General features: G+C 58.4%; 2 protein-coding genes, 2 long non-coding RNA genes and 2 pseudogenes across 13 annotated transcripts in view; 3 read left to right on the forward strand and 3 right to left on the reverse strand.

Moving 5' to 3' along the window:
- Positions 1-4,696, reverse strand: part of pgghg (protein-glucosylgalactosylhydroxylysine glucosidase) — a 57,032-nt gene extending 52,336 nt beyond the window's left edge. The window contains exons 1-3 of the mRNA XM_052466802.1: positions 4,192-4,696; positions 3,909-3,977; positions 345-634 (exon numbers count right to left, since the gene is read on the reverse strand). Of these exons, the coding sequence (XP_052322762.1) occupies positions 345-634; positions 3,909-3,977; positions 4,192-4,232 (400 nt within the window). The 5' untranslated portion in view covers positions 4,233-4,696. The remainder of the gene's footprint in view (positions 1-344; positions 635-3,908; positions 3,978-4,191) is intronic.
- LOC127908512 (uncharacterized) lies at positions 502-3,898 on the forward strand. 2 transcript variants are annotated; one of them, XR_008067525.1, is made up of 3 exons: positions 502-1,045; positions 1,504-1,728; positions 2,915-3,002. It is a non-coding gene; the product is annotated as an uncharacterized LOC127908512 (long non-coding RNA). The 2 variants fall into 2 exon arrangements; XR_008067526.1 differs by lacking the exons at positions 1,504-1,728; positions 2,915-3,002 and adding exons at positions 3,234-3,369; positions 3,645-3,898 and having other exon boundaries at positions 504-1,045.
- A 13,842-nt stretch (positions 4,697-18,538) lies between the features above and the next one.
- On the reverse strand, positions 18,539-19,940 carry LOC127908489 (uncharacterized; annotated as a pseudogene).
- A 4,774-nt stretch (positions 19,941-24,714) lies between these two features.
- LOC127908504 (uncharacterized) lies at positions 24,715-40,321 on the reverse strand. 9 transcript variants are annotated; one of them, XR_008067500.1, is made up of 5 exons: positions 39,973-40,321; positions 35,564-35,666; positions 35,043-35,145; positions 31,229-31,294; positions 24,715-25,072 (listed from the first exon to the last, which is right to left on the reverse strand). It is a non-coding gene; the product is annotated as an uncharacterized LOC127908504 (long non-coding RNA). The 9 variants fall into 9 exon arrangements; XR_008067499.1 differs by having other exon boundaries at positions 35,564-35,610; positions 39,973-40,320; XR_008067505.1 differs by lacking the exon at positions 31,229-31,294 and adding an exon at positions 26,699-26,767 and having other exon boundaries at positions 24,715-25,042; positions 35,090-35,145; positions 35,611-35,666; positions 39,973-40,320.
- A 7,715-nt stretch (positions 40,322-48,036) lies between these two features.
- LOC127908490 (serine/arginine repetitive matrix protein 1-like) lies at positions 48,037-49,135 on the forward strand (the record flags this gene model as incomplete). Its single annotated transcript, XM_052467053.1, has 3 exons — positions 48,037-48,062; positions 48,577-48,700; positions 49,061-49,135. Coding segments are annotated over 3 exons (225 nt in total), but the record flags the coding sequence as incomplete, so codon positions are not given.
- Positions 49,136-49,782: 647 nt separating this feature from the next.
- Positions 49,783-61,334, forward strand: LOC127908491 (serine/arginine repetitive matrix protein 1-like; annotated as a pseudogene).
- Positions 61,335-64,375: the final 3,041 nt, after the last annotated feature.

A 64,375-nucleotide genomic window follows, 5' to 3' on the forward strand; every position in this document is an offset into this window, starting at 1 on the left:
CCTGTGTGTGTGTCTAGACTGTACCAACATACCTGTGTGTGTGTCTAGACTGTACCAACATACCTGTGTGTGTGTCTAGACTGTACCAACATACCTGTGTGTGTGTCTAGACTGTACCAACATACCTGTGTGTGTGTCTAGACTGTACCAACATACCTGTGTGTGTGTCTAGACTGTACCAACATACCTGTGTGTGTGTCTAGACTGTACCAACATACCTGTGTGTGTATCTAGACTGTACCAATGTACGTACCTGTGTGTGTGTCTAGACTGTACCAACATACCTGTGTGTGTGTCTAGACTGTACCAACATACCTGTGTGTGTCTAGACTGTACCAACATACCTGTGTGTGTGTCTAGACTGTAGGAGTGTTGCAGATGCCCTGCCTTTTCCACCTCATCTAGATCCATCCTCACAGCCAGAGGACAGGGGAGATTGGCACGGTGACAGTCCCCGCCCTCGCCGTTATAGACTCCGCCCATGTGCATGATGTCACCGTACACCCTCCAACCCAGCAGCCCATTGGCCAGCGGAGGAAGGAAGCGAGGGTCAAGGGGCAGGAGGTCAGTGGTGAAGATGTAGGGGTCAACTGGGGTCTCATTGGTCATCGTGGGGAGAGCGTGTCCTCTTCCACTTAGGATGATAAAAGGTTAAATCAATGGTACCTACAACAGAACAGTACAACACACACAGAATGCCTATGTCACACACAGAATGCCTATGTCACACACAGAATGCCTATGTCACACACAGAATGCCTATGTCACACACAGAATGCCTATGTCACACACAGAATGCCTATCACACACAGAATGCCTGTCACACACAGAATGCCTGTCACACACACACACACACCTATGTCACAGAATGCCTATGTCACACACACACAGAATGCCTATGTCACACACACACACACACACACACACACACACACACACTGCCTAGGTCAGTGGCAGATCCACAAGATCCAGCCACAAACGTCTACTTTAACCCCAGATCCTCCTACAACAGCCCAATGCTCTGCTGTCCTACCCAGACTGACAGGTAGTACAAACAGCCCAATGCTCTGCTGTCCTACCCAGACTGACAGGTAGTACAAACAGCCCAATGCTCTGCTGTCCTACCCAGACTGACAGGTAGTACAAACAGCCCAATGCTCTGCTGTCCTACCCAGACTGACAGGTAGTACAAACAGCCCAATGCTCTGCTGTCCTACCCAGACTGACAGGTAGTACAAACAGCCCAATGCTCTGCTGTCCTACCCAGACTGACAGGTAGTACAAACAGCCCAATGCTCTGCTGTCCTACCCAGACTGACAGGTAGTACAAACAGCCCAATGCTCTGCTGTCCTACCCAGACTGACAGGTAGTACAACAGCCCAATGCTCTGCTGTCCTACCCAGACTGACAGGGAGTACAACAGCCCAATGCTCTGCTGTCCTACCCAGACTGACAGGTAGTACAAACAGCCCAATGCTCTGCTGTCCTACCCAGACTGACAGGTAGTACAACAGCCCAATGCTCTGCTGTCCTACCCAGACTGACAGGTAGTACAACAGCCCAATGCTCTGCTGTCCTACCCAGACTGACAGGGAGTACAACAGCCCAATGCTCTGCTGTCCTACCCAGACTGACAGGTAGTACAACAGCCCAATGCTCTGCTGCCCTACCCAGACTGACAGGGAGTACAACAGCCCAATGCTCTGCTGTCCTACCCAGACTGACAGGTAGTACAAACGCCCAATGCTCTGCTGTCCTACCCAGACTGACAGGTAGTACAAACAGCCCAATGCTCTGCTGTCCTACCCAGACTGACAGGTAGTACAACAGCCCAATGCTCTGCTGTCCTACCCAGACTGACAGGTAGTACAAACAGCCCAATGCTCTGCTGTCCTACCCAGACTGACAGGTAGTACAAACAGCCCAATGCTCTGCTGTCCTACCGAGACTGACAGGTAGTACAAACAGCCCAATGCTCTGCTGTCCTACCCAGACTGACAGGTAGTACAACAGCCCAATGCTCTGCTGTCCTACCCAGACTGACAGGGAGTACAACAGCCCAATGCTCTGCTGTCCTACCCAGACTGACAGGTAGTACAAACAGCCCAATGCTCTGCTGTCCTACCCAGACTGACAGGTAGTACAAACAGCCCAATGCTCTGCTGTCCTACCCAGACTGACAGGTAGTACAAACAGCCCAATGCTCTGCTGTCCTACCCAGACTGACAGGTAGTACAACAGCCCAATGCTCTGCTGTCCTACCCAGACTGACAGGTAGTACAAACAGCCCAATGCTCTGCTGTCCTACCCAGACTGACAGGTAGTACAAACAGCCCAATGCTCTGCTGTCCTACCCAGACTGACAGGTAGTACAAACAGCCCAATGCTCTGCTGTCCTACCCAGACTGACAGGTAGTACAAACAGCCCAATGCTCTGCTGTCCTACCCAGACTGACAGGTAGTACAAACAGCCCAATGCTCTGCTGTCCTACCCAGACTGACAGGTAGTACAAACAGCCCAATGCTCTGCTGTCCTACCCAGACTGACAGGTAGTACAAACAGCCCAATGCTCTGCTGTCCTACCCAGACTGACAGGTAGTACAAACAGCCCAATGCTCTGCTGTCCTACCCAGACTGACAGGTAGTACAACAGCCCAATGCTCTGCTGTCCTACCCAGACTGACAGGGAGTACAACAGCCCAATGCTCTGCTGTCCTACCCAGACTGACAGGTAGTACAAACAGCCCAATGCTCTGCTGTCCTACCCAGACTGACAGGTAGTACAACAGCCCAATGCTCTGCTGTCCTACCCAGACTGACAGGTAGTACAACAGCCCAATGCTCTGCTGTCCTACCCAGACTGACAGGGAGTACAACAGCCCAATGCTCTGCTGTCCTACCCAGACTGACAGGTAGTACAACAGCCCAATGCTCTGCTGCCCTACCCAGACTGACAGGGAGTACAACAGCCCAATGCTCTGCTGTCCTACCCAGACTGACAGGTAGTACAAACAGCCCAATGCTCTGCTGTCCTACCCAGACTGACAGGTAGTACAACAGCCCAATGCTCTGCTGTCCTACCCAGACTGACAGGTAGTACAAACAGCCCAATGCTCTGCTGTCCTACCCAGACTGACAGGTAGTACAAACAGCCCAATGCTCTGCTGTCCTACCGAGACTGACAGGTAGTACAAACAGCCCAATGCTCTGCTGTCCTACCCAGACTGACAGGTAGTACAACAGCCCAATGCTCTGCTGTCCTACCCAGACTGACAGGGAGTACAACAGCCCAATGCTCTGCTGTCCTACCCAGACTGACAGGTAGTACAAACAGCCCAATGCTCTGCTGTCCTACCCAGACTGACAAGTAGTACAAACAGCCCAATGCTCTGCTGTCCTACCCAGACTGACAGGTAGTACAAACAGCCCAATGCTCTGCTGTCCTACCCAGACTGACAGGTAGTACAACAGCCCAATGCTCTGCTGTCCTACCCAGACTGACAGGTAGTACAAACAGCCCAATGCTCTGCTGTCCTACCCAGACTGACAGGTAGTACAAACAGCCCAATGCTCTGCTGTCCTACCCAGACTGACAGGTAGTACAAACAGCCCAATGCTCTGCTGTCCTACCCAGACTGACAGGTAGTACAAACAGCCCAATGCTCTGCTGTCCTACCCAGACTGACAGGTAGTACAAACAGCAGTAGGCCTACCTTCTATTTTGCATTTTAACCCGGTTGTTTAGTTTCTCATTTATTTGTATGTGAGCTTCTGTATGCTAGAATTCCACTTTCATCTGTAAAATGTGTTTCCTACTATTAAGATAAAGGTTAAAATATATATTTTATATATTTGTTTGATATATTTGATATATCATATATTAATTTATATTTCAGATATACTTACCACACAAGGGACAATTTGGGTATGAGTAAATGAGAATAGTAGAGCCTATAGTTTAACAAAGAGAAAAAACTACAGCAAGAAAACAAAGAGAAACATGCATTAGTCTCATACTGTAACTGTACAGTGTAATAGTATTGAACTGAAATGTCCTGAAAGCGCCGTACTGAAAACCACTGCAGTTCGCACGAGTGAAAACCAATGCGACATCTGTATTTTTTTGTCACAAGCTCTCCTCGTGACATGTGAGATAAAAACATTGACAGTAAAAAGTGGATCGCCTCACCAAAACACAAAGAGCAGCATGCCATATTGAATTAATCTCATGATCTCGAGAAAGTAAACCGCGATGAATGATGAGAAGATGATAACGGCAAAAAGTTCATGGCGACCCGTTAAATGCCGAAGAGCAACAAGTCTTAAAACGCAACTCTTGTCAGCCTTTTGTCATGTGAAAACTGTTGCTGTCTACAGACCGCAGTAATTCTCAACAACTCCTCGGTATTTCTGACCCGGGGAACCGTCGCACACTCACGTGAGAAGAAGGGGGGCATCCGCCGTTACCGGGGATGAAAGGAATGCAGAAAATAAATGAGGAATAGAAACAAATGTCAAATAAACAGGTAACGTGTCTCACATGAGTAGAACAAATATCTGGAACTAAACGAAGTGTTGATGTTCCCGAGCCCCAAACGTGTATTTAGTTGAACTGAAACTCCTAAAGGTACTGTCAGTTCTTCTTCCAGACTGTATAGAGGAAAACAAAATGTAGGTTTCTCTCCGGTATGGAACTATGAAGGGGAGGAGGCATAGCGAGGGGTTCCACTAGTTACCACAGACACAAAGTCAAAATGGCCAATATAGTACAAATTCATGAAAACGTTGTTTTTTGTTGTCTTAATTTAAAGTTAAAGTTAGGCATAAGGTTAGCAGTGTGTTTAAGGTTATGGTTAGGTTTTAAATCACATTTTGAAATTTAAGAAATGTGCGGGGCGTCTGACTTTGCGGCTGTGGTAACTAGTGAAGACCATATCAAGGCTGGTCAACGGACAAACCTGGACTGGATTCCTAGAATACGGATTGGATTTAGATTAGTTGTTGGGTTTCTAAGGGATTAAAATGGAACCATGATTGTTTGTGAAGATTTAGATGGTAAAACCACCTCTCAGCCGCACCGAGCCCTCGCAGCGAGTTTGGCCTAGTCTCGAACAACTTCATAAAGACATCATGCATGCTAGGTTTCTACAGGAAAAACTGCAATACATAGGTTATTGTACTGTGCGACATGCTAGGCATTGGTACATCGTTGTCAGATCGTCATTTAAATGCATTCCGATTGGATCCCAATACGCTAGTAGCCTAAAATCAATGTCCAACTGCTGACACAAACAAGCAAAGTCTGGTAAAAAAAAAAAAAAAAGATATGTGGATGATGGTTATGCTTGTAAAGGGAAACAAGTGGCTACCATTTACACTTTTTTTGTGTTATTTAATTAAATATTGTTTTTGGAAAAGGTGTATTTTCCCTCAATTACTGGGGTAACTGTCCCCCCCCCCTTCCCCCAGGCCCCCAAAATCTATTGTATCATTTTTATTTTGACATTTTTTGTTAAAAGCTAATGTCTAGGTATCTTATTTTGATCATTTTTTGTTATTAATTAACTCTTAAAAGCTAATGTCCAGGTATCTTATTTTGATCATTTTTTAGTTATTATTTTGATTCAATCAAATACTGAATCAAATGGCATTGCACAATTGCCATCACTATTAATATCCTCACGATGACGAGGTTTTGATGTAAGGTCCCTATTTACATTTCTTTGCGCCATATCATGTCCAAATCATCCTAAAGCGAAAAAAAAAAATGTACTGTGTAACTTAACAAAGTTACTTGTAGATCATTTGAACATGATTTGGAAAATGCTAATTTAGGTACCATTGACTTGCGTCCAACTCGGCAACGTCCTCAGACATCGAATTCTAGGCGAGATCAGGTCCGTCACCTGATCAAACCTAGAGAGGAACCAGGCTATGTGGGGTGGCCAGTCCTCTTCTGGCTGTGCCGGGTGGAGATTATAACAGAACATGGCCAAGATGTTCAAATGTTCATAAATGACCAGCATGGTCGAATAATAATAAGGCAGAACAGTTGAAACTGGAGCAGCAGCACAGTCAGGTGGACTGGGGACAGCAAGGAGCCATCATGTCAGGTAGTCCTGGGGCATGGTCCTAGGGCTCAGGTCCTCCGAGAGAGAGAAAGAAAGAAAGTTGTGTTGTAGGCGAGATCAGGTCCGTCAGTTGTGGCCGTATTTGTTTTGTTGTTGGTCCAAATGTAACCAAATTTAACCGAAGATCAGCCTTACCTCTAGCTTGTTGTACTCATTAAAAACATGAGATCCAGGAGCCTCCCGGGTGGCGCAGTGGTCTAAGGCATCGCAGTGTTAGCTGTGCCACCAGCGGGGCCGGGTGCAGTGCACGCTAACCAGGTCGCCAGGTGCATGGTGTTTCCTCCGACACATTGGTGCTGCTGGCTTCGAATGCGCGCTGTGTTAAGCGGCTCCTGAGAGCGCGTGGCTTTCGACCTTCGTCTCTCCCGAGCCGTACTGGAGTTGTAGCGATGAGACAAGACAGTAAATACTAACAATTGGATACTAGGAAAAAGGGGGGTAAAAAAGAAAAAAAACACATGAGGAACGACGCGTGCTGAAGCGTGTAAAAATCCTCGGTTGCAAATTCAATCAAATGTATTTATTAAGCCCTTTTTACATCAGCTGATGTCACAAAGTGCTGTACGAGCAATGCAGCTGAAAACTCACTACCGAGTTCCAAACTGCCTCTGGAAGCAACGTCGGCACAAGAACTGTTCGTCTGGAGCTTCATGAAACACACTGATCTTTTTTTGTTTTCCACGGCCGAGCAGCCGCACACAAGCCTAACATCACCATATGCAATGCCAAGCGTTGGCTGGAGTGGTGTAAAGCTCGCCGCCATTGGACTCTGGTGCCATTTCTCTGGAGTGATCAATCACGATTCACCATCTGGCAGTCTGACAGAAGAATCTGGATTTGGCGGATGCCAGGAGAACGCTACCTGTCCCAATGCATAGTCCCAACTGTAAAGTTTGGTGGAGGAGGAATAATGGTCTGGGGCTGTTTTTCATGTTTCAGGCTCCTTAGTTCCAGTGAAGGGATATTTTAACACTACAGAATACAATTACATTCTAGACGATTCTGTGCTTCCAACTTTGTGGCAACAGTTTCAAATCAAATTGTATTGGTCACATATTTAGCAAATGTTATTGCGGGTGTTGTGAAATGCTTGTGTTCCTAGCTCCAACAGTACAGTAATATCTAGCTAAATGCTTGTGTTCCTAGCTCCAACAGTGTAGTAATATCTAACTAAATGCTTGTGTTCCCAGCTCCAACAGTGCAGTAGTATCTAACTAAATGCTTGTGTTTCTAGCTCCAACAGTGCAGTAATATCTAACTAAATGCTTGTGTTCCCAGCTCCAACAGTGCTTGTGTTCCCAGTAATATCTAACTAAATGCTTGTGTTCCCAGCTCCAACAGTGCAGTAGTATCTAACTAAATGCTTGTGTTCCTAGCTCCAACAGTGCTGTAGTATCTAACTAAATGCTTGTGTTCCCAGCTCCAACAGTACAGTAATATCTAACTAAATGCTTGTGTTCCTGGCTCCAACAGTGTAGTAATATCTAACTAAATGCTGGTGTTTCTAGCTCCAACAGAGCAGTAATATCTAACTAAATGCTTGTGTTCCTAGCTCCAACAGAGCAGTAATATCTAACTAAATGCTTGTGTTCCGAGCTCCAACAGAGCAGTAATATCTAACTAAATGCTTGTGTTCCTAGCTCCAGCAGTAGTATCTAACTAAATGCTTGTGTTCCCAGCTCCAACAGAGCAGTAATATCAAACTAAATGCTTGTGTTCCCAGCTCCAACAGAGCAGTAATATCTAACTAAATGCTTGTGTTCCTAGCTCCAACAGTGCAGTAATATCTAACTAAATGCTTGTGTTCCTAGCTCCAACAGTGCAGTAATATCTAACTAAATGCTTGTGTTCCTAGCTCCAACAGTGCAGTAATATCTAACTAAATGCTTGTGTTCCTAGCTCCAACAGTGCAGTAGTATCTAACTAAATGCTTGTGTTTCTAGCTCCAACAGTGCAGTAATATCTAACTAAATGCTTGTGTTCCTAGCTCCAACAGTGCAGTAATATCTAACTAAATGCTTGTGTTCCTAGCTCCAACAGTGCAGTAATATCTAACTAAATGCTTGTGTTCCTAGCTCCAACAGTGCAGTAATATCTAACTAAATGCTTGTGTTCCTAGCTCCAACAGTGCAGTAATATCTAACTAAATGCTTGTGTTCCTGGCTCCAACAGTGCAGTAATATCTAACTAAATGCTTGTGTTTCTAGCTCCAACAGTGCAGTAATATCTAACTAAATGCTTGTGTTCCTAGCTCCAACAGTGCAGTAGTATCTAACTAAATGCTTGTGTTCCTAGCTCCAACAGTGCAGTAGTATCTAACTAAATGCTTGTGTTCACAACAATACACAAAAAACAGTCTAAAACAAAAGCTAATGGAATAAATAAATAGCTCCAACAAAATATCTAGGTGTTCCTAGCGAGACCTTGGGCAAGGTCCTTTGCTGTTTCAGCATGACAATGCGCCGTTCACAAAGTGAGGTCATTGTAGAGATCGGTGTGGAAGAACTTGACTGGCTTGCACAGAGCCCTGACCTCAACTCCATCGAACACCTTTGGGATTCATTGGAACACAGACTGTGAGCCGGGCCTAATTGCCCAATATTAGTGTCCGACCTCACTAATGTTCTTGTGGCTGAATGGAAGCAAGTCCCAGCAGCGATGTTCCAACATCTAGTGGAAAGCCTTCCCAGAAGAGTGGAGGCTGTTATAGCAGCAATGTTCCAACATCTAGTGGAAAGCCTTCCCAGAAGAGTGGAGGCTGTTATAGCAGCAATGTTCCAACATCTAGTGGAAAGCCTTCCCAGAAGAGTGGAGGCTGTTATAGCAGCAATGTTCCAACATCTAGTGGAAAGCCTTCCCAGAAGAGTGGAGGCTGTTATAGCAGCAATGTTCCAACATCTAGTGGAAAGCCTTCCCAGAAGAGTAGGCTGGCTGTTATAGCAGCAATGTTCCAACATCTAGTGGAAAGCCTTCCCAGAAGAGTAGAGGCTGTTATAGCAGCGAAGGGGGACCGACTCCATATTAATGCCCACGAGAACGAGATGTTTGACGAGCAGGTGTCCACATGCTTTATGTCTTTGTTGGTGTGTTTTAAAAACTACCAGATGGATGGCCATTCATAACATTCCATTGCGGCCTGACACTGTAGGTTACACCCAGTAAGCACAGAACGACGCTTCCTACTTTTGGACGTATTTATTTGGTTGTTTTTTTTTTGCCTCAGGCCTCAGAACGGCCAGGACTGGGCCTGACACTGCTGCTGTAAACCGTTCATCTGAGCTTCTAGAAAAACACTCTGCTTTTTTGAATGAATTGAATAAGGATTTTCAGACGCACAGACGTCATGTCCGGCAGAGTATATTTTTAGAACACTTTCCTCATGATGGCGACTATGAGGGCTGAGTGATGGCACGGAGAAACTTAATTTGATGGCACGGAGAAACTTAATTTGATGGCACGGAGAAACTTAATTTGATGGCACGGAGAAACTTAATTTGATGGCACGGAGAAACTTCATTTGATGGCACGGAGAAACTTCATTTGATGGCACTTCATTTGGAGAAACTTAATTTGATGGCACGGAGAAACTTCATTTGATGGCACGGAGAAACTTCATTTGATGGCACGGAGAAACTTAATTTGATGGCACGGAGAAACTTCATTTGATGGCACAGAGAAACTTCATTTGATGGCACGGAGAAACTAGCTAAGCGAGCTATCGTCTCCCTGTGCGTGTACTCTGCGTGTGGATAAACCTGTGTACTTTACATAAGGGTTGAATATTTTTCAACCCGAGAGAATAAATCACTTTTCTCCCAGGTAACCCGGTATTTCCTGCCAAAACAGGAAGGGTCATTCAAAATCATTATAAAGCATATTAATATGTCTGGATTTGATTACAGCTTTATCCAATACATACTGTATATAGTAGGCATACTGTATGTAGTAGGCTCTTTCTCTGTCTATTGTTGCTTCATTCCTTCTTCGCTTTCAACAGTTAAATTAAATCAGTCAGTCACTGTAAATCAGCATTCTAGACAGTCTGGAGATAGTCCGTTCCCACCACCTGGAAATTGTACAAATGAATGAACTAAGGAACAGACCTTCATTGTTACTAAACTCCTGACTACATTATATAACTAGGCTATGGGAGCAAGAGAGAAAATTCACATGTACAGTACATTATAGCATTTGGACTAGTCAGTTCTGATTGGGAATGTATACATAATTAGTCATTTCAACCATAATTTCCTCCAACAATATAGCTCTATCTCTGTCTATTGTTGCTTCATTCCTTCTTCGCTTTCAACAGTTAAATTAAATACGTTTCGTTGTCCTTCTCATTCTAATGACATCATATAAACCTTTCACTTGTCTTCGGGAAGACTGAATGGTTACGGGTCTGACGGGTCTTACGGGTCTGACGGGTCTTACGGGTCTTACGGGTCTTACGGGTCTGACGGGTCTGACGGGTCTTATGGGTCTGACTGGTCTGACTGGTCTTACTGGTCTGACTGGTCTTACTGGTCTGACTGGTCTTACGGGTCTGACTGGTCTGAATAAATAGCTGTTGTAGTCTACCGCCATCAGCGTTCATTCTTCTTTCAAACTACCCGGGAGTCCTATTGGCTGCTGTATTTAACATTCAGCCAACAACAGCTTCCGTACCTCTTTGAATAAATCAAAATCAAATCAAATTTATTTATATAGCCCTTCATACATCAGCTGATATCTCAAAGTGCTGTACAGAAACCCAGCCTAAAACCCCAAACAGCAAGCAATGCAGGTGTAGAAGCACGGTGGCTAGGAAAAACTCCCTAGAAAGGCCAAAACCTAGGAAGAAACCTAGAGAGGAACCAGGCTATGTGGGGTGGCCAGTCCTCTTCTGGCTGTGCCGGGTGGAGATTATAACAGAACATGGCCAAGATGTTCATGAATAGTCTATTCTATTGGTATAAGAAATGATACAACAACAAAAATACTGTCCAGCAATCTATTCTAGTCTAGCTTTTTCTGCACGGGACTTCCAAGAGCTCAGGAATCTGTTTCCATGTGTTTGGTATCATTCCATTCCAGTCTTTACAATGAGCCCATATGCTCCTACCTCTTCCCCCTCCACAGCACAGACATCCCACCACCCTCACAGGAAATGTCTCTCCCACTATCACAAGTTTCCACCATGAAGATAAAGACTATGGGTTTCTGTACAGCACACTTTGTGACATCGGCTGATGTAGAAAAGGCTTTATAAATACATTTGATTTGATGATCGACACATACTCATCATGGGGCGGCAGCGTAGCCTAGTGGTTAGAGCGTTGGACTAGTAACCGGAAGGTTGCGAGTTCAAACCCCGAGCTGACAAGGTACAAATCTGTCGTTCTGCCCCTGAACAGGCAGTTAACCCATTGTTCCCAGGCCGTCATTGAAAATAAGAATATGTTCTTAACTGACTTGCCGAGTTAAATAAAGGTAAAATAAAAAAATTAAATATGACCAATTCAGTTTCAGTTGATTTATTCTCAGATGAAACTGAAGAAATGCATAATTTACATTATTAATAATTGCAAAACATTCATTTAAAATCCATAAAATATAATAGTTGACATAAGTAGAATACTGAACACTTGGAACATTACAGGACATTTTTCATGATGGAAATGAAAATATTCAAATGTGATTAAAACCATTTTTTTTTTTTGGGGGACCATTTAACAGCCAGAGTTATCATACAGTTGATAGCAGGTAGAGTGGTGTTATACAGGACAGTTATACAGTCTGATAGCAGGTAGAGTGGTGTTATACAGGACAGTTATACAGTCTGATAGCAGGTAGAGTGGTGTTATACAGTCTGATAGCAGGTAGAGTGGTGTTATACAGGACAGTTATACAGTCTGATAGCAGGTAGAGTGGTGTTATACAGGTAGAGTTATACAGTCTGATAGCAGGTAGAGTGGTGTTATACAGTCTGATAGCAGGTAGAGTGGTGTTATACAGTCTGATAGCAGGTAGAGTGGTGTTATACAGTCTGATAGCAGGTAGAGTGGTGTTATACAGTCTGATAGCAGGTAGAGTGGTGTTATACAGTCTGATAGCAGGTAGAGTGGTGTTATACAGTCTGATAGCAGGTAGAGTGGTGTTATACAGTCTGTTATACAGTCTGATAGCAGGTAGAGTGGTGTTATACAGTCTGATACCAGGTAGAGTGGTGTTATACAGGACAGTTGTCGGAACCTGGTGGTGCAGTGACCTCTTTTTGGAGGGAGCCTGGTGGTGCAGTTACCTCTTTTTGGAGGGAGCCTGGTGGTGCAGTTACCTCTTTTTGGAGGGAGCCTGGTGGTGCAGTTACCTCTTTTTAGAGGGAGCCTGGTGGTGGAGGGAGCAGGTCATTCAGTGACTGGTCAAGAGTGTGCATGTCCTTCCACCAGGTGCACTGTGGCCTGCTGTCTCCTGCTCTACAGTGAGGGGAGCTGTGATTGGACTGCTCTACCTCCTCTACAGCCTGTCTAGTTGGGCCTGCTGCTTTTCCCTGCATCCAACTAACAGAACTCCACCGTATTCCAGACAAGGCCTGACCAGGGTAGTATAGACTGGGACCAGATCTTCAGTGGGTAGGACATTTCTGACAAGAACAGTCATAAAATGCAGGTGTTTTAAGGCCTTTCTAACTGACTGCTCCACATGCATGTCGCCACTGAGGTCAGAGAGTCTAGATGAAAACCAAGACACTTAGTTGCTGTTTCCACTGGTACTTCCTGTCCTCCTAGGATTAGTGGTGCAGGTTGTGGATGGTTTCTAGGGAAAACACATGCCAATTTCCACAGACTTTTTCCCATTCAGGAGCATGATGCTGGTTGTGGCCCACTCTTCCAGCTGCTTTGCCTCCAAGCCCATGGAAGTGTCCTCTTGGATGCTGGTTTTAACGGTACGGCTTGGGACAGCCCTACCTCGTCTGCATACCCAGTGTCCAGAGTGTCACTGAAGACGACTTTTCAGGTGGACATGTGAAGGAGAAACAGATATGACAAGACCACGTCCCCTTCTGGCACACCGGTGGTATATCTGTGGAGCCAGGCTGGTAACCATCACCCTCTGTCTTCTTCTGGTGGTATATCTGTGGAGCCAGGCTGGTAACCATCACCCTCTGTCTTCTTCTGGTGGTATATCTGTGGAGCCAGGCTGGTAACCATCACCCTCTGTCTTCTTCTGGTGGTATATCTGTGGAGACAGGCTGTTAACCATCACCCTCTGTCTTCTTCTGGTGGTATATCTGTGGAGCCAGGCTAGTAACCATCACCCTCTGTCTTCTTCTGGTGGTATATCTGTGGAGACAGGCTGGTAACCATCACCCTCTGTCTTCTTCTGGTGGTATATCTGTGGAGACAGGCTGGTAACCATCACCCTCTGTCTTCTTCTGGTGGTATATCTGTGTAGCTAGGTTAGTAACCATCACAATCTGTCTTCTTCTGGTGGTTTATCTGTGGAGACAGGCTGGTAACCGTCACAATCTATCTTCTTCTTCTGGTGGTATATCTAATAATAATATAATAATAATTATAATAATAATATATATATAATAATAATAATAATAATAATAATATATATCTGTGTAGCTAGGTTAGTAACCATCACAATCTGTCTTCTTCTGGTGGTATATCTGTGGAGCCAGGCTGGTAACCATCACCATCTGTCTTCTTCTGGTGGTATATCTGTGGAGCCAGGCTAGTAACCATCACAATCTCTCTTCTTCTGCTGGTATATCTGTGGAGACAGGCTGGTAACCACCACCCTCTGATAGCAGTTGCATTTTTTTGGGGGGGGGGTCAAATAAAAAATTATGAGGGCTAACAAATTTGACCAATCACTTCATTATTACTGCATAAAACGGACCATTGCAATTTTAACCAATCACCACACTACAAAAAGAGGGCTCACAATTTTAACCAATCACCACACTACAAAAAGAGGGCTCACAATTTTAACCAATCACCAAACACTTTTACCGCATAAAATGGTTCAGTCAAGCAAAACGTAAAACAAACTTTCTCCCCTCGTCAGTGCAATTTTATGATAAATTAGACAAAATCATTGCAGATTTTCCATCCAAAATGTCATTGTTACCACAGCAAAATCAAACAACTATCAGAAACAAACAAAAACATCTGGAGGCACTGCTTAATGCCGGTCAAAAAGCCTAAATAAACATGTCTTTTCCTTCAGAGTGGATATTGGCATCAAGCTCTTAGAGAACATGTGGAGAAAACACAAAAGGGACTGATATGAAAACCACAGTAGCAACATGAAAACAGATGTATGTTTACACATGTATTTAACCACATGGTTACTAACCAGACACTCTGACCACTACACTATCAGACACAGTTAACCTCAAAAAGGGCAAAGCTCGTCAAAGAAGACCGTAGAATGCAAAAAGCCCAATTAACATATCTAGAACTTTACTGTCTGGGGCGGCGGTGTAGCCTAGTGGTTAGAGCGGTGGACTAGTAACCGGAAGGTTGCGAGTTCAAACCCCCGAGCTGACAAGGTACAAATCTGTCGTTCTGCCCCTGAACAGGGGGCAGAGGCCTAGGCCGTCATTGAAAATAAGAATGTGTTCTTAACTGACTTGCCAAGTTAAATAAAGGTAAAATAAAGATGGTAGGAACGCAGAAGGATGATTTTAATAGCTTTTTTTTCTGCTTTGGAAGAAACTAGCCACTTTAACTGGACTAGAGATTTGTTTAGGAACACTGTAAAAATGTGAAATGTAAAAATGGCCCACACCATCACCACCTCACCATCACCACACCATCAAACCATCACCATCATCACACCATCACCACACAGTAACCTCACCATCACCACACCATCATCACACCATCACCACACAGTAACCTCACCATCACCATCACCACACCATCATCACACCATCACCACACAGTAACCTCACCATCACCAAACCATCACCACACAGTAACCTCACCATCACCATCACCCACACCATCACCACACCATCATCATACCATCACCATCACCACACCATCACCATCATCACCATCATCACACCATCACCACACCATCACCACACAGTAACCTCACCATCACCATCACCACACCATCATCACATCACCACACCATCACCATCATCACACCATCACCACACAGTAACCTCACCATCACCATCACCCACACCATCACCACACCATCATCATACCATCACCACACCATCATCATACCATCACCATCACCACACCATCACCACACCATCACCATCATCACCATCATCACCACACCATCACCACACAGTAACCTCACCATCACCACACCATCATCACATCACCACACCATCAAACCATCACCACACTATCATCACACCATCACCACACTATCATCACAACATCACCACACAGTAACCTCACCATCACCACACCATCATCACATCACCACACCATCACACCATCACCACACTATCATCACACCATCACCACACTATCATCACAACATCACCACACAGTAACCTCACCATCATCACACCATCACCTCATCACCACACCACCATCACACAGTAACCTCACCTCACCATCACCATCATCACACCATCATCACACCATCACCACACTATCATCACACCATTACCACACAGTAACCTCACCATCACCACACCAACACCTAAGCATCACCACACCATCATCATACCATCACCACCATCACACCAGCACCATCACGATCATCACACCATCACCACACCATCATCACACTATCATCACAACATCATCACACAGTAACCTCACCATCACCACACCATCAAACCATCACCACACTATAATCACACCATCACCACAACATCACCACACAGTAACCTCACCATCACCACACCATCATCACATCACCACCCCATCACCATACCATCATCACACCATTACCATACCATCACCACAACATCATCACACCATCACCACACCATCACCACACCATCACCTCATCACCACACCATCATCACACAGTAACCTCACCATCACCATCATCACACCATCACCCACACCATCACCACACCATCACCCACACCATCACCACACCATCACCACACAGAAACCTCACCATCACCACACAGTAACCTCACCATCACCACACCATCATCACACCATTAACACACAGTAACCTCACCATCACCACACCAACACCAACACCACATCATCATCACACCACCATCACCACACCATCATCACACCATCATCACCACACCATCATCACACCATCACCACACCATCACCTCACCATCATCACATCATCACCTCACCATCACCTCACCAACATCATCACACCATCACCACACCATCACCACACCATCACCACATCATCACCACACCATCACCACACCATCACCACACCATCATCACCACCATCACATCATCACCTCACCATCACATCATCACCACCAACCTCACCATTACCACACCATCACCATCACCATCATCACCACCACCACACCATCACCATCACCATCATCACCACCACCTCACCATCATCACATCATCACGTCACCATCATCACACCATCACCAACCATCATCACACCATCACCTCACCATCACCACACCATTACCACACCACCATCATATCATCACATCATCACATCACAATCACCACACCGTCACCACACCATCAAACCACCAACATCATCACCATCACCACACCATCAAACCATCACCATCACATCATCACACCATCGCCACACCATAGCCACACCATCACCACACCACACCATCAACCTCACCACACCATCACCACACCATCACCACATCATCACCTCACCATCATCACACCATCACCTCACCATCATCACATCATCACGTCACCATCACCTCACCAACATCATCACACCATCACCATCACCATCACACCACCACCCATCACCACCACCCATCACCACACCACCACACCTCCCATCACCACCATCACCATCACCTCACACATCACCACCACCTCACCATCACCACCATCACCACACCATCACCATCATCACATCATCACCACACCATCACCATCATCACATCATCACCTCACCATCATCACATCACAATCACCACACCGTCACCACCATCAAACCACCAACATCATCACACCATCACCACACCATCAAACCATCACCATCGCCACACCATCACATCATCACATCATCACACCATCGCCACACCATCACCACCAACCTCACCACACCATCACCACACCATCATCACACCATCACCACACCATCACCATCACCACACCATCATCACACCATCACCACCATCACATCATCACCTCACCATCACATCATCACATCACACCATCACCATACAATCACCACAACATCACCACACCATCACCACACCATCATCACACCATCACCACACCATCACCACACAGTAACCTCACCATCACCATCACCACACCATCATCATACCATCACCACACCATCACCACACCATCATCATACCATCACCATCACCACACCATCACCATCATCACACCACCATCACCACACCATCTGTAGTGGCTTCCTTTCGTCTTTACCATAGCCACTGCCCAAGCCTGAAGCGGGGTTGTTTGGTACGCATACAGTCCACACTCAAGGTTTCCAAACGGCCAAACATTCCATGACATCCAGGGATATGGTGCAACAAAAATGTTTATTCTTCTTATATCTAACAAATAAATGATTCTCCAATCAACTTAAAGCACAAAATACTTGATATGGAAAATACATATTATGACATGTCTGTATGTCAGTATGTCTGTATGTCTGTATGTCTGTATGGTCAAAAAACTATACCGCTCCCGCATCGAGCAAGGACTCCCTCTCCCGAAGGCCCAACTTCCTGCCTTTATCCTAACACACTTACCACAATACAATGAATAGGCAAGAGGGGGGGCCAAAAACTAAGTTACACTAACAACAAATGAATATATCTCAATCAGGTAAATATAAATCATAAAGGTACGTACCTAATATTTCATCATTTACATTAATATTTAATACATTTACACAAATATACATGGAGCTCCATATGTTCGGTCTTTTATACAAATATGTCCAAATCGGCTCTAACATACCGGCCCCTAATTGTTGACTGCACTGAATGCACAACAATTACTTTAAATTCAAACGTAGAGCCAATACACAAAACATTCTATACCAGAGCACTATTGCAGTTCATAGCTATATACAAATATACAAGGTACCATATAGGAAAATAGTCCATAGATCTCAGTCTGAGTTGAAGTGTAGAGGTGTTCAACTTCGAAAAATGTCAAGAGTTTGACGTCCAAAAATGTATGACATCAAAGAATGTAAGAGTACGACATCAACGAATCAGAGGTGCACGTGATTCTAAGATGGAGCACTGTGTGTGTGTGTGTGTGTGTGTCACTCCGTCGCCTCAAGGAGCAGACAGAGTTTATTGATAGGTCTCTGTAAGATATTGGTCTTAGTCTTAACCATGACGCTCCGGACAAGACCTTTGGCCCCTGGCAAAGCCTCCACCACACGCCCCATTAGCCAAGAGTTCCTTGGGGCGGTGTCATCGACGATGACCACGAGGTCACCAGGACTGAAGTTTCTCTTAGTTTTGTTCCACTTGTTCCGCTCCTGCATAAGTGGAAGATACTCCTGATTTCCTAGTATGAATGCAATGTGAACCTTTTCCATACCGTTTGTGAACCTAAGGTAACTTGCCGTGCCATAACCTTGTTCACTTGCATCACCCAAGTGATGCAGCTGTGCCGCCTTGACTTGACCAAAGTTCTCAGGCATCATACACCTGTCTATCTGGAATCTGGAGAGCTGGTCCAGCTCTGAGAGCCATCTCTGCCATGAAATAGAGTGTTCTTCAGGGATGACTTCGTCCCATCCACACTTTAGCTTGCAGAGCACTTGAAGGATTTGCTTTGCCTTTAATACAAATGGGGCGAGGAAACCTAATGGATCATAAATAGAGCTGACAGTTGAGAGAATACCTCTTCTTGTAAGGGGTCTGTTCTTGACAGTGACTCGGAAGGTAAATGCATCACTTTCAATGTTCCATCGGTTCCAAGTGCTCTTTCAACAGGCAGCTTTTCTCTGTCCAGGTCCAGTTCTTTTATCTGCTTGGCCTTGTGTTCATCAGGGATAGAAGCCAGCACAGTGCGGCTGTTGCTGACCCACTTGGTCAATTTGAACCCACCCTGAGAGCACACATCCCTGAGGTTTTCGTGAGAGCTATGGCTTGTTCTTCTGTGGCCACTGACTTGAGGCAGTCATCAACATAGAAGTTGGACTTGACTGTTTGAATTACCTCTTCATCGTACCTCTCACAGTTGTCTTCTGCAGTCTTTCGCAGTGCAAAGTTTGCACAACTTGGAGAGGATATAGCACCGAAAAGATGTACTGTCATTCTGTACTCCTCCAATCTTTTGTTAGTATCACCATCCGGCCACCATAGGAATCGCAGGAAGTCTAAGTAGTCTTCATGGACACGTACTTGATGGAACATTCCTTCGATGTCTGCCATCATGGCAATGTGCTCTTGCCTAAATCTTAGCAAGACTCCTATAAGCGTGTTTGCCAGGTCAGGGCCTTGAAGGAGTTCACTGTTAAGAGATGTACCTTTATAGGATGATGAACAGTCAAACACTACTCGTATCGTTCCTTTGCGCTTATGGTGAACGCCATGGTGTGGTATGTACCATACCTTGCCTTTCTCTCTGAGGAGCTGTTCTTGTGGTACCTTCTCGGCGTAACCTTTTGTTATCATCTCTTCCATGAAGCCTTTGTACTCTGCAGCGTAACCTTTGTCCTTCTTGAATTACCTGATAATATTTAGAGCCCGCTGCTTTGCCATGTCACGATTGTTTGGCAGGACAACATCCTTTTTGCGAAAGGGCAACGGTAAGTAGTAGTGATGGTCTTTGAGGGTTATGGAACTTGATACGATCTCCATAAACCTACGATCCTCAGCTGACATCTCACTTTTCTCTTCATACCCGCTCTCAGGGAAGTCATGGTTGTACTGATTTACAAGAAGAACCCCCAGGTCGGCAATTGAGATACGATTGGCCATCACCGTAGTGTGCCCAGATTCTTCTGCCATGGTACAATTGTTAAGAGGACCGTTCATCACCCATCCAAAGAGGGTTTTCACTGCATACGGTCCGTTGCCTTGGCTATTTATGATTTTCCAGGGTTCCATTGCCTTTGGAGCATTTACGCCAATCAGGAGTTCGATGTCGGCGTCAATTTCCTTCAACTGAACTTCTTTCAGGTATGGCCACCTTTTGAGATCTTTCTGAGTGGGAATGTTCTCTCTTGTCACTGGGATCTTATTTTGGGTGTAGACCTTTGGTAATGCAAGAAATGTGTCACCTTCCACATTGCCAATCTCTAATCCAGATATCTCAAAGCTCTTGGTAGGACTCTCCTGCCCCATTGTGCGTAGCAGAATTTCAGTCTCACTGCCTTTAGCTTTCAACTGCCTCATGAGTCTCTCCGTACAAAATGTTGCTGAGCTACCAGAATCGAGAAATGCATAGGTTAACGTAGACTTGCTTCCATTTGCCATCTTTACTTGAACTGGCACAATCGCAAGTGCACAATCTGTACCGGCCCCGGTATCTTCACCAGCTTCCAGTGAAACAAGAGCACTGCTGACAGTCTCCTCCCGCTTTACTGCTACACCCCTCGTATCTGCCTTCAGAGATCTAAATCTCTCTCTTCCTTCAATGTGCAGGATAGTGGGGTGCTTTCTTTGACATTTCTGACAGGTCATCCTTCTTTTACATTCTTTGCTTAAGTGTCCTCTCATCAAACATCCAAAACAAAGGCCTTTTGATCTCAGAAACTCAACCTTGGCTTCGTGTGGCTGTGCCTTCACCTGTTGGCAGTCGACCAGGAAATGCTCACCAGCGCAAAATACACATGAGATACTGGGTGCATCAGAAGGGTAGGCACCTGGTTTCTTGACTTTGAATGTTTGTTCTTTTAGATGTTTTTTCGAGTCACAATCTGCCAGTACATCTACTGCAGTGGCAAAGCTGCTTCCCCTACTCTTGGACTTGAACTGCTGTTTAAAGTCAGCTTCTGTTTTGGTTTTAAAAACCTTTTGTTGGTCAGGGGATCTTGGATATCTCCGTACAACGGATCCTGCAGTATTTTTGCCTGTTTTTCCATGAACGTCACAAGGTCACTGAACTGGGCCCTCAGGTGGCTTCTCTCTAAAATATCACATGCCGTAGACCTCCATTTTTCCCTTAGTTTGTAGGGAAGTTTTGACATGATCAACTTTATGTTGGAGGAAGATTAAGCTCTTCCATGTTCTGTAGGTCTTGCATAGCGTTACAGCATCCTCTAAGATAGAGTGCATAGCCACCCAGTCCCTTTCCATCATCCGGTTTGATGTTTATCCAGTTCCAAGCTTTTTCCATGTAAGCAGTGGTGACTTTGATTTCATTGCCAAAGTGTTCCTTTAACAACCTCTTAGCCTCTGCATAGCCTCTTCTGGCTTCCATATGCAGACAACTACAGACTAGATCCTTGGGCTGACCAGAGGTGTACTGTTCCAGGTAATAGAGCCTATCCTGGTGGCTGCTTGTCTTATCTTCTATTCCATGCTCAAATGCACGCATAAATGGCCTAAAGTTTAGAGGATCACCGTCAAACATAGGTATCTCCCGAACAGGGAGTGTGGCCTGTTTGTGCTGTAGTACAAGGAGGTCAGCAATTTCATTCTGCCTTTGCATGACAGTAGAGAGGTTATCATGGCTGGTATTATGGCTGATACCCGCAGTGTTGATTCTGTGTTGATTGCTAGACCTTGATGTTGGCTGCTGAAGGGTGTGGTTTATGACGGTTTTCTGAATAGGTTTTGATGGCTTTGTGGTCGGTTGTTGTAAAACTCTTTGTAGTGGGGTCTTTGGAACTGCACCTAATGCAGCAAATGCAACAGGTGATGGTTCAGGTTCCTTATAGACCTCGGGTTCCTGGTTCTCAAAATAAGAGTTCATTCCATCTTCTTGGCTTAGAAAATGGGCTGCCACAGAATGGGATTGAGAAGTTGACTCAACACTCTCCAGAACCTTCAGTTTGGCATTATATGCTGCTATGTCCGTTTCCAGTGCCATTTTTTCCATCCTAACATTCAGTTGAGCTTTCTGTTGTTCCAGTTGAGCTTTCTGTTGTTCCAGTTGAGCTTTCTGTTGTTCCAGTTGAGCTTTCTGTTGTTCCAGTTGAGCTTTCTGTTGTTCCAGTTGAGCTTTCTCCAGTTCCAATGCATGCTTGTCCTGTAATGATGCTTGGCGAGCTAGTAGAGCTGCTCGTTCTGCCTCAGCTTTTAGGCGTGCAGAGGACACTGAGGAAGCAGTTTTAGAAGACTTCGTTTTACTTGATGTTTTTGACACATTGGAAATGCTGTCGTGTGGTTCAATGAGCGTTTGTGGCTCGATTTCAGCTTTTTTCCATATTTCCACCTCTTTCAGGAAATGTTCATAAGTTCTCATTCTTGGTTGATAATAGTTAATGCTCTCCTGTTCGTGTTCCTCCTCTGTGACCAGCTCTAGCACAGAATTATGAGCATTCTTAAAGTCATTGAGAACAGCATGGAATGCTTCAAGACTCTCATCCACAGTTTCAATGTTTCCTCCATCAACAAGAAGGGCTTTTATTTCATTCATTTTGCGTGTACATACTCCAAGTTTGCCTCTCCGGGCTGCATAGAGTGAATTTAGATGCTCCTCTGCCCTCTCCAGTGGAGTCTTATTTGGGATTTCATCCTCCATCATTCACTTTTAGTTCACTCAATTTACAATGATACAGTTGTTGGTTTTTGATTGTTAAACGTAATGCCCCTTTAGACCTCCTTTAATGCTTTAAAACACAGTCCTCCATTTCAGCATATTGACCCATTTGAATTGAACATGTGCAAGTTCGGCATTTTAGATGCGTTTTAAACATTTCATCCCATTATAAGTTGTCCCTTTAATGAAGTTTAAACACGCAGTATCTTTAGATCGCATTCGTTGCGTTGATGCATTGCATTTCCACGTTAGGCCAAATATTAGACATACGATTAGGCTACATTGTGCGTAGGATCTCAGTGTTTCCCAAACTTAAACTTCTTAATTGTTTTCACAACGCTGTGTTTTGAATTCCATTCCCAAGTTTATCAAACATTCCAATTAAAAGCACATTTGCGCTTCCATAATATGCATGATCAAATGATCGCATTGAACAGGGCAGCTCATTCATTCGCAGTGGTTACTCACGGCTGGCGAATTCTAGGAGTTCAAATCCTTCCAAGCGAGCTGTCCTTACGATCCGAATGCAATTACACATAGAACAATATCCAGCGATTTCCTTCCGATAGTAATCCTTCACGGAGTTTTTTGACTTGAATGTAGTGGCTTCCTTTCGTCTTTACCATAGCCACTGCCCAAGCCTGAAGCGGGGTTGTTTGGTACGCATACAGTCCACACTCAAGGTTTCCAAACGGCCAAACATTCCATGACATCCAGGGATATGGTGCAACAAAAATGTTTATTCTTCTTATATCTAACAAATAAATGATTCTCCAATCAACTTAAAGCACAAAATACTTGATATGGAAAATACATATTATGACATGTCTGTATGTCTGTATGTCTGTATGTCTGTATGGTCAAAAAACTATACCGCTCCGCATCGAGCAAGGACTCCCTCTCCCGAAGGCCCAACTTCCTGCCTTTATCCTAACACACTTACCACAATACAATGAATAGGCAAGAGGGGGGCCAAAACTAAGTTACACTAACAACAAATGAATATATCTCAATCAGGTAAATATAAATCATAAAGGTACGTACCTAATATTTCATCATTTACATTAATATTTAATACATTTACACAAATATACATGGAGCTCCATATGTTCGGTCTTTTATACAAATATGTCCAAATCGGCTCTAACACCATCATCATACCATCACCATCACCACACCATCACCATCATCACACCACCATCACCACACCATCATCACACCATCACCATCATCACACCATCACCACACCATCACCACACCATCACCTCACCATCATCACATCATCACCTCACCAACATCATCACACCATCACCACAGCATCACCACACCATCACCACATCATCACACCATCACCACACCATCACCACACCATCATCACACCATCATCACCACCATCACATCATCACCTCACCATCACATCATCACCACCAACCTCACATCATCACCACACCATCACCATCACCACCACCACACCATCACCCTCACCACACCATCACCACCATCACCATCACACCATCACCTCACCTTCACCACACCATCATCACATCATCACATCACAATCACCACACCGTCACCACACCATCAAACCACCAACATCATCACACCATCACCTAAGCATCACCACACCATCATCACACCATCATCACACCATCACCACCATCACACCATCACCACACCATCACCATCACCACACCATCATCACAACATCACCATCATCACACAGTAACCTCACCATCACCACACCATCATCACACTATCATCACAACATCACCATCATCACACAGTAACCTCACCATCACACCATCACCACACCATCACCATCATCACACCATCACCACACAGTAACCTCACCATCACCACACCATCAAACCATCACCACACTATCATCACACCATCACCACACTATCATCACACCATCACCACACCATCACCACACTATCATCACAACATCACCACACAGTAACCTCACCATCACCACACCATCATCACATCACCACACCATCACCACACTATCATCACAACATCACCACACAGTAACCTCACGATCACCACACCATCACCACACCATCACCTCACCATCACCATACCATCATCACACCATCACCTCATCACCACACCATCATCACACAGTAACCTCACCATCACCACACCATCATCACACCATCACCACACCATCACCACACCATCACCTCACCATCATCACATCATCACCTCACCATCACCTCACCAACATCATCACACCATCACCACACCATCACCATCACCACATCATCACCACACCATCACCACACCATCATCACACCATCACCACACCATCACCATCACCACACCATCATCACACCATCACCACCATCACATCATCACCACACCATCACCACCAACCTCACCATCACCACACCATCACCCTCACCACACCATCACCACCATCACCATCACACCATCACCTCACCTTCACCACACCATCATCACATCATCACCTCACCATCATCACATCATCACATCACAATCACCACACCGTCACCACACCATCAAACCACCAACATCATCACACCATCACCACACCATCAAACCATCACCATCACCACACCATCACATCACCACATCATCACACCATCACCACACAGTAACCTCACCATCATCACCACACCATCACATCATCACACCATCGCCACACCATCACCACCATCACCACACCATCACCATCACCACACCATCACCTCACCATCATCACACCATCACCACACCATCACCACACCATCACCATAACCACACCATCATCACACCATCACCACCATCACATCATCACCTCACCATCACATCATCACATCACACCATCACCATACAATCACCACCATCACCACACCATCACCACACCATCATCACACCATCACCCACACCATCACCACACCATCACCACACAGAAACCTCACCATCACCACACCACACCACCATCATCACACCATCACCACACAGTAACCTCACCATCACCACACCATCACCTCACCATCACCACACCATCACCACACCATCACCACACCAGAACCCTCCATCACCACACCATCACCATCACTATCATCACACCATCATCACACCATCACCACACTATCATCACACCATTACCACACAGTAACCTCACCATCACCACACCAACACCACACCATCACCATCACCACACCATCACCTCATCATCACACCATCACCTAAGCATCACCACACCATCATCACACCATCATCACACCATCACCACCATCACACCATCACCACACCATCACCATCACCACACCATCATCACACTATCATCACAACATCACCATCATCACACAGTAACCTCACCATCACCACACCATCATCACACCATCATCATACCATCACCATCACACCATCACCACACCATCACCATCATCACACCATCACCACACAGTAACCTCACCATCACCACACCATCAAACCATCACCACACTATCATCACACCATCACCACACTATCATCACAACATCACCACACAGTAACCTCACCATCACCACACCATCACCACACTCATCATCACAACATCACCACACAGTAACCTCACGATCACCACACCATCACCACACCATCACCACACCATCACCTCACCATCACCATACCATCATCACACCATCACCATACCATCACCACAACATCATCACACCATCACCACACCATCATCACACAGTAACCTCACCATCACCATCATCACACCATCACCCACACCATCACCACACCATCACCACACCATCACCACACAGAAACCTCACCATCACCACACCATCACCACACCACCATCATCACACCATTACCACACAGTAACCTCACCATCACCACACCATCACCTCACCATCACCACACCATCATCACACCATCACCATCACCACACCATCATCACACCATCATCACACCATCACCACACCATCACCTCACCATCACCTCACCAACATCATCACACCATCACCTCACCATCACCACAACATCATCACACCATCACCATACCCTCACCACAACATCATCACACCATCACCACACCATCACCACACCATCATCACACCATCACCTCATCACCACACCATCATCACACAGTAACCTCACCTCACCATCACCATCATCACACCATCACCACACCATCATCACCACACAGTAACCTCACCATCACCACACCAACACCACACCATCACCTCACCATCACAACACCATCATCACACCATCACCTCATCATCACCACACCATCATCACACCATCACCACACCATCACCACACAGAAACATCACCATCACTATCATCACACCATCATCACACCATCATCACACCATTACCACACAGTAACCTCACCATCACCACACCAACACCACACAATCACCTCACCATCACCACACAATCATCACACCATCACCACACCATCACCTCATCACCACACCACCATCACACAGTAACCTCACCACACCATCACACCATCATCACACCATCACCACACCATCATCACACCATCATCACACCATCACCTAAGCATCACCACACCATCATCACAACATCACCATCATCACACAGTAACCTCACCATCACCACACCATCATCACACCATCATCATACCAACACACCATCACCATCACCATCACCACACCATCAAACCATCACCACACTATCATCACACCATCACCACACTATCATCACAACATCACCACACAGTAACCTCACCATCACCACACCATCACCACACTATCATCAAACATCACCACACAGTAACCTCACCATCACCACACCATCGCCACACCATCATCGCACCATCACCATACCATCACCACAACATCATCACCCATCACCACACCGTCACCACACACAGTAACCTCACCATCACCATCATCACACCATCACCCACACCATCACCACACCATCACCACACAGAAACCTCACCATCACCACACCATCACCACACCACCATCACCATCACACCATTACCACACCAACCACACCATCACCACACCATCACCACACCATCACCACACCATCACCACATCACAACACCTCACCATCACCACACCGTCATCACACCATCATCACACCATCACCACACCGTCACCTCACCATCACCATCACCATCATCATCACACCATCACCGTCACCATCACCACACCATCACCACCATCATCACACCATCACCATCGCCTCACCACAACATCATCACACCATCACCACACCATCACCACACCATCATCACACCATCACCTCGTCACCACACCATCATCACACAGTAACCTCACCTCACCATCACCATCATCACACCATCACCACACCATCATCACCACACAGTAACCGTCGTCACCATCACCACACCAACACCACACCATCACCATCACCATCACCGTCACCATCGTCACACCGTCACCGTCATCATCACCACCGTCGTCACACCATCACCACACCATCACCACACAGAAACATCACCATCACTACATCATCACACCATCGTCACACCGTCGTCACACCATTGCCGCACAGTAACCTCACCGTCACCGCACCATCACCACACAGTCACCTCACCGTCACCACACAATCATCGCACCATCACCACACCATCATCACACCATCACCTCATCACCACACCACCGTCACACAGTCGCCTCACCACACCATCACACCATCACCACACCATCACCACACCATCGTCACACCGTCATCACACCCGTCACCTAAGCCGCACCACACCATCGTCACCCATCGTCGCACCGTCACTACCGTCGCACCATCACCACAAAATCACCACCCATCATCACACTATCGTCACAACATCACCATCACACACAGTCACCTCACCGTCACCGCCCGTCATCGCACCGTCGTCGTCACCATCACCGTCGCACCATCATCACACCATCACCACCAGTCACCTCACCATCACCACACACCATCACCACACCATCACCACCACAGTCACCTCACCATCACCATCACCACACCATCAGACCATCACCACACTATCATCACACCATCGTCGCACCATCACCGCACAGTAACCTCACCATCACCACATCACCACACCATCACCACACTACACATCACCACACAGTAACCTCACGATCACCACCCATCACCACACCAATCACCTCACCATCACCATACCATCATCACACCATCACCATACCATCACCACAACATCATCCACCATCACCACACCATCACCACACCATCACCATCACCACACCATCATCACCAGTCACCTCACCATCACATCAACCACACCATCACCACACCATCACCACACAGAAACCTCACCATCACCACACCATCACCACACCGTCACCACACCATCAAACCACCAACATCATCACACCATCACCACACCATCAAACCATCACAATCGCCACACCATCACCATCACCACACCATCACCACCATCATCACACCATCACCATACCATCACCACAACATCATCACACCATCACCACACCATCACCACACCATCATCACACCATCACCACAGCATCACCACACAGAAACATCACCATCACTATCATCACACCATCATCACACCATCATCACACCATTACCACACAGTAACCTCACCATCACCACACCAACACCACACAATCACCTCACCATCACCACACAATCATCACACCATCACCACACCATCATCACACCATCACCTCATCACCACACCACCATCACACAGTAACCTCACCACACCATCACCATCACCACACCATCACCACACCATCACCACACAGTAACCTCACCATCACCATCACACCATCACCACACCATCACCACACAGTAACCTCACCATCACCATCACCACACCATCAAACCATCACCACACTATCATCACACCATCACCGCACCATCACCACACAGTAACCTCACCATCACCACATCACCACACCATCACCACACTATCATCACAACATCACCACACAGTAACCTCACGATCACCACACCATCACCACACCCTCACCACACCATCACCATACCATCATCACACCATCACCATACCATCACCACAACATCATCACACCATCACCACACCATCACCACACCATCATCACACCATCACCTCATCACCACACCATCATCACACAGTAACCTCACCATCACCATCAACCACACCATCACCACACCATCACCACACAGAAACCTCACCATCACCACACCATCACCACACCGTCACCACACCATCAAACCACCAACATCATCACACCATCACCACACCATCAAACCATCACAATCGCCACACCATCACCATCACCACACCATCACCACCATCACATCACACCATCACCATACCATCACCACAACATCATCACACCATCACCACACCATCACCACACCATCATCACACCATCACCACACCATCACCACACCATCATCACACCATCACCGCACCTTCACCATCACCACACCATCATCACACCATCACCACACCATCATCACACCATCACCACCATCACATCATCACCTCACCATCACATCATCACCACCAACCTCACCATCACCATCACCACACCACCATCATCACACCATCACCACACAGTAACCTCACCATCACCATCATTATCACCACATCATCACCTCACCATCATCACACCATCATCATCACACCATCACCACACCATCACCACACCATCATCACATCATCACCTCACCATCACATCATCACCACCAACCTCACCATCACCACACCATCACCATCACCACACCATCACCCTCACCACACCATCACCACCATCACCATCACACCATCACCTCACAGTAACCTCACCATCACCACCATCATCACCCATCATCACACCATCACCACACCATCACCACACAGTAACCTCACCATCACCATCACCCACACCATCACCACACCATCACCACACCATCATCATCACCATCACCATCACCATCATCACACCATCATCACACCATCACCACACAGTAACCTCACCATCACCACACCATCATCACATCACCACGCCATCAAACCATCACCACACCATCACCACACCATCACCACACTATCATCACAACATCACCACATCATCACCACACAGTAACCTCACCATCACCATCACCACACCATCGCCGTCACCGTCACCATCACCGTCGCCGTCACCACCGTCGTCACACCGTCACCACACCATCACCGTCACTATCACCATCACCATCACCACCATCACCACACCGTCGTCACATCACCACCGCCACCGTCACCACCCATCACCACCGCACCGTCATCACCGTCACCACACCATCATCACACCATCACCTCATCACCACACCACCATCACACAGTAACCTCACCTCACCATCACCATCATCACACCATCACCACACCATCACCACACCATCACCACACAGAAACCTCACCATCACCATCACTATCATCACACCATCATCACACCATCACCACACTATCATCACACCATTACCACACAGTAACCTCACCATCACCACACCAACACCACACCATCACACCATCACCACACCATCATCACACCATCATCACACCATCACCACCATCACACCATCACCACACCATCATCACACTATCATCACAACATCACCATCACCACACAGTAACCTCACCATCAAACCATCACCACACTATCATCACACCATCACCACACCATCACCACACTATCACCACACCATCACCACACAGTAACCTCACCATCACCACACCATCATCACATCACCACACCATCACCACACTATCATCACACCATCACCACACAGTAACCTCACGATCACCACACCAACACCACACCATCACCTCACCACACCATCATCACACCATCATCACACCATCACCATCACCACACCATCATCACACCATCACCACACCATCACCACACCATCACCTCATCATCATCTCACCATCACCTCACCAACATCATCACACCATCACCACACCATCACCACCCCATCACCACACCATCACCACATCATCAGCTCACCATCATCACACCATCACCACACCATCACCATCACCACACCGTCGTCACACCATCACCACCATCACATCATCACCTCACCATCACATCATCACCACCAACCTCACCACCACCACACCATCACACTCACCACACCATCACCACCATCACCATCACCACACCATCACCACACCATCACCACACCATCACCATCACCACACCATCACCATCACCACACCATCACCATCACCATCACACCATCACCACACCATCACCACACCATCACCACACCATCACCACACCATCACCACACCATCACCACACCATCACCACCATCACATCATCACCTCACCATCACCATCACCACACCATCACCACACCATCACCACACCATCACACCATCACCATCACCACCACACCATCACCACACCATCACCACATCATCACCACATCATCACCTCACCATCACATCATCACCACCAACCTCACCATCACCACACCATCACCACCACCACACCATCACCCTCACCACACCATCACCACATCACCATCACCCATCACCTCACCTTCACCACACCATCATCACATCATCACATCATCACATCACAATCACCACACCGTCACCACACCATCAAACCACCAACATCATCACACCATCAAACCATCACCATCGCCACACCATCACCACCAACCTCACCACACCATCACCACACCATCACCTCACCATCACCACACCATCATCACACCATCACCACACCATCACCACACCATCATCACACCATCACCTCACCATCATCACATCATCACCTCACCATCACCTCACCAACATCATCACACCATCACCTCACCATCACCATCACCATCACCACACCATCACCACACCATCACCACACCATCACACCATCACCACCATCACATCATCACCTCACCATCACATCATCACCACCAACCTCACCATCACCACACCATCACCATCACCACCACCACACCATCACCCTCACCACACCATCACCACCATCACCATCACACCATCACCTCACCACACCATCATCACATCATCACCTCACCATCATCACATCACAATCACCACACCATCACCACACCATCATCACACCATCACCTCACCATCACACATCATCATCACCATCACCTCACCAACATCATCACACCATCACCTCACCATCACCACACCATCACCACACCATCACCACACCATCACCACACCATCATCACACCATCACCACCATCACATCATCACCTCACCATCACATCATCACCACCAACCTCACCATCACCACACCATCACCATCACCACCACCACACCATCACCCTCACCACACCATCACCACCATCACCATCACACCATCACCTCACCTTCACCACACCATCATCATCATCACCTCACCATCATCACATCACAATCACCACACCGTCACCACACCATCAAACCACCAACATCATCACACCATCACCACACCATCAAACCATCACCATCGCCACACCATCACATCATCACACCATCGCCACACCATCACACATCACCACCACCATCACCATCATCCAACCTCACCACACCATCACCATCACCACACCATCACCTCACCATCATCACACCATCACCACACCATCACCACACCATCATCACACCATCACCTCACCATCATCATACCATCATCACACCATCACCATCACCACAACATCATCACACCATCACCACACCATCACCACACCATCACCACACCATCACCACACCATCACCACACAGAAACCTCACCATCACCACACCACACCACCATCATCACACCATCACCACACAGTAACCTCACCATCACCACACCATCACCATCACCATCATCACACCATTACCACACAGTAACCTCACCATCACCACACCAACACCACACATCACCTCACCATCACCACACCATCACCACACCATCATCACACCATCACCACACCATCATCACACCATCACCACACCATCAGCACACCATCACCACACCATCACCACACAGAAACCTCACCATCACAACACCATCACCATCACCATCATCACCATCACCACACCATCATCACACCATTACCACACAGTAACCTCACCATCACCACACCATCACCACACCATCACCTCACCATCACCACACCATCATCACACCATCACCTCATCATCACACCATCACCTAAGCATCACCACACCATCATCACACCATCATCACACCATCAACACCATCACACCATCACCACACCATCACCATCACCACACATTCATCACACTATCATCACAACATCACCATCATCACACAGTAACCTCACCATCACCACACCATCATCACACCATCATCATACCATCACCATCACCACACAGTAACCTCACCATCACCATCAAACCATCACCACACTATCATCACACCATCACCACACCATCACCACACTATCATCACAACATCACCACACAGTAACCTCACCATCACCACACCATCACCACACCATCACCTCACCATCACCATACCATCATCACACCATCACCATACCATCACCACAACATCATCACACCATCACCACACCATCACCACACCATCATCACACCATCACCTCATCACCACACCATCACCACACAGAAACCTCACCATCACCATCACTCATCACACCATCATCACACCATCACCACACCATCATCACACCATTACCACACAGTAACCTCACCATCACCACACCAACACCACACCATCACCTAAGCATCACCACACCATCATCACACCATCATCACACCATCACCACCATCACACCATCACCACACCATCACCACACCATCATCACATCATCACCATCACCACCAACCTCACCATCACCACACCATCACCATCACCACGCCGTCATCACCATCACCACACTATCACCACACCATCACCACACAGTCGCCTCACCATCACCACACCATCATCACATCACCACACCATCACCACACTATCATCACACCATCACCACACAGTAACCTCACGATCACCACACCATCACCACACCATCACCTCACCATCACCATACCATTATCACACCATCACCATACCATCACCACAACATCATCACACCATCACCACACCATAACCACACCATCATCACACCATCACCTCATCACCACACCATCATCACACCATGACCACACCATCACCACACAGAAACCTCACCATCACCACACCACCATCATCACACCATCACCACACAGTAACCTCACCATCACCACACCATCACCATCACTATCATCACACCATTACCACACAGTAACCTCACCATCACCACACCAACACCAACACCACACCATCACCTCACCACACCATCATCACACCATCATCACACCATCACCATCACCACACCATCATCACACCATCACCACACCATCACCACACCATCATCATCATCACATCATCACCTCACCATCACCTCACCAACATCATCACACCATCACCACACCATCACCACCCCATCACCACACCATCACCACATCATCACCTCACCATCATCACACCATCACCACACCATCACCATCACCACACCGTCGTCACACCATCACCACCATCACATCATCACCTCACCATCACATCATCACCACCACCTCATCACCACACCATCATCACACAGTAACCTCACCATCACCATCATCACACCATGACCACACCATCACCACACCATCACCACACAGAAACCTCACCATCACCACACCACCATCATCACACCATCACCACACAGTAACCTCACCATCACCACACCATCACCATCACTATCATCACACCATTACCACACAGTAACCTCACCATCACCACACCAACACCAACACCACACCATCACCTCACCACACCATCATCACACCATCATCACACCATCACCATCACCACACCATCATCACACCATCACCACACCATCACCACACCATCACCTCATCATCATCACATCATCACCTCACCATCACCTCACCAACATCATCACACCATCACCACACCATCACCACCCCATCACCACACCATCACCACATCATCACCTCACCATCATCACACCATCACCACACCATCACCATCACCACACCGTCGTCACACCATCACCACCATCACATCATCACCTCACCATCACATCATCACCACCAACCTCACCACCACCACACCATCACACTCACCACACCATCACCACCATCACCATCACACCATCACCTCACCTTCACCACACCATCATCACATCATCACCTCACCATCTTCACATCATCACATCACAATCACCACACCGTCACCACACCATCAAACCACCAACATCATCACACCATCACCACACCATCAAACCATCACCATAGCCACACCATCACCACCAACCTCACCACACAATCACCACACCATCATCACACCATCACCACACCATCACCATCACCACACCATCATCACACCATCACCACACCATCATCACACAATCACCACACCATCACCTCACCATCATCACATCATCACCTCACCATCACCTCACCAACATCACCTCACCATCACCATCACCACACCATCACCACACCATCACCACACCATCACCATCACCACACCATCACCACACCATCACCATCATCACCACCCATCACCACACCATCACCACACCATCACCACACCATCATCACACCATCACCACCATCACATCATGACCTCACCATCACCTCACCAACATCACCTCACCATCACCATCACCACATCATCACCACATCATCACCTCACCATCACATCATCACCACCAACCTCACCATCACCACACCATCACCACCACCACACCATCACCCTCACCACACCATCACCACCATCACCATCACACCATCACCTCACCTTCACCACACCATCATCATCATCACATCATCACATCACAATCACCACACCATCACATCATCACATCATCGCCACACCATCGCCACACCATCACAACCAACCTCACCACACCATCACCATCACCACACCATCACCTCACCATCATCATACCATCACCACACCATCACCATCACCACACCATCATCACATCATCACCTCACCATCACATCATCACATCACACCATCACCATACAATCACCACAACATCATCACACCATCACCACACCATCACCACACCATCATCACACCATCACCCACACCATCACCACACCATCACCACACAGAAACCTCACCATCACCACACCACACCACCATCATCACACCATCACCACACAGTAACCTCACCATCACCACACCATCACCATCGCTGTCGTCGCACACCGTTTACCGCACGGTGAACCTCGCCGTCACCGCACCAACACCACACGTCGTCACCGTCGCCGTCACCATCGCCGCCGTCGTCACACCATCGCCGCACCATCATCACACCGTCACCACACCATCAGCACACCATCACCACACCGTCGCCGCACAGAAACCGTCGCCGTCACTGAGACACCGTCACCGCACCGTCGTCACACCATCACCGCACTATCATCACACCGTTACCGCACCGTAACCTCGCCATCACCGTCACCAACGCCACACCGTCGCCTCACCGTCACCGCCGTCGTCACACCGTCACATCGCGTCGCCTCGCCGTCACCGTCGTCGTCGCCGCACCGTCATCACCCATCACCATCACCATCACCGTCACCCATCGCACCATCACCACACCATCACCATCACCCGCGTTACGTCATCACACTATCATCACAACATCACCGTCACACACAGTAACCTCACCATCACCACACCATCATCACACCATCATCATCCATCACCATCACCACACGTAACCTCACCATCACCATCAAACCATCACCACACCGTCGTCACACCGTCACCACACCATCACCACACCATCACCATCACCACACAGTGAACCTCGCCGTCGCCACACCATCGTCGCACCATCACCACGCCATCACCGTCGCCATCACCGTCCGCCGTCACCGTGGTCACCATCGCCGTCACCGCAACATCATCACACCGTCACCGTCGCCGTCGTCACACCATCACCCATCACCGTCCGTCGCCACACAGTCACCTCCATCACCGTCGTCGCACCGTCACCGCCACCGTCGTCGCACCGTCGCCGCCGTCGTCCCGCCCGTACACCGTCGCCGCCCGTCGCCATGGTCACGTCACCGTCGCACCGTCGCCGCACCGTCGCCACACCGTCGCGCACCGTCACCGCACGCCGTCGTCGCACCGTCGCACCACACAGAAACCTCGCCATCGCCGCACCGTCACCGCACCGCCGTCCGCCCACAGTCGCCTCACCATCACCACACCAACACCGTCACCATCACCTCACCATCACCACACCGTCGTCACACCATCACCATCACCACACCGTCGCCGCACGTCGAAACACCGTCCTCACCATCGTCACCTCACCAACATCGTCGCACCATCACCTCACGTTGATCACCGTCACCGTCGTCATCACCATCGCATCGCCGTCACCATCACCACCGTCACCACCGTCGTCACGCCGTCACGCGTCGTCACCGTCACCGTCGTCGCACCGTCGTCACGCACCGTCGCCATCACCGTCACCACACCACACCATCGCCGCACCATCACCGCCCATCGTCACACCATCACTCATCGTCACCGCACCGTCGTCACCGTCACCACACCGTCACCGTCACCGTCACCACACACGCCGTCGCCATCACCGTCACCGCACACCATCACCGTCGCCACCATCACCACCGTCACCATCACCGTCGCCGCACCATCGCCGCACGTCGTCACACCATCACCGTACGTCGTCGCCCATCACCACGCAGAAACCGCACCGTCGTCGCACCGTCATCACCGTCACTGTCGTCCGCACCGTCGTCGCACCGTCGCCGCATCGCCGCACACGTCACCGTTGCCGCCAGTCGTCACCGTCACCATTGATCACCGTCGCATCACCGTCGTCGCACCGTCGTCACAGAACCTATCGCATCACCACACCATCGCCGCACCATCGTCATCGCCGTCGCCACGCCGTCACCGCACCGTCGCGTCGTCACCGCACCATCACCATCATCTCACCATCACCGCACCGTCATCACACCGTCACCATCACCATCGCCGCACAGTAACCTCACCATCACCACACCATCATCACACCATCATCATACCATCACCATCACACCATCACCACACCATCACCATCATCACACAGTAACCTCACCATCACCACACCATCAAACCATCACCACACTATCATCACACCATCACCACACCATTACCACACGATCACCAACATCATCACACCATCAAACCATCACCATCGCCACACCATCGCCACACCATAGCCACACCATCACCACCAACCTCACCACACCATCACCACACCATCACCACATCATCACCTTACCATCACCACACCATCATCACACCATCACCACACCATCACCACACCATCATCACACCATCACCTCACCATCATCACATCATCACCTCACCATCACCACCATCATCACACCATCACCTCACCATCACCATCACCACACCATCACCACACCATCACCACCATCACACCATCATCACCTCACCATCACATCATCACCACCAACCTCACCATCACCACACCATCACCATCACCACCATCACCCTCACCACACAATCACCACCATCACCATCACACCATCACCTCACCTTCACCACACCATCATCACATCATCACCTCACCATCATCACATCATCACATCACAATCACCACACCGTCACCACACCATCAAACCACCAACATCATCACACCATCACCACACCATCAAACCATCACCATCGCCACACCATCACATCATCACATCATCGCCACCATCGCCGCACCGTCGCCAACCCACCACACCACCACCATCACCTCACCATCACCTCACCATCATCATCACACACCACACCATCACCACACCATCACCATCACCACATCATCACCTCACCATCACATCATCACATCACACCATCACCATACAATCACCACAACATCATCACACCATCACCACACCATCACCACACCATCACCACACCATCACCCACACCATCACCACACCAACACCACACAGAAACCTCACCATCACCACACCATCACCATCACATTGACCACACCATCACCACACAGTAACCTCACCATCACCACACCATCACCATCACTATCATCACACCATTACCACACAGTAACCTCACCATCACCACACCAACACCACACCATCACCTCACCATCACCACACCATCACCACACCATCATCACACCATCACCACACCATCATCACACCATCACCACACCATCATCACACCATCACCACACCATCACCACACAGAAACCTCACCATCACAACACCATCACCATCACTATCATCACACCATCACCACACTATCATCACACCATTACCACACAGTAACCTCACCATCACCACACCAACACCACACCATCACCTCACCATCACCACACCATCATCACACCATCACCTCATCATCACACCATCACCGCATCACCACACCATCATCACACCATCATCACACCATCAACACCATCACACCATCACCACACCATCACCATCACCACACATTCATCACACTATCATCACAACATCACCATCATCACACAGTAACCTCACCATCACCACACCATCATCACACCATCATCATACCATCACCATCACCACACAGTAACCTCACCATCACCATCAAACCATCACCACACTATCATCACACCATCACCACACCATCACCACACTATCATCACAACATCACCACACAGTAACCTCACCATCACCACACCATCACCACACCATCACCACACCATCACCATACCATCATCACACCATCACCATACCATCACCACAACATCATCACACCATCACCACACCATCACCACACCATCATCACACCATCACCTCATCACCACACCATCACCACACAGAAACCTCACCATCACCACACCATCACCACACCACCATTACCACACAGTAACCTCACCATCACCACACCAACACCACACCATCATCACACCATCACCATCACCACACCATCATCACACCATCACCACACCATCACCTCACCATCATCACCTCACCAACATCATCACACCATCACCTCACCATCACCATCACCACACCATCACCACAACATCATCACACCTCACCATCACCACACCATCACCACACCATCACCATCACTATCATCACACCATCATCACACAGTAACCTCACCATCACCACACCAACACCACACCATCACCTCACCATCACCACACCATCATCACACCATCACCTCATCATCACCACACCATCATCACACCATCACCACACCATCACCACCATCACACCATCACCTCATCACCACACCATCACCACACCACCATCACACAGTAACCTCACCATCACCATCATCACACCATCACCACACCATCATCACACCATCACCACACCATCACCACACCATCACCACACAGAAACATCACCATCACTATTATCACACCATCATCACACCATCACCACACTATCATCACACCATTACCACACAGTAACCTCACCAACACCACACCATCACCTCACCATCATCACACCATCATCACACCATCACCTAAGCATCACCACACCATCATCACACCATCATCACACCATCACTACCATCACACCATCACCACACCATCACCATCATCTCACCATCACCACACCATCATCACACTATCATCACAACATCACCATCATCACACAGTAACCTCACCATCACCACACCATCATCACACCATCATCATACCATCACCATCACACCATCACCACACCATCACCATCATCACACAGTAACCTCACCATCACCATCACCATCACCACACCATCAAACCATCACCACACTATCATCACACCATCACCACACCATTACCACACGATCACCAACATCATCACACCATCACCTCACCATCACCATACCATCATCACACCATCACCATACCATCACCACAACATCATCACACCATCACCACACCATCACCACACCATCATCTCACCATCACCACACCATCACCACACCATCACCACACAGAAACCTCACCATCACCACACCATCAAACCACCAACATCATCACACCATCACCACACCATCAAACCATCACCACACCATCACCATCACCACACCATCCATCATCACCACACCATCATCACACCATCACCACACCATCAAACCATCACAATCGCCACACCATCACATCATCACACCATCGCCACACCATCACCACCAACCTCACCACACCATCACCACACCATCACCTCACCATCATCACACCATCACCACACCATCACCACACCATCACCACCATCACATCATCACCTCACCATCACATCATCACATCACACCATCACCATACCATCACCACAACATCATCACACCATCACCACACCATCACCCACACCATCACCACACAATCACCACACAGAAACCTCACCATCACCACACCATCACCACACCACCATCACCACACCACCATCATCACACCATCACCACACAGTAACCTCACCATCACCACACCATCACCATCACTATCATCACACCATCACCACCATCATCACACCATCACCGCACCATCACCACACCATCATCACATCATCACCTCACCATCACATCATCACCACCAACCTCACCATCACCACACCATCATCACACCATCACCACACCACCATCATCACACCATCACCACACAGTAACCGCACCATCACCACACCATCACCACACCATCACCATCACCACACCATCATCACATCATCACCACACCATCACCATCACCACCACCACACCATCACCCTCACCACACCATCACCACCATCACCATCACACCATCACCTCACAGTAACCTCACCATCATCACACCATCACCACACCATCATCACACCATCACCTCATCACCACACCATCACCACACATAAACCTCACCATCACCACACCATCACCACACCACCATTACCACACAGTAACCTCACCATCACCACACCAACACCACACCATCACCTCACCATCACCACACCATCATCACACCATCACATCATCACCTCACCATCACCTCACCAACATCACCTCACCATCACCATCACCACACCATCACCACACCATCACCACACCATAGCCACACCATCACCACCACACCATCACCACACCATCACCACATCATCACCACATCATCACCTCACCATCACATCATCACCACCAACCTCACCATCACCACACCATCACCACCACCACACCATCACCCTCACCACACCATCACCACCACCACCGCATCACACCATCACCACCGTCACCGTCACCATCATCACATCATCACATCATCACGTCATCATTATCACCACACCGTCACATCATCACGTCATCACCACACCATCGCCGCCGCCATCACCCACCTCACCACACCATCACCATCACCATCACCATCACCGTCACCATCATCATACCATCACCGTCATCACCGTCACCGCACCATCATCGCACCGTCACCTCACCATCGCCGCACGTCGTCGCCGCCATCACCATACAATCACCGTCACCGTCATCATCACCGTCGCCACCGTCACCACACCATCATCGCACCATCACCCACCGTCGCCCATCACCACACCGTCACCACACAGAAACCTCACCATCACCACCGTCACCACCATCGTCACACCCGTCACCGCACCGTCGCCTCACGCACCACACCGTCACCATCACCATCATCGCCCGTCGCCCACACCGTCGCCGCACCATCGCCGCCGTCACAATCACGCCCGTCACCCGCCGTCACCACGTCGTCATCACACCGTCGCCGCACCATCATCGTCCATCACCACGCCATCACGCACCATCGCACCGTCGCCATCACCACCGTCGAAACCTCGCCGCATCCGTCGTCGCCATCACCATCCGTCGTCACCCATCACGCGCACCATCGCCGTCACCCATCACCGTCGCGCACAGCCGTCGCCGCACCATCACCACACCGTCAACACGCACACCATCACGCACGTCACCACACGTCATCACACCATCACCGTCACATCATCACCGTCGCACATCACCGTCGCACCATCACCACCATCATCGCCGTCGCCGCACCATCGCACGTCCCGTCACCATCGTCACCGTCACCACCTCACCATCACCGTCGCCGCATCGTCACACGCCGTCGCCATCCGTCACCATCGCCGCACAGTAACGTCGCCGTCACCGTCACCGTCACCACACCGTCATCGCACCATCGCCGCGCCGTCACCCCACCATCACCGCACCATCGTCCGTCGTCGTCGCCATCGCCGTCGCCACACCGTCACACCGTCGCCCACCGTCACCGTCGTCCGCCGCCGTCGCCCGTCCATCGCCGTCGCCGCACCGTCACCGTCGCACCCGTCGCCACACCGTCGTCGCCGTCGCCGCGTCCCGTCGTCACCGTCACCGTCCGTCACCGTCGCCACCGTCGCGCCGTCGCCGCACCGTCGCCGTCCGTCGCCGCACCGTCACCATCGCCATCGTCGTCGCCATCACCATCGTCGCCAACATCGCCGCCGTCGCCGCACCCGTCGCCGCACCGTCGCACGTCGTCCACCGTCACCGTCCGCCGTCGCACCGTCCGTCCGCGCCGTCGCCGCCGTCGCCGTCGCACCGTCGTCACCGTCGCCGCACCGTCGCACACCATCGCGCCGTCCCGTCGCCGCCCGTCGCACACCGTCGCCGTCATCGTCCGTCCGTCCATCATCGCACACCGTCGCCGCACCATCGCCGTCCCGTCGCCGTCGCCCAACATCATCCGCCATCACCGTCGCCCGTCGCCACACCGTCGTCCGCAACCATCGCCGTCACCATCACCACGTCGCCGTCACCGCCGCACCGTCCATCACCGTCACGCATCACACAGTCGTCGCCCGTCACCATCACCGCCGCACCAACACCGCACCGTCACCGCACCATCACCATCACCATCGCCACACCATCACCTCGCCGTCGTCGCCACACCGTCGTCGCACCGTCACCGCACCATCACCGCACCGCCGTCACCGTCACCACGCCGTCATCGCCGCAGTAACCGTCGCCGTCACCATCGTCGCACCATCGCCGCCGTCGTCCATCGCCGCAGTCGTCGCCGCGCCGTCACCGTCGCGCACCGTCGCCGCACCGTCGTCACACCGTCGCCGCACCATCACCGTCGCCGCACCGTCGCCGTCACCATCACCGTCGCCGTCGCCGCGCGCCGTCGCCGCCGTCGTCCGCACCGTCGCCGCGCCGTCGCCGCACCGTCCGCCGCGCCGCCGTCGTCGCACCGTCGCCGCACCGTCGTCGCACGTCGCCGCACCCGTCGCCGTCGCCGTCGCCGTCGCCGCACCGTCGCCCGTCGTCACGCCGTCGCCGCGCCGTCGCCGTCCGTCGCGCCGTCGCCGCACCATCCGCCGCGCCGTCGCCCGTCGCCGTCGTCACGCCGTCGCGCCGTCGTCGCCGCGCCGTCGCATGCGCCGTCGCCGCGCCGTCGTCCGCGCCGTCGCACGCCGTCGTCGCCCGTCGTCGTCGTCGCGCCGTCGCCGCGCCGTCGCCGTCGCCGCGCCGTCGTCGCCCGTCGCCGCATCCGTCGTCGCCCGTCGCCGCACCGTCGCCGTCGCCGTCGCCGTCGCCGCGCCGTCGCCGTCCGTCGTCGCATCGCCGTCCGTCACCGCGCCGTCGCCGTCGCCGTCGCCGCACCGTCGCCGCACCGTCGCCGCGCCGTCACCGTCGTCCGCACCGTCGTCGCCGTCACCGTCGCCGTCGCACACCGTCGCCGTCGCCGTCCGCCGCCGCCGCACCGTCGCCGTCGCCATCGTCCGCGCCGTCGCCGCCGTCGCCGCGCCATCGTCGCCATCACCGTCGCACCGTCGCCGCACGTCGCCGCGTCCGTCGACCGTCGCCGTCGTCATCGCCGCACCGCACGTCATCACCGTCCGCACGTCGTCGCCGTCACCGTCGCCGTCGCCGTCGTCCGCACCGTCGCCATCGCCGTCACCACACCGTCGCCGCACCGTCGCCACGCCGTCGCCGCCGTCCGTCACCATCACCACACCATCACCATCCGTCGCCACCGTCGCCGTCGCCACACCGTCGCCGCCGTCGCCATCGCCGTCGCCGTCACCGTCGCCGCCCGTCGCACCCGTCCGTCCGTCGCCGCACCATCGTCACATCGTCACGCACGCCGTCGCCGCCCGTCGCCGTCCATCGCCGCCACGTCGTCGCGCCGTCGCCGTCACCGTCCGTCGCCGTCGCCCGTCGCCGTACCGTCGCCGTCGCCGCCGTCGTCGCCGCGCGTCGCCGTCGCCGCCCGTCGTCGCCGTCGCCGTCGCCCGTCGCCGTCGCCGTCGCGCCGCGTCGCCGTCGCCGTCGTCGCCGTCGCCGTCGTCGCCGCCGTCGCCGCACCGTCGCCGCGCCGTCGCCGTCGCCGTCGCCGCCGTCGCCGTCGCCGTCGTCGCCGCGCCGTCGCCGCGCCATCGTCACGTCCATCGCCGTCACCGTCCGCCCGTCGCCACGTCGCCCCGTCATCCGCACCATCACCCACCGTCGCCTCACCGTCACCACACCATCACCATCACGCATCCGTCGCCGCACCAACCTCACCGTCACCGTCACCATCACGCCGTCGCCGCCGTCACCATCCCACACCGCACCATCGCACCGTCGCCGCACCGTCGCCGCGCCGTCCCGTCGCCGTCGCCGCGCCGCGCGCGCCGTCCGTCGTCGTCGCGCCGTCCCACCGTCGCCGTCGCCGCGCCGTCGCGCGCCGCCGTCGTCGTCGCCGTCGCCGTCGCCGTCGCCGCCGTCGCCGCGCCGTCGCGCGCCGCCGTCGCGCGTCGTCGCCGCGCCGTCATCGCCATCGCCGTCGTCCGTCACCGTCGCCGTCGCCGTCCGCCGTCACCGTCGTCCGCCGTCGTCGCACCGTCGTCGCCGCCGTCGCGTCGTCCGCCGTCGCCGTCGTCGCCGTCGCCGCGCCGTCGCCGCCGTCGTCGCCGCGCCGTCGTCCGCCGTCGCCGCACGCCGTCGCCGCACCGTCGCCGTCGCCCGTCGCCGTCGCCGCCGTCACCGTCGCCGTCGCCGTCGCCGCGCCGTCGCCGTCGTCGTCGCGCCGTCGCCGTCGCCGTCGCCGCGCCGTCGCCGCGCCGTCGCCGCCCGTCGCCGCGCCGTCGCCGTCGCCGTCCGTCGCCGTCGCCGTCGTCGTCGCCGTCGTCGCCGTCGCCGTCGCGTCGCGTCGCGTCGTCGCCGCCGTCCGTCGCGCGCGTCCGCCGTCACCGTCGCGCGCCGTCGTCGCCGTCGCCGCCGTCGCCGTCGCCGTCGTCGCGCCGTCGCCGCCGCCGTCGTCCGTCGCCGCGCCGTCGCCGTCGCCGTCGTCGCGCCGTCGTCGCGCCGTCGCCGCGCCGTCGCCGTCGCGTCGCCCGTCGCCGTCGCCGTCGCGCGTCGCCGCGCCGTCGCCGCCGTCGTCGCGCGCCGTCGCCGTCGCGTCGCCGTCGCCGCGCCGTCGTCGCCGTCGCCGCCGTCGCGCGCCGTCCGTCGCCGTCGCCGCCGCCGCGTCGCACCGTCGCCGCGCCGTCGCCGCCGCGTCGCCGTCGCCGCGCCGTCGTCGCGCCGTCGCGCGTCGCCGCCGTCGTCGCCGTCGTCCGTCGTCGCCGCGTCCGTCGCCGCCGCCGTCGCCGCGCCGTCGCCGTCCGCGCCGCGCCGTCGCCGTCGCGTCGTCCGCACCGTCGCCGTCGCGCGCCGTCGCCGTCGCCGCCGTCGCGCCGCGCCGCACGCGTCGCCGTCGCGTCGCCGTCGTCGTCGCACCGTCGCCGCCGTCGTCGCCGTCGCCGTCGCCGCGCCGTCGCGCGCCGTCGCCGTCGCCGTCGCCGTCGTCGCGCGTCGTCGCGTCGTCGCCGTCGCCGTCGTCGCGTCGTCGCCGCGCGTCGCCGTCGCCGTCGCCGCCGTCCGTCGCCGTCGTCCGTCGCCGCGCCGCGCGCGTCGCCGCGCGTCGCCGCCGTCGCCGTCGCGCCGTCGTCGCGTCGCCGTCGTCGTCGCGTCGCCGCGCCGTCGCCCGTCGTCGCCGCCGTCGCGCCGCGCGTCGTCCGCCGTCGCCGCGCCGTCGTCGTCGCCGTCGCCGTCCGCGCCGCGTCGCGTCGTCGCCGCCGTCGTCGTCGTCGCCGTCGTCGCGCCGTCGTCGCGCCGTCGCCGCGTCGCCGTCGCCGTCGCCGCGCCGCCGTCGCCGCGTCGCCGTCGTCGCCGTCGCCGCGCCGTCGCCGCCCGTCGCGCGCCGTCGTCGCGCCGTCGTCGCGCCGTCGCCGCGTCGTCGTCCGCGCGCCGCGCCGTCGCCGTCGTCGCGCCGTCGCCGCGCCGTCGTCGTCGCCGTCGCCGCGCCGTCGCCGTCGTCGTCCGCCGTCCGCGTCGTCGTCGTCGCCGTCGTCGCCGTCGCGCCGTCGCCGCCGTCGCCGTCGCCGTCGCCGTCGTCGCCGTCGCCGCGCCGTCGCCGCCGTCGTCGCCGCGCCGTCGCCGCCGTCGTCGCCGCGCCGCCGCGTCCGTCGCCGCGTCGCGCCGTCGTCCGTCGTCGCGCCGTCGCGCGCCGTCGCCGCGCCGTCGCCGTCGCCGTCGTCCGCCGTCGCCGCCGCCCGTCGTCGCACCGTCGCCGCCGCCGTCGCGCCGCGTCGCGCGTCGCCGTCGCCGTCGTCGCGTCGTCGCCGCGCCGTCGCCGTCGCCGTCGCCGTCGTCCCGTCGCCGTCGCCGCCGTCGCCGTCGCCGTCGCCGCGCCGTCGCCGCCGTCGCCGTCCGTCGCCGTCGCCGTCGCGCGTCGCCGCGCCGTCGCCGTCGCGCCGTCGCCGTCCGCCGTCGCCGTCGCCGCCGCGTCCGTCGCCGCCGTCGTCGCGCCGTCGCCGCCGCGCGTCGCCGTCGCCGCCCGTCGCCGCGCGTCGCCGTCGCCGTCGTCCGCCCGTCGTCGCGCGTCGTCGTCGCCGTCGCCGCCGTCGCCGTCGCCGCGTCGCCGTCGCCGTCGCCGTCGCGCCGTCGCCGCCGTCGCCGTCGCCGTCGCGCCGTCGCCGTCCGTCGCCGCGCGTCGTCGCCGCGCCGTCGCCGCGCCGTCGCCGTCGCCGTCGCGTCGCGCCGTCGCCGTCGCGTCGCCGCGCCGTCGCCGTCGTCGCCGCGCCGCCGCGTCGTCGCCGTCGCCGTCGCGCCGTCGCCGCCGTCGTCGTCGCCGCCGTCGCCGCGCCGTCGCGCCGTCGCCGTCGCCGTCGTCCGCCGCCGTCCCGTCGCCGTCGTCGCGCGCCGCCGCCGCGCCGTCGCCGCGCGCCGTCGCCGTCGCCGTCGCCGCCGTCGTCGCCGTCGCCGTCGTCGTCGCCGTCGCCGTCGCCGTCGCGCCGTCGCCGCGTCGTCGCGTCGTCGCGCCGTCGTCGCCCGTCGCCGCGCGCCGTCCGTCCGCCGTCGTCGTCGCCGTCGCCGTCGCCGTCGCCGCACGCGTCGCCGCGTCGCGCACCGTCGCCGCCCGTCGCCGCGCCGTCGCCGCGCCGTCGTCCGCCGTCGTCGCCGTCGCGTCGTCGCCGTCGCCGTCGCCGCCGTCGCCGCCGTCGCCGTCGCCGTCGTCCGTCGTCGCGCGTCGTCGCCGCGCGTCGCCGCGCCGTCGCCGTCCGTCGTCGCCGTCGCGCGTCGCCGTCGTCGCGCCGTCGCCGTCGCCGTCGTCGCGCGCCGTCGCGCCGCCGTCGTCGTCGTCCGTCGCCGCCCGTCGCGTCGCGCCGTCGTCGCCGTCGCGTCGCCGCGCCGTCGTCCGCGCCGTCGCGTCGCCGTCGCCGCACCGTCGCCGTCGCCGCCCGTCGCCCGTCCGTCACCGCCGCGCCGTCGCCGCCGCGTCGCCGTCGCCGTCGCCGTCGCCGCGCCGTCGCCGTCGCCGTCGTCCGTCGTCGCCGCGCCGCCGTCGTCGCCGCGCCGTCGCGTCCGCCGTCGCCGCGCCGTCGTCGCGTCGCGCCGTCGCCCGTCGTCGCCGTCGCGCCGCCGTCCGCCGTCGTCGCCGTCGTCGTCGCCGTCGCCGCGCCGTCGCGTCGCGCCGTCGCGCCGCGCCGTCGTCCGTCGCCGTCGTCGTCGTCGCCGTCGCCGTCGTCGCCGCCGTCGCCGCCGTCGCCGCGCCGTCGCCCGTCGCCGCCGTCGTCGCCGTCGCCGTCGCGTCGCCGTCGCCGCCGCCCGTCGTCCGTCGCACGTCGCCGTCGCGCGCCCGCCCGTCGCCGCCCGTCGTCGCCGTCCGTCCGCGTCGTCGCCGTCGCCGTCGTCGCGCCGTCGCCGTCGCCGCCGTCGCCGTCGCCGTCGCCGCGCCGTCGCCGTCCGCGCCGCCCGTCGCCGCCGTCGCCGCGCCGTCGCCGCGCCGTCGCCGCGCCGTCGCCGTCGCCGTCGCGTCGCCGTCGCGTCGCGTCGTCGCCCGTCGCGCGCCGCCGCCGCCGTCGCCGCCGCCGTCGCCGCACCGTCGCCGCACCGTCGCCCGTCGTCCGTCGCGTCGCCGCCGTCGCCGTCGCCGTCGCCGTCGCGTCGTCGCGCCGCCGTCGCCGCCCGTCCGTCGCGCCGTCGTCGCCGTCGTCGCGCCGCCGTCGCCGCCGTCGCCGTCGCCGTCGCCGTCGCCGTCCGCCGTCGCCGTCGCCGCGCCGTCGCCGCGCGTCGTCGCGCCGTCGCGCCGTCGCCGTCGTCGCCGTCGCCGTCGCCGTCCGTCGCCGTCGCCGTCGCCGCCGTCGCCGTCGTCGCCGTCGTCCGCGCCGTCGCGCGTCGCCGCGTCGTCGTCGTCCGTCGCCGCGCCGTCGCCGTCGCCGTCGCGTCGCCGTCGTCGCCGTCGCCGCCGTCGCCGCGCCGTCGTCGCCGCCCCGTCGCGTCCGTCGCCGCCGTCGCCGTCGCCGCCGCCGTCGCGTCGCGCCGTCGCCGTCGCCGTCGCCGTCGCGCCGTCGCCGCCGTCGCCGTCGCCGTCGCCGCCGCCGTCGCCGTCGCGCCGTCGCCGTCCGCCGCCGTCGCCGTCGTCGCGTCGCGCGCCGTCGCCGCGCCGTCACCGTCGCCGTCCGCCGCCCGTCGCCGTCGCCGCGTCGCGTCGTCCGTCGTCCGCCGTCGCCGCGCCGTCGCGCGCCGTCGCCGCCGTCGCCGTCGCCGTCGCCGTCGTCGCCGCCCGTCGCCGCCGTCGCCGCCGTCGCGTCGCCGTCGCCGCCGTCCATCCGCGCCGTCGTCGCCGCGCCGTCGTCGCCGCCGTCGCCGCCGTCGCCGTCGCCGTCGCCGTCGCCGTCGCCGTCGCCGTCGCCGCGCCGCGCCGTCCCGTCCGTCGCCGCCCGTCGCCGCGCCGTCGTCGTCGTCGCCGTCGTCCGCCGCCGTCGCCGTCGCCGCCGTCGCCCGTCGCGTCGCCGTCGCCGCGCCGTCGCCGCCGTCGCATCGCCGCGTCGCCGTCGTCCGCCGTCGCCGTCGCCGTCGCCGTCGCCGCCCGCCGCCGCGTCCATCGTCGTCCGTCGTCGCGCCGTCCGTCGCCGCGCCGTCGCCGTCGCCGTCGCCGCCCGTCGCCGCGCCGTCGTCGCCGTCGCCGTCGCGTCGCGCCGTCGCCGTCGCCGTCGCCGTCGCCGTCGCCGTCGCCGTCGCCGCCGTCGTCGCCGTCGCCGTCGCCGTCGCGCCGTCGTCGCGCCGTCGCCGCCGTCGTCGTCGCGTCCGTCGTCGTCCGCGTCGTCGCCGCCGTCGCGCGTCGCGCCGTCGTCGCGCGCCGTCGTCGCGCCGTCGTCCGCCGTCGCCGCCGTCGCCGCCGCGTCGCGTCGCCGTCGCCGTCGCCGTCGCGCCGTCGCCGTCGCCGTCGTCGCCGCGCCGCCGCCGCGCCGTCGCCGTCCGTCGCCGCGTCGCGCGCCGTCGTCGCGCCGTCGCCGTCGCCGTCGCCGTCGCCGCGCCGTCGTCGCGCCGTCGCGCGCGCCGTCGCCGTCGTCCGTCGCGCGTCGTCGCCGTCGTCGCGCCGTCGCCGCCGTCGCCGTCGCCGTCGCCGTCGCCGCGCCGTCGCCGTCGCCGCCCGTCGCCGCGCGTCGTCGTCGCCGCGCGTCGCCGCGCCGTCGCCGCGCCGCGCGCCGTCCCGTCGCCGTCGCCGTCGCCGCCGTCGCCGTCGCGTCGTCGCCGCGCGCGTCGCGCCGTCGCCGTCGCCGTCGCCGTCGCCGTCGTCGCGCGTCCGTCGTCGCGCCGTCGTCGCCGTCGTCCGCCGTCGCCGTCGCCGTCGCCGCCGCCGCGCCGTCGCGCCGCCGTCGCCGCGCGTCGTCGCCGTCGCCGTCCGTCCGCCGTCGCCGCCGTCGCCGCGCGTCGCCGTCGCCGCGCGCGTCGCGTCGTCGTCGCGTCGCCGTCGCCGTCGTCGCGCCGTCGCCGCGCCGTCGCCGTCGCCGTCCGTCGTCGCCCGTCGTCCGCCGTCGCGCCGTCGCCGTCGCCGTCGCCGCGCGCGTCGCCGTCGCCGCGCGTCGCCGTCGCCGCGCCGTCGCCGCCGTCGCCGCGCGCCGTCGTCGCGCCGTCGTCGCGCGTCGTCGCCGCCGCCGTCGCCGCGCGTCGTCGCGCCGTCGCCGTCGCCGCCGCCGTCGCGCGCGTCGCGCGCCGTCGTCGCCGTCGCCGTCGCCGCCGTCGTCGCGTCGTCGCCGCGTCGCGCGCCGTCGCGCCGTCGTCGCCGTCGCCGTCGTCGCCGCCGTCGCGTCGCCGCGTCGTCGTCGCCGTCGCCGTCGTCCGCCGCGCCGTCGCCGTCGCCGTCGTCGTCGCCGTCGTCGCCGTCGCCGTCGCCGTCGCCGTCGCCGCGTCGCCGCGCCGTCCCGTCGCCGCCGTCGCCGTCGCCGTCGCCGCGTCGCCGCCGTCGCCGTCGCCGTCGCCGTCCGCGCGCGCGTCGTCGCCGCCGTCGTCGCCGTCGCCATCGTCCGCCGCGCCGTCGTCGCGCGTCGCCGCCGTCGCCGCCGCCGTCGCCGTCGTCGTCGCGCGTCCGTCGCGCGTCGTCGTCGCCGCGTCGCCGTCGTCGTCGTCGCCGCGTCGCCGCGCGCGCCGCCGTCGCCGCGCGCGCCGTCGCCGTCGCCGCGCCGTCCGTCGTCGTCGCCGCCGTCGCGCGCGTCGCCGTCGTCGTCGCGCGCCGTCGCCGCCGTCGCCGCGCCGTCGCCGCCCGTCGTCCGCGCGCGTCGCCGTCGTCGCCGTCGCGCGCGCCGTCGCCGCGCCGTCGCCCCGCCGTCGCCGTCGCGTCGCCGTCGCCGCCGCCCGTCGCGCGTCGCCGTCGTCCGTCGCCGTCGCCGCCGTCGCCGCGCCGTCGTCGCCGTCGCCGTCCGCGTCGTCGCCGTCGTCGCCGTCGCCGCGTCGTCGCCGTCGCCGCGTCGCCGCCGTCGCCGCCGCGTCGCGTCGCCGTCGTCGCCGCCGCGCGCCGTCGCGTCCGTCCGTCGCGTCGCGCCGTCGCGTCGCGCCGTCGTCGCGCCGTCGCCCGTCGCCGTCGCCGTCGCGCGCGCGCCGTCGCCGCGCGCCGCGCCGTCGCCGTCGCGTCGTCCGCCGCGTCGTCCGCCGTCGTCGCCGTCGCCGCGTCGCCGCCGTCCGCCGCCGTCGCCGTCGCCGCGCCGTCGCCGTCGCGTCGCGCGCGTCGCCGCGCGCGTCGCCGCCGTCGCCGCGCCGTCGCCGCGCCGTCGCGCGTCGCCGTCGTCGCGCGCGTCGCCGTCGCGTCGCCGTCGTCGCCGCCGTCGTCGTCGTCGCCGTCGCCGCCCGTCGCCGTCGCGCGCCGTCGCGCCGTCGCGCGTCGCCGCGTCGTCGTCGCCGCGCGCGCGCCGTCGTCCGCGCCGTCGCCGCCGTCGTCGCCGTCGCCGTCGCCGTCCCGTCGCCGTCGCCGTCGCCGTCGCGCCGTCGCCGTCGCCGCGTCGCCGTCGCGTCGCGTCGTCGCGCGCGTCGCGCCGCGCGTCCGTCGTCGCCGCCGTCCGTCGCCGTCGCCGCGCCGTCGCCGTCGCGCGTCGCCGTCCGCCGCCGTCGCCGTCGCCGTCGCCGCCGCCGCCGTCGCCGCGCCGTCGCCGCCCGTCGCCGCCGTCGCCGCCGCGTCGCCGCGCGCCGTCGCGCGCCGTCGCCGCCGCCGCGCGTCCGTCCCGTCGCCGCGCCGTCCGTCGCGCCGTCGCCGTCGCCGTCGCGCGCCGTCGCCGCGCCGTCGTCGCGCGTCGTCGCCGTCGCCGTCGCCGTCGCCGCCGCGCCGTCGCCGTCGCCGTCGCGCGCCGCCGTCGCGCGTCGCCGTCGCCGCGCGTCGCCGCGCCGTCGTCGCGCGTCGCCGCGCGTCGTCGCGCCGTCGCCGCCGTCGTCGCCGTCGTCGCCCGTCGTCGCCGTCGCCGTCGTCGTCGCCGCCGTCCGCGCCGTCGCCGTCGTCGCGCCGTCGTCGCCGTCCGTCGCCGCGCCGTCGCGCCGTCGCGCGCGCCGTCGCCGTCGCCGTCGCCGTCGCCGTCGCCGCGTCCGCCGTCGTCCGCGCCGCGCGCGCCGTCGTCGTCGTCGCCGTCGCCGTCGCCGTCGCCGCCGTCGCCGTCGCGCCGTCGCCGCGCCGTCGCCGCCGTCGCCGTCGCCGTCACGCCGTCGCGCGTCGCGTCGCGCGTCGTCGCCGCCGTCGCGCCGTCGCCGCGCCGTCGCCGCCGTCGCGTCGTCGTCGCGCCGTCGCCGCGCCGTCGTCGCGCGTCGTCCGCGCGCGCCGTCGTCGTCGCGCGTCGCCGTCGCCGCCGTCGCCGTCGCGCCGTCGCCGCCGTCGCCGTCGCCGCGCGTCGCCGCCGCGCCGTCGCGTCGCGCGCGCGTCGCCGCGCCGTCGTCGCCGTCGCCGTCGCCGCGCGTCGCCGCGCCGTCGCGCCGTCGCCGTCGCCGCGCCGTCGCCGCGCGCCGCGCCGTCGCCGCGTCGCGCCGCGCCGTCGCCGTCGCCGTCGCCGCCGTCGCCGCGCCGTCGTCGCGTCGTCCGCGCCGCGCCGCGCGTCGTCGCCGTCGCCGCGTCGTCGCCGTCGCGCCGTCGCGCGTCGTCGCGCCGTCGTCGCGCGCGTCGCGTCGTCGTCGCGCCGTCGCCGCCGCCGTCGCCGTCGCGTCGCCGTCGCCGTCGTCGTCGCCGTCGTCGCGCCGTCGCGCCGCCGCGTCGCCGCCCGTCGCCGCCGTCGCCGCGCGTCGTCGCCGTCGCCGTCGCCGTCGCGCGCGCGCGTCGTCGTCGCCGTCCGCCGCGCGCGCCGCCGCCGTCGCGTCGTCGCCGTCGCCGTCGCCGCCGTCGCCGTCGCCGCGCCGTCGCCGTCGCGTCGCGCCGCCGCGCCGTCGCCGCCGTCCCGTCGCCGTCGCCGTCGTCGCCGTCACCGTCGCCGTCGTCGCCGTCGCCGTCGCCGTCGCCGTCGCGCCGTCGCCGTCGTCGCCGTCGCCGCCGCGCCGTCGCCGTCGTCGTCGCGTCGCGCGCCGTCGCCGCGCCGTCGCCGTCGCCGTCGCCGTCGCCGTCGCGTCGCCGTCGCCGTCGCCGCCGCCGCCGTCGCCGTCGCCGTCGCCGCGCCGTCGTCGCGCGCGTCGCGCGCCCGTCGCCGTCGCCGTCGTCGCGCGCCGCGTCGTCGTCGCCGTCGCCGCCGTCGCCGCGCCGTCGCCGCCGCCGCCGTCCGCGTCGCCCGTCGCCGCGTCGCGTCGACGTCGCCGTCGCCGCGCCGTCGCCGCGTCGCGTCGCCGTCGTCGCCGCGCCGTCGCCGCCGTCGCCGCCGTCGCCGCGCCGTCGCCGCCGTCGCCGCGCGCGCGTCGTCGCGCGCCGTCGCGCGCGCGCGTCGCCGTCGCCGTCGCCGTCGCCGTCGTCGCGCCGTCGCCGCCGTCGCCGTCGCCGCGTCCGTCGCCGCCCGTCGCCGCGCGTCGTCGCGCCGTCGCCGCGTCGTCGTCGCCCGCCCGTCGCCGCCGCGCCGTCGCCGCGCCGTCGCCGTCGCCGCCGTCGCCGTCGCCGTCGCCGCCGCCGTCGCCGCCGTCGCCGCGCCGTCGCCGCGCCGTCGCCGCCGTCGCCGTCGCCGTCGTCGCGCCGTCGTCGCGCCGTCGTCGCCCGTCGCCGCCGTCGCCGTCGCGCGCGTCGCCGTCGCCGTCGCCGTCGTCGCGCGTCGTCGCGCGTCGCCGTCGCCGTCGTCGCCGTCGCCGTCGCCGCCGCGCCGCCGTCGTCGTCGCACCGTCGCGCCGTCGCCGTCCGCGCGTCGCCGCGCGTCGCCGCGCGCCGCGCCGTCGCCGCGCCGTCGCCGCGCCGTCGCCGTCGCCGTCGTCGCCGTCGTCGCCGTCGCCGTCGCCGTCGTCGCCGTCGCGCGTCGCCGCCGCCGCGCCGTCGCCGCGCGTCGCGTCGCGTCGCCGCGCCGTCGCCGCGCCGTCGCCGTCGTCGCCGTCGCCGCGTCGCCGCCGCCGTCGCCGCGCCGTCGCCGTCGCCGTCGCGCCCGTCGCCGCGCCGTCGCCGTCGTCGCCGTCGCCGCCGTCGCCGCGCCGTCGCGCGCCGTCGCGCGTCGCCGCCGCCGTCGCGCGTCGCGCGTCGCGTCGTCGCCGTCGTCGCGCGCCGTCGCGCGCCGTCCGTCGTCGCGCGCCGTCGCCGTCGCCGCGCCGTCGCGCGTCCGTCGCCGCCGCGCCGTCGCGCGTCGTCGCGTCGTCGTCGCCGCCGTCGCGTCGTCGCCGTCGCCCGTCGCCGCGCGTCCGCCGTCGTCGCCGCGCGCCGCCGTCGCGCGCCGTCGCCGCCGTCGCCGTCGCCGTCGCGCGTCGTCGCGCCGTCGCCGCCGTCGCCGTCGCCGCGCCGTCGCGCGTCGCCGCGCCGTCGCGTCGCGTCGCCGTCGCCGTCGCCGTCGCCGTCGCGTCGCGCGTCGCCGTCGCCGTCGCCGTCGTCGCCGTCGCCGTCGCGCCGCCGTCGCCGTCGTCGTCGCCGTCGCCGTCGCCGCCGCCGCGCGCGCGCGCGTCGTCGCCGTCGCCGTCGCCGTCGCGCCGTCGTCGCCGTCGCGCGCCGTCGCGCGCCGTCGCCGTCGCCGTCGCCGCCGTCGCCGCCGTCGCGCGCCGTCGCGCCGTCGCGCCGTCGCCCGTCGCGCGCCGTCGTCGTCGCCGTCGCGCGTCCGTCGTCGCCGTCGCCGTCGCCGCCGTCGCCGCCGCCGTCGCCGTCGTCGCCGCCGCGCCGCCGCGCGTCGCCGCGCCGTCGCCGTCGTCGCCGTCGTCGTCGCGCCGTCGCCGTCGTCGCCGCCGTCGCGCGCGTCGTCGCCGTCGCCGCCGCGTCGCCGTCGCCGTCGCCGCCGTCGCGTCGCCGTCGCCGTCGCGCCGCCGCGCCGTCCGTCGTCGCCGTCGCGCCGCGCGTCGTCGCGCGTCGCGCGTCGCCGTCGCGCCGCCGTCGCGCGCGCGTCGTCGCCGCGCGTCGCGTCGTCGCCGTCGCCGTCGCCGCGCCGTCGCCGCGTCGCCGTCGCCGTCGCCGCCGCCGTCGCCGCGCCGTCGCCGTCGTCGTCGCCGTCGTCGCCGCGTCGTCGTCGTCGCCGTCGCCGCCGCGCGTCGCCGTCGCCGTCGCCGCCGCCGCCGTCGCCGCGCCGTCGCGCCGTCGCCGTCGCCGTCGTCCGCGTCGCGCCGTCGCCGCCGCGTCGCGCGTCGTCGCCGCGCCGTCGCGCGTCCGTCGTCCGCCGCCGCGCCGTCGCCGCGTCGCGCGTCGCGCGCCGTCGCCGTCGCCGTCCCGCCGTCGTCGCGCCGTCGCGTCGCGTCGCGTCGCGCGCGTCGCCGCCGTCGCCGCGCCGTCGCGCGCCGTCGCGTCGCCGTCGCCGCCGCCGTCGCCGCGCGTCGCCGCCGCCGTCGCCGCCCGTCGCCGCGCCGTCGCCGCCGTCGCCGCCCGTCGTCGCGCGTCGTCGCCGTCGTCGCCGCCGTCGCCGCCGCCGTCGTCGCCGTCGCCGTCGCCGTCGTCGCGCCGTCGCCGCGCCGTCGCCGCGCCGTCGCCGCCGCGCGTCGCGCGCCGTCGCCGCGCGCCGCCGCGCCGTCGCCGTCGCGCGCGCCGCGCGCGCCGCCGCCGTCGCCGCGTCGCGCCGCCGTCGTCGCGCGCCGTCGCCGCCGCCGTCGCGTCGTCGCCGTCGCGTCGCCGTCGCGTCCGCGCGCGCCGTCGTCCGCGTCCGTCGCCGTCGCGTCGTCGCCGTCGCGTCGCCGTCGTCGCCGTCGCCGTCGCCGCGCCGCGCGCCGTCGCCGCCCGTCCGCCGTCGCCGCCGTCGCCGCCGTCGCCGCCGCGCCGTCGCCGTCGCCGTCGCGTCGCGCGCGTCGCCGCGCCGTCGCCGTCGCCGTCGCCGTCGCCGTCGCCGTCGCGTCGCCGCGCCGTCGCCGCCGTCGCCGCGCCGCGCCGCCGTCGCCGCGCGTCGCCGCCGTCGCCGCGTCGCCGTCGCCGTCGCCGTCGCCGTCGCCGTCGCGTCGTCGCGCCGTCGCCGCGCCGTCGTCGCGCCGTCGCCGTCGCCGTCGCGCGTCGCGCGTCGCCGCGCCGTCGCCGCGCCGTCGCCGTCGCCGCGCCGCGTCGCGTCGCCGCGCGTCGCCGCGCCGTCGCCGCGCCGTCGCCGCGTCGTCGCGCCGTCGCCGCGCGCCGCGTCGTCGCGTCGTCGCCGTCGCCGCGTCGCCGTCGTCGTCGCCGTCGTCGCCGCGTCGCCGTCGCCGCCGTCGCGCCGCCGCGCGCGTCGTCGCCGTCGTCGCCGTCGCCGTCGCCGTCGTCCGCGCCGTCGTCGTCGCGCGCCGTCGCCGCGCGCGTCGCCGTCGCGCGTCGCCGCCGTCGCCGCGCCGTCGTCGTCGCCGTCGCCGCGCCGTCGCCGTCGCGTCGTCGTCGCCGTCGCCGTCGCCGTCGCCGCCGTCGCCGTCGCCGCGCCGTCGTCGCCGCGCCGTCGCCGCGCGTCGCGCGTCGTCGTCGCCGTCGCCGTCGCGCCGTCGCCGCCGTCGCCGCGCCGTCGCCGTCGCCGTCGCCCGCGCCGTCGCCGCCGTCGCGCGTCGCCGTCGCGCCGTCGCCGTCGCCGTCGTCCGCCGCCGTCGTCGTCGTCGCGCCGTCGTCGCGCGTCGCGCGCCGTCGCCGTCGCCGTCGCCGCCGCCGCGCCGCCGCCGCCGCGCCGTCGCCGTCGCCGTCGTCGCCGTCGTCGCGCCGTCGCCGCGTCGCCGTCGCGCCGTCGCGCGCCGTCGCCGCGCCGTCGCCGTCGCGCCGTCGTCGCGTCGTCGCCGTCGCCGTCGCCGTCGCCGCGTCCGTCGCCGTCGTCGCGCCGTCGCCGTCGCCGCGCCGCCGCGTCGCCGTCGTCGCCGTCGTCCGCGCGTCGCCGCGCGCGTCGCCGTCGCCGTCGCCGCCGTCGCCGCCGTCGTCGCCGCCGCGCCGTCGCGTCGCCGCGCGTCGCCGCCGTCGTCGCCGTCGTCGCGTCGCGCCGTCGCCGTCGCCGCCGTCCGCCGTCGTCGTCGCGCCGTCGCCGTCGCCGTCCGTCGCCGCGCGTCGCCGTCGCCGTCGCCGCCGTCGTCGTCGTCGCGCCGTCGCCGCGCCGTCGTCGCCGTCGCGCGCGCGCGCCGCGCCGTCGCCGCCGTCGCCGCGCCGTCGCCGCCGTCCGTCGCCGCCGTCGCCGCGCCGTCGCGCCGCGCCGTCCGTCGCCGCGTCGTCGCCGCCGCGCGCCGCCGCGCCGTCGCGTCGCGCGCCGCGCCGTCGTCGCGTCGTCGTCGTCGCGCGCGTCGCCGTCGCGTCGTCGCGTCGCCGCCGCCGTCGCGCGTCCGTCGCCGCCGTCGTCGCGCCGTCGCCGCGCCGTCGCGCGTCGTCGCCGTCCGTCCGCGCCGCGTCGCGTCGCCGTCGTCGTCGCCGTCGCCGTCGCCGTCGCCGTCGTCGTCGCGCGTCGTCGCGCGCCGTCGCCGTCGCCGCGCCGTCGCCGCGCCGTCGCCGTCGTCGTCGCCGCGTCGCCGTCGCGCCGCGCCGTCGCGCCGTCGCCGTCGTCCGTCGCCGTCGCCGTCGTCGCCGTCGCCGTCGCCGTCGCCGCCGTCGCCGCGCCGTCGCCGCGCCGTCGCCGCGCCGCCGTCGCCGCCCGTCGCCGTCGCCGTCGCGCCGTCCGTCGTCGCGTCGCGCCGTCGCCGCGCCGCCGTCGCGTCCGCGCCGTCGCCGCCCGTCGCCGTCGCGTCGCCGTCGCCGCGCGTCGTCGCCGTCGCCGTCGCCGCGCCGCCGCCGTCCGTCGCCGCCGTCGCGTCGCCGCGCGTCGCCGTCGCCGCCCGTCGTCGTCCCGCCGTCACCGTCGCCGTCGCCGCGCCGTCGTCGCCGTCGTCGCCGCCGCCGTCGTCGCCGTCGCCGTCCGTCGCCGCGCCGTCGCGTCGCGTCGTCGCCGTCGCCGCGCCGTCGCCGTCGCCGCGCCGTCGCCGCCGTCGCCGCGCCGTCGCCGTCGCCGTCGCCGTCGTCCGTCGTCGTCGTCCGTCGCCGTCGCCGCGCCGTCGTCGCCGTCGCGCGCCGTCGTCCGCCGCGTCCGCCGCGTCGCCGCGCCGTCGCGCGCCGTCGTCGCCGCCGCCGTCGCCGTCGCCGTCGCCGCGCCGTCGCCGTCGCCGTCGCCGCGCCGTCGCCGCGCCGTCGTCGCCGTCGCCGCGCCGTCGTCGCGCCGTCGCCGCCCGTCGCCGCGTCGTCGCCGCGCCGTCGCCGCCGTCGCCGCGCGTCGCCGTCGCCGTCGCCGCGCCGTCGTCGCGTCGTCGCCGTCGCGCGTCGTCCGTCGCCGCGCGCCGCGTCCGTCGTCGCCGTCGTCGCGCGCCGTCGCGCCGCCGCCGTCGCCCGTCGCCGTCGCCGTCGCCGCGTCGCCGCCGTCGCCGTCCGCCGTCGCCGCCGCCGTCGCGCCGTCGCCCGTCGCCGTCGCCGCGTCGCCGCGCGTCGCCGCGCCGTCGCCGCCGTCGCGCGCGCGCGTCGTCGCCGTCGCCGTCGCCGCGCCGTCGCCGCGCCGTCGCCGCGCCGTCGCCGCACCGTCGCCGCCGTCGCCGCCGCGCCGTCGCCGCCGCGTCGTCGTCGCGCCGTCGCCGCGCCGTCGTCGCCGCCGTCGCCGCCCGCGCCGTCGCCGTCGCCGCGCGTCGCCGCGCCGTCGTCCGTCGCGTCGTCGCCGTCGTCGTCCGCGTCCGCCGCGCCGTCGCCGTCGCCGCCCGTCGCCGCGCGTCGTCGTCGCCCGTCGCCGCGTCGTCGCGCGTCGCGTCGCCGCGCCGTCGCCGCGCCGCCGTCGCCGTCGCCGCGCCGTCGCCGCGCGTCGCGCGCGTCGCGTCGCCGTCGCGTCGCCGCGCGTCGTCGCGCCGTCGCCGCACGTCGCGCGCCGTCGCCGTCGCGCCGTCGCCGCCGCGTCGCGCGCGTCGTCCGCGCCGTCGCGCCGTCGCGTCGCCGTCGCCCGCCGTCGTCGCCGCGTCGCCGTCGCCGTCGTCGCGTCCGCGCGCGTCGTCCGTCCGCCGTCGCGTCGCGCGTCGCCGTCGCCGCGCCGTCGCGCCGTCGCCGTCGCCGTCGTCGCGCGCGCCGTCGCCGCCCGTCGCCGTCCGTCGCCGTCGCCGTCGTCGTCGCCGTCGCCGTCGCCGTCGCCGTCGTCGCCGTCGCCGTCGCCGTCGCCGCCGCCGTCGCCGCGTCGCCGCCGCCGCGCCGTCGTCGCGTCGCCGTCGTCGCCGTCGCCGCCGTCGTCGCCGTCGCGTCGCCGTCGCCGCGTCGCCGTCGCCGTCGTCGTCGTCGCCGTCGTCGCGCCGTCGCCGCCGCCGTCGTCGCCGCCGTCGCGTCGCCGCCGTCGCCGCCGTCGCCGTCGCCGTCGCCGCGTCCGTCGCACCGTCGCCGTCGCCGCCGCACCGTCGCCGCGCCGTCGCCGTCGCCGTCGCCGCCCGTCGCCGCGCCGTCGCGTCGCCGTCGCCGCGCCGTCGCCGTCGCCGTCGTCGCCCGTCGCCGTCGCCGTCGCCGCCGTCGTCGCGCGTCGTCGCGTCGCGCCGTCGCCGCGCCGTCGCCGCGCCGTCGCCGTCGCCGTCGCCGCGCCGCCGTCGTCGTCGCGCCGCGTCGCCGCGCCGTCGTCGCCGTCGCCGCCGTCGCGTCGCCGTCGCCGCCGTCGCGCGTCGCCGCCCGTCGTCGCCGTCGCCGTCGCCGTCGTCGCGTCGCCGTCGCCGCGCCCGCCGCACACGTCGTCACGCGTCGCCGTCGTCGCCGCACCGTCACCGCCCGTCGCCGTCGTCGCGCCGTCCGCCGCCCGTCGCCGCCGTCGTCCGCCGTCGCACCGTCGCCGCGCCGTCGTCGCACGATCGCCGCACCGTCGCCCGCCGTCGCCGTCGCCGCCCGCACCGTCGCGCGCCGTCGCCGCATCGTCGCCTCGCCGTCGCCATCGTCGCCGTCGCCGCACCGTCGCCGCACCGTCGCCGTCACGTCGTCGCCGCCGTCACCGTCGCCGTCGTCGTCGCACCGTCCGTCGTCGTCGCCGTCACCGCCGTCGCCGCCGTCGCAAATCGTCCGCGCCGTCGCCGCACCGTCGCCGTCGCCGCACCGTCACCGCACGATTGACCTCACCCATCACCGCACCATCACCATCCTATCCGCGCCGTCGCCACACCGTCGTCTCACCGTCGTCACACCGTCGTCCACACCGTCACCGTCGTCGTCGCCGTCATCGCCGCGTCGTCGCGCCGTCGCCGCACCGCCGCACCGTCGCCGTCGCCGTCGTCGCCGTCCTCACCGTCGCCGTCGCCACCGTCGTCGCACCGTCGCCGCACCGTCACCGCACCGTCGCCGCCGTCGCCGCCATCACGCCGCACCGTCGCCGTCGTCACCGCACCATCGCACCCGTCCGCCTCACCTTCGCACCATCATCCGCACGGTGACCTCACATCCACCGTCACCGCACCGTCACCACGCCGTCGCCGCACCGTCGTCACGTCATCCGTCCACCACGGTGCCGTCACCATCCGTCGCCGCCATCAAATCGCCGCACCATCACCATCGCCGCACCATCGCCACACCATCATAACCTCACCGCCGTCGTCACGCGACCATCACCTCGCCATCGCCACATCACCTCACCATCAATCATCACCACCAACCTCGCATCACCATCACCGCATCACATCCCCGTCACCGCATCGTCGCACCGTTTGCCAACTCAACGTCATCACACCACCATCACATCGTCACCCGTCCTGCATCACCACATCGTCGCCGTCACAATCACCCGTCGCCGTCACCGCCGTCGATCGCGCCATCGCCGCCAGGTCATCATGCGTCGTCCGCGTCGTCCACACCGTCATCAATCGCATCATCACCTCACGTCATCCGCACCGTCACCACACCATCGCATCACACCGTCACCATCACCCACACATCACCCATCACCACACCATCTGCATCACCATCACCATCACCACCATCACCTCACCTTCACCACACCATCATCACATCATATCACATCATCACATCACAATCACCACACCGTCACCACACCATCAAACCGCAACATAATCACTGTCACCACACCATCAAACCATCACCATCGCACCCATCACATCATCACATCATCCACACCATCGAGATCACCACCAACCTCACCACACCGTCACCACACACCATCGCCATCGTATCGCACCATCCACCACCATCCACATCGCATCATAAATGCATCCGTCACCGCCAACCTCATACATCACCACGCACGCATAACCCTCACCACCTGCATCGCCGCAATGCGCCAACGTGCACACCGTCCGCCACGCCATCAGACCACCATCATCACGCCATTGCGCATCAGACCATCACCATGCGTACATCGTCGCATCATCACGCCGTGACACACCATGGCACACCATCACCACCAGCCTCTTACACCATCTGCCTGATGTACATCGTCACCACACTATGCCTCGCCATCGTCATCATCCACTCACACATCACCTCACCAACATCACCCCTCACCATCATAATCACCATCACCCATCATCCTCACCATCACCACCATCACCCTTATCACCATCACCTACTTGTCACAAAAAAAAAATTAATATCACCATTCCTACTATCACCTGACTTCATCTCTACGCTGCTTGATCAGCGTCAAGCCTGCCAGCGTCGCCTATCACCACTGCGCGTGCCCATCATGTCGTCTTTGCGTGAGTGATGATGATGGCATCGCGCTGCCCAGCACACGCGCCACCGCTTGCCACGCAGCACGTCGTCGTAAAGTAGATTCTGCATGTCACCGTCGTCGTGTGCGATCGCCGCAGTGGCCGCAGTGGCGTATGCCACCTTTTGCACCTTACCTTGCATGTTCTACTTCACTACCTCACGCCGTCACCGTATTAAAAGTAATACTTTCACGCGCCTTTGATGCGCGTCGCATGCACACCGCTGATGCCAATCAGGAAGATTCTGTGGAAGTCATGTGGTGTAGTGTTTGTCTGTATCGTAAAAAATCATAATAATAATAATAATATGTGTGCATGTTCTCTTCCTTTGTCTTTTGTATTCGTCTACCATGTATAGTTAATGGCGAAAGTTAAGATATGATGAAGTGATGATAAATGCTTTGCAGCATTCTGCGGTGTTCTGATGGTGATCTGCGCCAAAAAGTGGCATTAATTATGTGTCTTAAGTGTTCTGTGTACATGTGGGAGACTAATTGATTATGATACATG

The sequence above is a fragment of the Oncorhynchus keta genome, chromosome 17, assembly GCF_023373465.1.
Source record: "Oncorhynchus keta strain PuntledgeMale-10-30-2019 chromosome 17, Oket_V2, whole genome shotgun sequence".
Classification (NCBI taxonomy): domain Eukaryota; kingdom Metazoa; phylum Chordata; class Actinopteri; order Salmoniformes; family Salmonidae; genus Oncorhynchus; species Oncorhynchus keta.